Here is a 71,717-nt window from a genome sequence, read left to right as displayed (position 1 = left end):
TTGGGGTCGTGAGAATTTTCCGATATCAAAATGGGGTCGTGGGCCAAAATGGTTTGGGAACCCCTGCACTAATAGCTACTATCCCGCTACTATATATAATACAGTCGCTACTACACTAGCCTCGAATTGTCAACACTAGCTTCTAACATTTGAAACTTCTAAACTCCTTCCACTAACATAAAAATACTTCTGGACAGCTGAAGCAAGTCACACAATTTTTCTTAATGAAAAAGTACACTTTCTAGTTTTTATCGTCTTCATTGTGTATGTTTTCTTCTTACTATGTTTTTCTATTCATACAGCCTGAGTAAGCCCATGGTCAGGAGCAGAGTATGGAACATGGCCTCTCCAGAAAAGTGGGTATCTGTATTTTACTCTACCATCATTAAACATAGCAGTATGGTGTCATGCTGTACTGATGAAAACCATCAAATCAATCCTACCAAAAAATCTTCCCAAAAAGGACTGACAATCAATCAGATTAGTGGTCCTTTTATGTCATAGAAATGTGCATCAATGTCATGTTTGATTCACTGCATAAATTGTTGATGGAATACTGTATGTGTTTAGCTTATAGCAAGGTGGTTGGGGCAGTAGTTATATTAATGTATATGTTATGTAGTAGTCCAACTATTACAGGTCAGTCTATCTAAAACTACCAGCATCAGCCCATCTCTTCATTACAATTAAGTCATTCATTACATGTTGTTCTCCCAGGCTTTTGTACAAGCAGCCCAGTGTCTTGATGGGGTAAGCAGCATTTTTACCTTATGTTAAAGTCATATTAGCTGACGTAATGTAAGTGTCTGACACATCAGTGTGGGGAGCTTTGATATATTAGGTAGGCCACACCTGACATTAGTGTTTGACACATCAAGGTCCTTTAATTGCCAGTACCATAGTGAAATATTGAGATCTTAACATGGCTCTGGTCAGTACAACACAGTCAGGCAGGACCTTTTGTTATGTTTCTCTAGACGTACTGATGTGGTGACAGTGACCCCATGGTTGGCATCCATCATCTGGGAAGGCACCTTTGACCCTGTGCTCATTGACAACATCTACAAGCCCATGAACCTCACCATAGCAACCACAGTGTTTGCAGTTGGAAAGTAAGTAGCCTGCAACTTTTGCCAAATATTTAAAAGGGAAGTTAAAAATAGTAATAAATAAATACTTTTTCAACACTGCAACTATAAGTAAATAAGTACCTGATGGCAGGTAATTAAATATTGTGGTGTAATCATGATTCATGCCTTGGAACATTGTTAATTAATACATTAATAATTGTACTTCTTGATGTATTATCTGCTAGACTGTATACTGGTCAGAAAGTGGTAGAATGTCCTATGAGAATGATGATGCAGTTAAGGGGATACCTAGTCAGTTGACCAACTGAATGCATTCAACCGAAATGTGTCTTCCACATTTAACCCAACCCCTCTGATACAGAGAAGTGCTGCCGTTTTATCACTGAGCAAGGCACTAATCCTTATGTTATGTATGTCTTTAAATACTGACAGATATGTCAGCTTTCTCCGAGATTTTCTGGAGACAGCGGAGATGCACTTCATGGTCGGCTTCAACGTGCGCTACTATGTTTTCACTGATCGTCCCCACGATGTTCCTTCGGTGAACCTAACTCAGGGGAGACATTTAAGTGTGATCCAGGTCCCAGGTTCAAACCGCTGGCAGGAGATATCAGCCCGGAGGATGGAGATCATCCAGACCACCATTGAAAGTCAGATCAGAAGGGAGGCCGACTACATCTTCTGTCTTGACGTGGACAGCAAGTTCCACGCTCGCTGGGGGGCCGAGTCTCTTGGAAGACTGGTTGCTGTGATACACCCAGGCTACTATGATCAGACCCGTGCCAACTTCCCATACGAACGGCGTCCAGCCTCGATGGCCTACATCCCCATGGATGAGGGAGACTACTACTATGGCGGGGCTATGATCGGAGGGTTCGTGGAGGATGTGTACACACTTACAACGGTATGTCGGAACCGGTTTGCGGTGGATGCTGGGAATTCCATCGAGGCTGCCTGGCAGGAGGAGAGCCACCTCAACAGGTACCTGCTCTATAACAAGCCCAGCAAGGTGTTGTCTCCCGAGTACCTGTGGCAGGACTTCAAGGCCAAAACCAAAGAGGTCAAAGTCATTCGCTTTTCAGGGGTCATTAAAAACTATGCTGAAGTTCGTCCCAATGTATAAAAAGAGGAAGTGGATATTTGACCAGCAGAAAAAAACTAAATTCAGTCTTAGTGGTATAAATTCATTGTGGTTATGGTTATGTTTAGGTTTAGGAACAAGGGTTGGGTTAGGGTTACGTTCGGGTATAATTTTGTTGAGTTACGTTTGTGGGTTGCGGTTCGGGTATAATTTTGTTGAGTTACGTTTGTGGGTTGCGGTTCGGGTATAATTTTGTTGAGTTACGTTTGTGGGTTGCGGTTCGGGTATAATTTTGTTGAGTTACGTTTGTGGGTTGCGGTTCGGGTATAATTTTGTTGAGTTACGTTTGTGGGTTGCGGTTCGGGAAAGGCATAATAATACAAAAAAATTGCGGGGGATCCTGAAATTTGACCTACTACACACGTGGATGTTTTTTTAGAATTAGGCTGTAATGTAACAAAATGGGGAAACGGTGAAGGAGTCTGAACACTTTCCAAATGCACTGTATTGAAATGTTGGTTGAAGATGAAAGGAGGAACTTTTATTATATTTTTACCTTTATTTAACTAGGCAAGTCAGTTAAGAACAAATTCTTATTTTCAATGACAGCCTAGGAACAGTGGGTTAACTGCCTGTTCAGGGGAAGAACAACAGATTTGTACCTTGTCAGCTCGGGGATTTGAACTTGCAACCTTCCGGTTACTAGTCCAACACTTTAAACACTAGGCTACCCTGCCACCCCTATCACAGACAAGAATGAGAAGTTGTTTGAGTGATTCATATTACAAACATGTAGGACATTGCAACAAATGAGTCACACTTAATCAGAATAGTTTCTCGTCTTTGAGCTCTCCTGTAACAACGATTATGACCAACAAACAAATGGTTTAGTTGTGGAGAGATGCAGAAATAGGGAATACATATCATCTATACATTTGTAAGTCAGACAAGCCACTACAGTGGGCTGAATTCCATTTAATGATAAAAGGGCAAAAACTGCACAAAGGGCAAGGTGGAGCTGGCAGTCCTATCCAGAAACAACCCCTACTCACTACACACATATAGATCTGAAATGCTTGGATAGGTACAAGCAATGTTCCCTCTAAGCTGAGCACAGCTCCCCTCGGACTGCCAGCAGAAGAAATATCAGCCTGCGGAGAGAAGCACTAGATTGAACATCACTCAACTTTATAGAGTTTTCCATTTCAGTTACCACTATCAACGCTTCACTCTACTGTGGGAATGCTCGAATCAACTGAATATTAGGCACTTTAAATGTAATATATCCTGAAACAAAACCAACTATGCAAGACTTAGCATGCAAAACTTTGGAGTAGGATTCTATTGCATTGACAGGCAAGACTAAGGCCCATACTCTACACAGACTGGTGCGCCATAACCAATCAGAGCTGCAGTTGGCCTATATGCATATAGCCATTGCCATATATGGATCTGTGCCATTCAATTTAATAAACTGGACTGTGTTTATATCATGAGTGGTCTCGAGTAAATGCTCTTGTTTTGATATCAAAGCGACAGCTGCATGTAGTCACCTGTGTAAATTTTTTCATATTCTTTGCTAGTTATTGAGTTATTAGCCCAGTTATAGCTAATGTCTAGTCAACAATGGGGAAGTGGTTGCTTCCTACAAGAGCACAAATATGTGTATTTCTTGCCATCTTTGAAAAGCCAGAAAATAGCTTTTTTATGTCTTCAAGGGGCAGTGTTGTATTTTGAGACAGTCTTGAATAAGATAAGTAGCAAATAGGCAGAGGGTAGCATAATTTGTCTGTTTCTCTCTAATAATTGTATGGAAATAATAAAGCATTTTAGTTTGTAAAGTGGTTTCTTGCATCAAACAACAGCATTTTCAGTCACCTTGTCTGAAGGACAACTTGATAAACATTAAAGTCAAGCCCTGCATGTTTCTTTCAAAAGTCTCATGGAATGTATGCCTGCATTGAACACCACACTTTTGCTGCTACTGACAGAACATTCATTTCCATGTTAAAATGTTGTGGGTTGCACTCTGGTAGGCCTACAATATGATCAAAAAGACACAGCAGCCTACTGTTAAAACTGTAACTGAAAGCAGGGTACAGCCTCAGTGTTCACAGTAAACTCGCGCCAGAAGTTGCACCGAATTTCCACAATATGCCGAGAAACATTAGCGGGAACATTGGGTACAAGCAATATGGCAAAATGACTCCTAGCCTATCAGAAGGCAAAGTGGAGCAAAGTCTAGATAGCTTGCTAATACCTATCCACTTTATTTCAGATCTATATGAAGTGCCTTGGAATTAGGAGATGGTTATGTCTGGATTGGACCATTGCCTTTATAAACAGTATTATCCACAACAGGGAGTCTTCAAGACTAGGTGAAGGAAGGTCTCAAGTTTTCGGGAATGGCAATAATTTGGGTTCACTCACAAGATCTTCCAATGAAAACAAAGAAAAACAAGAGACAAATCCTTTTTAGAAGGCAATATGGAGGATGGGCTTCATTGTGTAAAAACATCTTGACAATGTCAGGGCAAAAGGGTAAATCATTCATTACAATGAGCCCATAGAAAATTGGATGGGGGAAGGGGATTCAGAATAGCATGCACCATCACATTGTACTGGGTGACATGTACTGCCCTAAAAGCAGACAGAACTGGAAACAGGTGTATATCTTCCATTGTCACACCCTGTTCTGTTTCACCTGTCTCTATGCTTGTCTCCACCCCCACCAGGTGTTTCCACCAGGTGTTTCCCATCTTTCCCATTATCCCCTTGGTAATTCCACCTGCGATTTCTGTTTGTCTGTTGCCAGTTCGTCTTGTCTTACCAGCGTGTTTTCCTGGTTTCCAGTCTTTCTAGTTTCTGTTTTCTAGTCCTCCCAGTTCTGACCATTCTGCCTGCCCTGACTCTGATCTGGTTACGAACATCTGGCTGTCCTCGACCTGCACTTTGCCTGCTCTCCGTGTTATAATAAATGATTTGTGTCTGCATCTGGGTAACATCCTGAGTCGTGATAGCCATATTTGACCAAAATCAGACAGCACTGTACTTTTAAACAGGTGAATGAGGAGAGATTTGATGTAGCCAACCGAAGAGTTCATCATTACATAATGCCTATACATGCAATAATCTAGTAATAATAATGTTGAGTGAGCCATTCTAGCAACCAAGAATTGCACTGCACCTTTTACACATGCTGTAAACTGTGTACAACACATACAATTGAATTAGATTTAATCTCCCAATTGGAAGTAAGAGAGGGTTGTGTCTAGACCATTGCCTTCATATACAGTATTATCCACAACAGCCCACAAGAGCAGGTGAAGGAAGGCCTCAAGTTTTGGGAATGGCATCGATGTGGGTATCGATTTTGGTTCATTCACAAGGTCTCCCAATGAAAACAACAAAAAAATAACACAGGACAAATTCCTTTAAAATGCAATATGGAGGATGCACTTCAATGTGTACAAACATCCTGACATTGTCAGGGCAAAAAGAAAAATCCTTCATTACAATGAGCCCATAGAAAAGTGGCTGGGGGAAGGGGCTTCAGAATAGCCTGCACAATCACATGTATTGGGTTACATGTACTGCCTGAAAGCAAAAATAACTGAAACCATGTGTGTACCTGCCATGTCTGACCAAAAGCAAATAGTATTGTACTTTTAACCAGGTGATTGAAGAGAGATGACCTAGGCAACCCGAAGAGTTCATCGTTACATAATGCACATGCAATAAGCTAGTGATAATAATAATAATGTTGAGTGAGCCAGCCTAGCGAGCAAGAATTTCACTGCACCTTTTACGCATGCTGTAAACTGTGTACAACAAATGCAATTTGATTTAATTTAATCAACCTCATTTTAAAGCACATAGTTGAGAATGGCATTCAAGAAATTAATACAGAAATGTAGGATTTCTAAGCATCCATATCTTCTCTTGTCTAGCACTACTAAAGAATGTCCCCATACATGAATTCTAAGCCTCCATCCTCTAATACTGTTGTCCCCAAAACAGCACCAACGGGACAAGAGTTTCCCCTGCTGGCCTGTTGACATCACTTCAAGCAGATCAGAACATAGCCTAGCACGCAGACATTTCACTGCACCTTTTATACATGCTGTAAACCGTGTACAGCAACAAAAAAAATGGATTTGATTTAATCTCCCAGTGTATTCAACCTAATTTTAAAACGCATACAGTAAACGGTCAAAACTTTGGACACACCTACTCTTTCAAGGGTTTTTCATTATTTTCATTATTTTCTACATTGTAGAATAATAGTGAATACATCTAAACTACAAAATAACACATGTGGAATCATGTAGTAACCCAAAACGTGTTAAACAAATCAACACATATTTGAGATTCTTCGAAAGTAGCCACCCCTATGCCTTGATGACAGCTTTGCACATTGTCTCAACCAGCTTTATAAGGTAGTCACGTAGAAATGTATTTCAATTAACAGATGTGTCTTCATAAAAATTCATTTGTGGAATTTCTTTCCTTCTTAATGTGTTTGAGACAATTAGTTGTGTTGTGACAAGGTAGGGGTGGTATGTAGAAGATAAGCCTACTTACCAAGTCCATATTATGGGAATGCTTGAATCAATAGAATATTATCCACTCCACGAACTATGCAAAACTCAGTATGGAAAACATTGGAGTAGGATTATATTGCATTGACAGGCAGGACTCAGGTCCATACTCTACACAGACTGGTGTGCCATAACCAGCTCAAATAAGCAACGAGAAACAACAGTCCATCATTACTTTAAGACATGAAGGTCAGTCAATCTGGAACATTTCAAGAACTTTGAACGTTTCTTTAAGTGCAGTCGCAAAAATCATCAAGCGCTATGATGAAACTAGCTCTCATGAGGACCGCAACAGGGAAGGAAGACCCAGAGATTCCTCTGCTGCAGAGGATAAGTTCATTAGAGTTACCAGCCTCAGAAATTGCAGCCCAAGTAAATGCTTCACAGAGTTCAAGTAACAGACACATCTCAAAATCAACTGTTCAGAGGAGACTGCGTGAATCAGGCCTTCATGGTCGAATTGCTGCTAAGAAACCACTACTAAAAGACACCAATAATAAGAAGAGACTTGCTTGGGCCAAGAAACACGAGCAATGGACATTAGACCGGTGGAAATCTGTGCTCTGGTCTGATCGCAAAATGTGAGATTTTTGGTTCCAACTGCCGTTTCTTTGTGAGAGCAGAGTAGGTAAACGGATTATCTCTGCATGTGTGGTTCCTACAGTGACGCATAGAGGAGGAGGTGTGATGGTGTGGGGGTGCTTTGCTGGTGACACTGTCTGGATTTATTTAGAATTAAAGGCACACTTAACCAATATGGCTACCAAAGGATTCTGCAGCGATACGCCATCCCATCTGGTTTGTGCTTAGTGGGACTATCATTTGTTTTTCAACAGGAGAATGACCCAACACATCTCCAGGCTGTGTAAGGGCTATTTGACGAAGAAGGAGAGTGATGGAGTGCTGCATCAGATGACCTGGCCTCCACAATCACCCAACCTCAACCCAATTGAGATGGTTTGGGATGAGTTGGACCGCAGAGTGAAGGAAAAGCTGCCAACAAGTGCCCAGCATATGTGGGAACTCCTTCAAGACTGTTGGAAAATCAGTCCCATGTGGGCTCCCAAGTGGCGCAGTGGTCTAAGGCATTGCATCTTAGTGCTAGAGGTGTCACTACAGACACCCTGGTTTGATTCCAGGCTGTATCACAGCCGGCTGTGGTTGGGAGTCCCATTGGGTGGCGCACAATTGGCCCAGCTGTACAGAAGTTGTCGTCCGGGTTTTTCCGGTGTAGGCCGTCATTGTAAATAAGAATTTGTTCTAAACTGACTTGCCTAGTTAAATAAAGGGTGACAAAGGGTGGCTACTTTGATTACTACATGATTCCATATTTGTTATTTCATAGTTTTGATATCTTCACTATTATTCTACAATGTAGAAAATAGTACAAATGAAGAAAACCCCTTGAATGAGCAGGTTTGTCCAATCTTTTGACTGGTACTGCAGTTGAGAATGGCATTCAAGTGATTAATACAGCAATTTCGAATATCTAAGCATTCATATCTTCTCTTGTCTAGCACTACAGTATGTCCCCTCACATGAATTCTAAGCATTCATCCTCTCTAACACTCTTGTGCCCACAACAGCATTTACGGGGGAAGAATAACCCCTGCTGGCAAAGTTCTTAGAGTATTGCGAGTATTGTAGATTGTAATACAGCTTTAGCTAGTTTCTCTTTTTTGGCCTATAGCCAATTATATATCCAGTTGGCATGAATCGTATTTATAGTAGGGGAGACCAGGAATGGTTGTAACACGGGACAGTTGTAACACTTGCAATTCCTCCAATCAGGAGTAAGGTAGAATCCTGTGATTCACTCTGCTGATGCTCAGTTTAGTCTTGAACCCGCATGTGAAAAAGTTAGTCCCTGTGATAAACTCTGCACATTCTATTGACAGAAATCTGATTTTGAGTTAGGTAATTATTTTGACCCAATTTTTTGGGGGGATGGCATCAACTGCTTTGTAGTTCCATTCACCAAACTTATATCAGGGTTATATCCATTCTGTGGAGAGACGTTTGATGTAAGTTAGCAATGCTAAAGTTTAAACTAAAATGTTTTGCTAAAGAGTTGAGCTAAAATGATAGCTAGCTAATGGCTGAAAGGGTCAGGGTTAGTTGTAACAACTTGTGAGAAAATGAAACTACCCAGAGTAAAACAAGATGTTTTTGCTACATTTTCTCTTTTACTTTCAGCATGCCTGGATCATGGAAAAGAAAATCTGACAGCGGAATACCTCTCCACACTTTGAAAAGACTGTCAAATTATGTAGCAGAGCAGGGGTCAATCAGATCGGATGCAACGTTGTATGGCATGTCATGCGATGCTGTACAGATTCTGCAAAGAGATAAAGAAGCTACTGGAGAAGGGGTTGAGAGAGCTTCCTCATGTAGGCTACCGTAGTGGAAACAGGGTCTTCATGGATGAGCAGGAGCAGAAGTTGTCAGAGTGTCTCTTGAGGGCAGCTGTGCCCACTGTGCCCACTGTGCCCACCTCTCCAACTGCCTTCCAGGCCACCTCCCCGGCTACCTTCCAGGCCACCTCCCCGGCTACCTTCCAGGCCAACTCTGCAGCTGCCTTCCAGGCCAACTCTGCAGCTGCCTTCCAGGCCACCTCTCAAGGCCACCTCTCTAGTCACTTCACAGGGCACCTCCCCACATGTATCAGGTTGTGGCTGTGAAACACCTGATTACTCTTCTGATTTCAAACCAGTTAATGTACTCCCCTTCCCAAAAGCAGGGCCCAGGAAAATTACAACAAGGGGTAGGAAGAGGAGAAAAACTGTGATTTCGATGGATACACCCATCAAGCAGGCACTGGAAGAAGAGCATAAACAGTCAATCACTCAGAAAGCAAAACGAATATGATTCTGCCTTAAAAACAGCTGGAAAGATGCAAGCCAAAACAAACCACACTGAAACAACAACAAAAAACTGTCTTGCAACCTCTCACGGATAGGCATCCCCTTAGCGGGACAACTTCAGGTGAAACTGGAAGGCTCGCAATTCAAATAAATAATCATAAAAATGGATATGGATATGGATATTATGGATATTAAACATTTAGGGACATACAAGTGTTTTATATTGATTGAAGGCTTAAATTATTGTTAATTTAACTGCACTGTCCGATTTACAGAAGGCTTTACAGCGAAAGCATGCCATGTGATTGTTTGAGGATGACGCCCTTCATCAAAATATTTTTCCACCGGCACAGGTTTCATACATTCACAAATTGCGATTAAATATTCACTTACATTTTGAAAATATTCATCTGATTTGTCATCCAAAGCGTCCCAGCTTTAACATGTAGTGTCGTTTTGTTAGATAAAATCCTTCTTTATATCCCAAAAAGTCGATTTGAGTAATCCACTCGTTCAACATGCAGAGATAGGAATCCGAAAATATACCCCTAAACTTTGTTTCAACAAGTCAAAATACATTTCTATTTCATCCTCAGATACCCTCAAATGTAATCAAACTATAGTATTTCATATGGAAAGAAGTATGTTCAATAGGAAACTCGTAATGTCTTCATGGCACGCACACACACAAATTTCCAAGCAGGTGTCCTTGTACTAAAACTCCTATTTCTTACTTGTTTTGGAAGTTACAAGGCTGAAACCTTGAACAAAGACTACTGACACCCAGTGGAAGCCATAGGAAATGTATCCTGGGAGGTAATTCAATATACTGTCCATTGTAATAGCATGGGCTCTCAAAACAAAAAAAATCTGGTTGGTTTTTCTTTGGATTTTCTCCTACCATATCTATTGTGTTATAGTCTCCTACATTATTTTAACATTTCTATTAACTTCAAAGTGATTTCTTTGCAATGGTACCAATTATATGTATATCCTGGCTTCTGGGCCTGAGTAACAGGCAGTTTAACTTGGGCGCATCATTCAGACAGGAAGTGAAGAAAAAGAAGCCTTATGAAGTTTTAAGAAAAAAGCCAAAACAAAGCACATAGAACCAGTAGATTCAGATCCCTCCAACGAGGAAAACTTCTGCATTGTGTCCATGGATCACTTTAACAATTCCAAGTCCAAGGAGGTCTGGGTGAAGTGCTGAGAATGAAAATGATGGGCCCACCAAGCCTGTACCCCAGGACAGCCATACCACTGTCACAATTGTGACTCTGACTAAGTGAACATTTCCAACATTCAGTCCCACACACACACAGACACACCACAAATGTTCCGGTGTTTAGTTTAGCCGAGTTATTGTTTGGTTGAGAAAGACCATTTAGTGGAGGGTAAAATAATAAACATTTTATTATTTATATTTATTATTATTTCTGCCAAACAAAATGTTAAACATGGCAATGTTGCTCTCATGCTCTCAATAAAGGTGTTCAATAATTAGTTGCATGTCAGGATTTATGCACTTTTTCAATCTGTTACAATTCACCCCAAGCGCTGTTACAACTAACCCAGACCATGGGGTAAATTGTAACACTTCACTCCTTGTTTTTAAGACAACACCATGCATTTGCAGTTTCATTTACATATATAATAACCACATCCATTTGTAAAGGACAAATGAAGGTTGTTTGTATCAAGTTTTGAATATACTACCATAAATGATCTCTGATTAACTGACCTGAAGGTGAGTACAACATTGGCAGTTAATCGCTGAATTGCATTGTACAGTTATTTAAAGAAATAAACAAATAATTACATAAACAAATCAATAATGTGAAATCATGTGATATAATCATAAAAATTTATAAAAATTATGTTCAAACCACATGTGAACACTCGAAAGGTGAGAGCCCGTTGGCAGAGCAGGGGAGGGTGTTGCAGGCGCATTCAACACACACAAGTTGCTGGCTCCAAGTGGTGGGGTTGGTGGAGACATGGCAGCGAAGAGTCGTCTCCAGGTCTTGATTGGCTCGCTCTGACTGGCCGTTGGACTGAGGGTGGAACTCGGAGGACAAGCTGGCCGACGACCCAATGAGTGTGCAGAACGCCTTACAGCACCGGGATGAGAACTGAAGACCCCAGTTGGAGACCATGTCCACCGGGAGTCCATGGATCCGGAAGACGTGCTGCACCATGGGCTGGGCTGTCTCTTTGGCAGACGGTAGCTTGGGGAGAGGAATGAAATGGGCAGCTTTGGAAAACCGGTCCACTACAGTCAGGATGGTGGTGTTGCCATCAGACGGGGGGAGACCCGTGACGAATCCATTGATATGTGAGATCAGGGACGGTGAGGGACAGGCAGTGGTTGAAAGAGACAGCCGGAACTTGCCGAGGAGTCTTGTTCTGCACACAGATTGTGCAGGCAGCGAAGAACGCAAAGGTGGCGTGACAGCGCGTCTGGCTTGATATTCTTGGATCCCGGTCGGTAGGAAGTGGAGAAGTTAAACCGGGTGAAAAGCAGGGCCCACCTAGCTTGCCTGGAATTGTGAAGCGTGGCATTGTGGAGATATTCCAGGTTCTTGTGATCCATCCACACAATAAAAGGATGTTCCCCCCCCTCCAACCAGTGTCTCCACTCCTCCAAAGCCATCTTCACCGCGAGAAGCTCACGATTCCCCACATCTTAATTCCTCTCCGTAGCGTTGAGGCGATGGGAGAAGAAGGCGCAGGGATGTAGCTTGAGGTCGAGGGCAGAACACTGGAACAGGACAGCCCCCACTCCGACATCCGAAGCATCGGCCTCCACTACGAACTGACGGGACGGATCAGGATGAACCAATATGGGAGCAGTGGTGAAGCGGTGCTTGAGGTCCTGGAACACCCGGTCAGCAGCTGGGGACCACGTGAATGGAACCTTGGGAGAGGTGAGTGCAGACAGGGGGCGCTAGGGTGCTGTAACCCTTGATAAAGCTGCAATAAAAGTTGGCAAATCCCAAGAAACGTTGCAGCTGCACTGGATGTAGGCTGGGGCCAATCCACCACCGCTCTCACCTTCCCGGGATCGATCTGTACATTCCCTGTAGCAATGATGTAACCAAGGAAGGGGATGGTGGAGCGATGGAATTCGTATTTCTCCACTTTCATAAAAATCTGGTTCTCCGAGAGGCGCTGGAGGACCTGTCGGACGTGGAGCATGTGTTCTTGGGCTGAGTGGGAGAAAACGAGGATGTCGTTGAGCTGAACAAAGATGAACCGGTTCAAGATGTCAAGGAGAACGTCATTAACCAGGGCCTGAAACACAGCTGGGGCGTTGGTAAGAACAAATAGCATGACCAGGTATTCATAGTGACCGCTGGCCGCGTTGGAGGCAGTCTTCCACTCGTCCCCTTCCTGTATCCGTACCAGGTGGTAGGCATTCCGCATGTCCAACTTGGAGAAAATGATGGCCCACTGGAGCGGCTCAAAGGCCGAGGAGATGGGGTTCTTCGCTGTGATGACATTGAGGCCCCCGGAAGTCGATGCAGAGGCACTGGATTTTGTCCTTCAAAGAAGATCCCTGCGCCGGCGGGGGAGGCAGAAGGGCGGATACACCCTGTAACTTAATTATGGTAGTGGGAGTGGTATTGTAGTTGACCCGGGCCTATAGAGCGCCCGTCCAGTAATCTAATGTCCATGGGAATGGACAGGGCATGAGTGGGGATGCCCGGCTCGGACGCCAAGGATGCGTCCAAAAATACTCTCATCAGGGCCAGTTCGTACTGTCAAGGTTCAGGAGAAGACCCAGATGCAGACAGTTTCGAAGTAACAAAAGTTTATTACAAAAACAGGGGGGCAGGCAAATGACAGGTCAAGGACAGGCAGAGGTCAGTAATCCAGAGCAGAGCCCAAAAGGTACAGAACGGCAGGCAGGCTGAGGGTCAGGGCAAAACAGGGAAAACTAGAAAACAGGAACTAGAGAAAGACAGAAACACGGGAAAAACACTGGTAGGCTTGAAGAAACAAACGAACTGGCAACAGACAAACAGAGGACACAGGTATGGAGACAAGCACAAAGACAGGTGAAACAGATCAGGGTGTGAGCCGTATCACATCATACCATTATACAAATGAATATACAGCACATCTACAACTCTATTTTATCCAGGAATTCCAAGTCCTATGAAAGGACAGTGTGCTGCCACATTGGCCTACATAATACACACTTTTGTCTAATGTCATACAGGAATTTACCTCGTTTATCCATTGAGAACTATTGGGAGGATCCCCATGATGCCACTTAAAAAAGATCTATATTTATGACTAAGCTAAATCAATTGTTTGTTTTTATTTTCTTGCCCCCCGAACGGGGCCCCTGCCTCGTTCGGGGGACTAAACTACTATCCATTAAAAGTATTTATTGTTTTTTGTCTCTTATTCCATATTGTCGTTCCATGTCTTTTCCCCCCGTATTTCTTCTCCAATCATAGTAAAAAACATAATACATTGGACAGAATTTATAAATAAACATCCCACAATGGCAAGTGGGAGCTAAAAGTTCCTGGTCCCCCAGATTATACTCTACACCTCATCCCGATCTTCCACTGCCCCAGTGTGATGACCACACAAGAACAAGAAAAACATGAAATGGTAACCCTCACAAAGTACAAAAACACAATACAAATAAATGACACAAAGAAACAAAGCTACAAGCACACAGTACATAAACTTCAAGTAGAAACTGTCATGTGACTGATCAGCAAAAAGTTTAATCTGCATCCCCCTGATGATTGGATTAGGCTGCTCCATATTATCAATCCACTCTCGTTGATTTCTGACAAGAACGAAATCTGGACAATTTAATACACAATACATTTTTATTCACAATTTCAATATTCTTTTTTCATTGATTTTCAAAGTGCACAGGCAATACGTTTCAGTTCAATACAGGTAAAAAAGGGAAATACAAAATATAAATAATAATTTATGAAAATAAAAAACAATAATTTACATATTTAAATATAATAAATAAACTAACAGGGTTAGTGATTGGTACATGATTGTATTCATGCTTTATAAACTGGTAAGTGGGTAACGTCTGAGATGAGTACGGATGCTCAGTACATCTGTCCCACAAGGATATCCAATCTTTGCAGATGACGTTTTGTCTCTTTCCTGATGAGCTCCCATGCCTCTGCACTGTAGTTCTGAAAAACATAGAACATTTGAAATCTTAGTGGGGTGAACTTTCTTGTCAACATAATGACCATATCGTCTTGAACAACAAATAAAGGACTGGTGCCGTATATACACTGCTCAAAAAAATAAAGGGAACCCTTAAACAACACAATGTAACTCCAAGTCAATCACACTTCTGTGAAATCAAACTGTCCACTTAGGAAGCAACATGATTGACAACATGCTGTTGTGCAAATGGAATAGACAACAGGTGGAAATTATAGGCAATTAGCAAGACACCCCCAATAAAGGAGTGGTTCTGCAGGTGGTGACCAGACCACTTCTCAGTTCCTATGCTTCCTGGCTGATGTTTTGGTCACTTTTGAATGCTGGCGGTGCTTTCACTCTAGTGGTAGCATGAGACGGAGTCTACAACCCACACAAGTGGCTCAGGTAGTGCAGCTCATCCAGGATGGCACATCAATGTGAGCTGTGGCAAGAAGGTTTGCTGTGTCTGTCAGCGTAGTGTCCAGAGCATGGAGGCGCTACCAGGAGACAGGCCAGTACATCAGGAGGGCAACAACCCAGCAGCAGGACCGCTACCTCCGCCTTTGTGCAAGGAGCAGGAGGAGCACTGCTGCCAGAGCCCTGCAAAATGACCTCCAGCAGGCCACAAATGTGCATGTGTCTGCATGTGTCTGCTCAAACGGTCAGAAACAGATTCCATGAGGGTGGTATGAGGGCCCGATGTCCACAGGTGTGGGTTGTGCTTACAGCCAAACACCGTGCAGGACGTTTGGCATTTGCCAGAGAACACCAAGATTGGCAAATTTGCCACTGGCGCCCTGTGCTCTTCACAGATGAAAGCAGGTTCACACTGAGCACATGTGACAGACGTGACAGAGTCTGGAGACGCCGTGGAGAACGTTCTGCTGCCTGCAACATCCTCCAGCATGACCGGTTTGGCGGTGGGTCAGTCATGGTGTGGGGTGGCATTTCTTTGGGGGGCCGCACAGCCCTCCATGTGCTCGCCAGAGGTAGCCTGACTGCCATTAGGTACCGAGATGAGATCCTCAGACCCCTTGTGAGACCATATGCTGGTGCGGTTGGCCCTGGGTTCCTCCTAATGCAAGACAATGCTAGACCTCATGTGGCTGGAGTGTGTCAGCAGTTCCTGCAAGAGGAAGGCATTGATGCTATGGACTGGCCCGCCCGTTCCCCAGACCTGAATCCAATTGAGCACATCTGGGACATCATGTCTCGCTCCATCCACCAACGCCACGTTGCACCACAGACTGTCCAGGAGTTGGCGGATGCTTTAGTCCAGGTCTGGGAGGAGATCCCTCAGGAGACCATCCGCCACCTCACCAGGAGCATGCCCAGGCGTTTTAGGGAGGTCATACAGGCACGTGGAGGCCACACACACTACTGAGCCTCATTTAGACTTCTTTTAAGGACATCACATCAAAGTTGGATCAGCATGTAGTTATGGTTTTCCACTTTCATTTTGAGTGTGACTCCAAATCCAGACCTCCATGGGTTGATAAATTTGATTTCCATTGATAATTTTTGTGTGATTTTGTTGTCAGCACCTTCAACTATGTAAAGAAAAAATAAGAATAAGAATATTTCATTCATTCAGATCTAGGATGTGTTATTTTAGTGTTCCCTTTATTTTTTTTAGCAGTGTATAAAGCTTCTCGGAGTAGGCTGATTTAGGATCATCTTTGCCTTTGCCTATCAGGTCTTCCTGAGAGAAGACCTGATACTAGATCAGCAGTTCTTCTCTGAGACACTTGATACATTTGGCCCCAGAACCCTTTTTTTTATGAACACATCTCCTGTTAAGCCAAGCCTAGTTTATATTAATTTGATTACACCTATTAAACATATTTCCATACGAAACCAAACTCACCATTTTTCTCAGAACTTTTCTATTCAAATTCCTGAAGTACCGTTTCAGTCTCTTCTCAGGTTTCACGGCAGGTGATACCTGTTGGACAAAATTAAACAAAACATTAGCGTCATACAGATGTAGGATCAGATGTAGGGTTTTTCCTGAGAATTTCCTGCACGTCAGGAAATGGAAAAAAAATTGTGCGTTCAAGGTTTAAAAAGGATTCTAAAGTTAGCAATTTTGACTTCAAAATATCAAACTTGATTTGCCGTAATGAAGATACGCACCAAAGCCTACAAAAAAAATGTCTGTTAATTATAAACCACAATATTTTACATTTCTCATTGATGCAGTATTATTTTTGTGATGTCGCAAACTGGCTCAAAATCTGTAATAACCTATATACAGTGCATTCGGGAAGTATTCGGACCTCTTCCGCTTTTCCACATTTTGTTAAGTTACAGCCTTATTCTAAAATGGATTCAAGAAAAAAAATCCTCATCAAAATACACACAATACCCAATAATGACAACGCAAAAACATATGTAAATACCTTCAAATACCTTCAACATATGCAAATACCTTGAAGGTATTTGCAAAAACAATGCAAATACCTTCAACTATTCAGACCCTTTAACTTGAGACTCAAAATTGAGCTCTGGTGCATCCTGTTTCCATTGATCGTCCTTGATTGGAGTCCACTTGAGGTAAAATGTTTGGACATTATTTGGAAGGCGCACACCTGTCTATATAAGGTCCTAGAGTTGACAGTGCATGTCAGAGCAAAAACCAGGTCTTGAGGTTGTAGAAATTGTCTGTAAGGCTCCGAGACAAGATTGTGTCGAGGAACAGATCTGGGAAAGGGTACCAAAACATTTCTGCGGCATTGAAGGTCCCCAAGAAACAGTGACCTCCATCATTCTTAAATGAAAGAAGTTTGTAACCACCAAGACTCATCCTAGAGTTGGCCACCAGGCCAAACTGAGCAATCGGGAGAGAAGCGCCTTTGTCAGTGGGGTGACCAAGAGCCCTATGGTCCCTCTGACAGAGCTCCAGGTTTCCTCTGTGGAGATGAGAGGCTTCCAGAAGGACAACCATCTCTGCAGTACTCCACCAATCAGGCCTTTATGGTAGAGTGGCCAGACGGAAGCCACTCCTCAGTAAAAGGCACATGACAGCCCGCTTGGAGTTTTCCAAAAGGCACCTAAATGACTCTCAGACCATGAGAAGCAAGATTCTCTGGTCTGATGAAACCAAGAATGAATTCTTTGGCCTGAATGCCAAGCAATACGTTTGGAGGAAACCTTGCAGGATCGAGGGAAAGATGAGCGGAGCAAAGTACAGAGAGATCCTTGATGAAAACCTGCTCCAGAGCGCTCAGGACATCAGATTGGGGTGAAGGTTCACCTTTCAACAGGACAACGACCCTAAGCATACAGCCAAGACAACGCAGGAGTGGCTTTGGGACAAGTATCTGAATGTCCTTGAATGGCCCAGACAGAGCCCGGACTTGACCTGATCAAACATCTCTGGAGAGACCTGAAAATAGCTGTGCCGTACACTCCCTATCCAACCTGACAGATCTTGAGAGGATCTGCAGAGAGAATGGCAGAAACTTTCCAAATACAGGTGTGCCAAGCTTGTAGGTATCACGTTTTAAGGTCTAACCAAGGTGCAGACAGTGTTGAAGAAACAAACGTTTATTCTTTAAACAGGGGCAGGCAAATGACAGGTCAAGACAGGGGTCAATAATCCAGAGAGGGTATAAGACACCGGAACAGCAGGCGGACTCAAGGTCAGGTCAGGCAGAGGTCGGTAATCCAGAGTCGAGGCAAGGTACAGGATGGCAGGGAGGCTCAGGGCATGCAGGAAAGGTCAAAACCGGGAAACCAGCGAACAGGGACTATCGAAAACAGGAGCAAGGGAAACCGCTGGTAGGTTTGAACGGACAAAACGAACTGGTACAGACTGACAGAAAACACAGGTATAAGTACCCAGGGGATAATGGGGAGATGGGCAACACCTGGAGGGGGGTGGAGACGAGCCAAGGACAAGTGAAACAGATCAAGACGTGACAGTAGCTTCATAACTAAGAAGATTCAAGGCTGTAATCAATGCCAAAGGTCCTTCAACAAAGTACTGAGTAAAGGGTCTGAATACTTACATAAAAGTGATATTTCATTTTTTTTTTATTGTGAACACCTTTGCATGCATTTCTAAAACAGGGTTTCTGCTTTGTCATTATGGAGAATTGTGTAGATTGATGAGGGGAAACATGTATTTAATCAATTTTAGAATAAAGCAGACGTAACAAAATGTGGGAAAAGTCAAGGGGTTGAATCCTTTCCGAATGCATTTTATGTGTAGATTTGTTTCACTTGTAGAGTTAGTAGGCTACACCTAAACCAGGGCTTTCTGATCCTGTTCCTGGAGAACTACCTTCCACACCTGATTCATTAGGTGGTTGATAAATTGAGTCAGGTTAGTTTACAACTGGGGTTGGAGCAAAAACCTACAGGAGGGTACCTCTCCATGAACGGGGTTGGAGAGCCCTGGCCTAAACACTGATACTTTAAAATAGACTTGTTACTTACACAGGAACTAAGGTTCTCAAATTGGCGATCAAGAATGTTGAGGAAATCGTCCAGGTTTTTCTTGTCCCAGGTGACTGACTTCCTATTCCTATTCCCATCAAACAGTTTTATGATTTGATAGATGGTCTCGTTCAGGAATCTGACTTTGTCCACAAACTACACAGGATGATACAAAAAAATACAAAAAAAGTTAGAAAAAGTATAGTCTTCCGTTATGGCATCAATATTACATGGGGTCAAGACCACTATACCAAAGCATATCAGAACATGATAAGTCACAATTCGAGTCTTTACCTCGGCATCATATATGTGTCTGTAAAGTGATGTTGGGAAAAGGACAGGGGCATTCTGCTTTGTGATATCTCCTCCCTGGAAAACAATCAATATAGTATGTCAAGTCACGTGTCAAATACTTAAAGAGCAATCAAGACTGACATAAAGTATAGCTTATACTGCAAGTACAGTAGGCCTAATGTAGACAGCCTCTCTGGACCGCTCTGTCATTATATCCTTAGCCTATATTTGAATATACATTGTAAAATGGCGCTAACAGTTTTCTAACACAGAGGCTAAACATGAAACATATGACTATTTTACTTGGTTGGTTGTTTTGCTGTCCTTAATACATACATTCAGTCTCCTCTTACAGTGTGCTGATAACTCACCATCTGCTCCAGCTGGGAAAGGTATTCTGCGCTCAAGTGACCGAAGTGGTGTTGGATCCAGTCACAGCAATGACACACGCTCTGCATACTGCAAATAATAAGAAAAAGACACGTCCAACTCTGCATTGTACACATTGTAAAGAGCAGTTTCTTTTGCTTTTAGCTTTCCAGATGGGTTTGAACATCTTGGCGGTGTTAAGTAGTTTTACTGTGGAGTTAGGAAAGGGAAAACTGTATGGAGAATTTCCCCCGATCAACCTACCGGAGGCGGGGACTTTCATTTTCCAGACTACAACATGCAGCAATAAGAATTGCATGCCTCCTCCGTCTTCTGGACCAACAAATCCCAGTAAATCTATACACATTCTCCTTGAAATCAGCTTTGAATTATAGTTGAACCAAAATATAAGATTATTAAATGTACATATCGGGTGGGCTATTAGCGAGAATAAGCTATTCGCGAGCATTGCTTTCAACTGCTAATAACTTCGCGTGAACGATTTTTAAAAAGGCTGATAACAAAATCGTCGAAGTCGAAATAAAACCGACAGTTCTTTAAGAACTCTGGACATATAATACATACATTTAGTGGGTTTCTTTCAAAGGTAGTCCGAAATACTGTTCCGCAGTCCTCTGCTGTTGCGATACAACTGAAAAGTAATTTGGAGACGTCAAAGCCCTACCCCCACCACAATGACGCAACCAACTTTCACCCTACTGTTGTCTGCTGGTGATGCAATGTTGACAAGCAACGACAACATGATTTGTTGGAACGTTCGATTTGTCGTTTTCTTTACAACTGTAAATATCATATACTGTAGGGAAGTGGTCACCAAAACTGTCTTGCACGGTCCTGGAGACCAGAAGGAGGAGGTGCAGGCTTTTGTTCCAACCCAGTAGAACACACCTGTTCCATCAGGGTCTTGATAAGATGTCATAGATGGTTTCATCCTGAAATGTCATATTGTAGGCTAAAATATGAGATGTAGCCTAACTATTCTGCTGGGAATTTATTCATAAAGCGCCTCAGAGTAGGAGTGCTGGACCCCCTCTGTCCATTCATTGTAATCTAAAAGGCAAAACTGATCCTAGATCAGCACCCCTGAGATGCTTTATAAATGCGGGTCTTGGTGTTATTCAATATAGCCTTATTGATAAGCCTTATGTATAAAATACATTTTATCTATTGGGGACCAGCAATGAGGATGAATCATAGGAGTGACACTTGAAACGTGATACCAAAGAGTCAGAGAGCAATATTTCCCATCACGTACAGGTCCAGTCAAAAGTTTGGACACACCTACTCATTCAAGGGTTTTTCTTTATTTTTACCCCATTCTACATTGTAGAATAATAGTGCACACATCAAAACTTTGAAATAACACATATGGAATCATGTAGTAAGCAAAAAGAAAGTGTCAAACAAATCAAAATATATTTTGTATTTTTGATTCTTCAAAGTAGCCACCTTTATGACAGCTTTGTACACTCTTAGCATTCTCTCATCCAGCTTCACGATGTAGTCTCTTGGAATGCATTTCAATTAACAGTTGTGCCTTGTTAAAAGTACATTTTTGGAATATATTTCCTTCTTAATGCATTTGAGCCAATCAGTTGTGTTGTGACAAGTTAGGGGTGGTACACAGAAGACAGCCCTATTTGTTTAAAGACCAAGTCCATATTTTGGAAAGAACAGCTAAAATAAGCAAAGAGAAACAACAGTCCATCATTACTTTAAGACATGAAGGTGAGTCAATCTGAAAAATGTCAAGAACTTTGAAAGTTTCTTCAAGTGCAGTCGGGAAAAACCATCAAACGCTAGGATGAAACTACCTCTCATGAGGACAGCCAAAGGAAAGGAAGACCTAGAGATACCTCTGCTGTAGAGAATAAGTTCATTAGAGTACCTGCCTCAGAAATTGCAGCCCAAATAAATGCTTCACGGAGTTCAAGGAACAGACACACCTCAACATCATCTGTTCAGAGGAGACTGTGTGAATCAGGCCTTCATGGTCGAATTACTGCAAATAAACCACTACTAAAGGACACCATTAAGAAAATAGAATTGCTTAGGCCAAGAAACACAAGCAATGGTCATTAGACCGGTGGAAATCTGCCCTTTGGTCTGATGGGTCAAAATTTGAGATTTTTGGTTCCAAACGCTGTGTCTTTCTGAGACACGTCTTTGTGAGGTGAAGGGATGATCTCCGCATGTATCGTTCCCACCATGAGGCATGTAGGAGGAGGTGTGATGGTGTGTGGGTGCTTTGCTGGTGTCACTGTCTGTGATTTATTCAGTAGTCAAGACACGCTTAACCAGCATGACTATCACAGCATTCTGCAGCGATACACCATCAGATCTGGTTTGTGCTTAGTGGGACTATCATTTGTTTTTCAACATGACAATTACCCAACACACCGTCAGGCTGTGTATGGGCTATTTGACCAAGGAGGAGAATGATGGAGTGCTGAATCAGATGACCTGGCCTCCACAATCACCCAACCTCAACCCAGTATGTTTGGGATGAGTTGGACCTCAGAGAGAAGGAAAAGCAGCCAACAAGAGCTCAGCATATGTGGGAACTCCTTCAAGACAGTTAGAAAAGCATTCCAGGTGAAGCTGGTTGAGAGAATGCCAAGAGTGTACAAAGCTGTCATCAAGGCAAATGGTGGCTATTTTGAAAAATCTCAAAAATAACATACAGTTGAAGTCGGTATTTTGCACACACACTTAGGTTGGAGTCATTAAAAATTGTTTTTCAACCACTCCACAAATGTATTGTTAACGAACTATAGTTTTGGCAAGTCGGTTACGACATCTTCTTTGTGCATGAGACAAGTAATTTTTCCAACAACTGTTAACAGACAGATTATTTCACTTATAGTTCATTGTATCACAATTCCAGTGGGTCAGAAGTTTACATACACTAAGTTGACTGTGCATTTAAACAGCTTGGAAAATTCCAGAAACTTATGTCATGGCTTTAGAAGCTTCTGATAGGCTAATTGACATAATTTGAGTCAATTGGAGGTGTACCTGTGGATGTATTTCAAGGCCTAGTTTAAAACTCAGTGCCTCTTTGCTTGATATCATGGGAAAATCAAAAGAAATCAGCCAAGACCTCAGAAAATAAATTGTAGACCTCCACAAGTCTGGTTCATCCTTGGGAGCAATTTCCAAACGCCTGAAGGTACCACGTTCATCTGTACAAACAATAGTATAAGTATAAAAACAATGGGAACACGCAGCCATCATATCGCTCAGGCAGGAGACGTGTTCTGTCTACTAGAGATGAACGTACTTTGGTGCGAAAAGTGCAAATCAATCCCAAAACAACAGCAAAGGACCTTGTGAAGATGCTGGAGGAAACAGGTACAAAAGTACCTATATCCACAGCAAAACGAGTCCTATATTGTCATAACCTGAAAGGCCGCTAAGCAAGGAAGAAGCCACTGCTCCAAAACCACCATAAAAATGCCAGACTACGGTTTGCAACTGCACATGGGGACAAAGATCGTACTTTTTGGAGAAATGTCCTCTGGTCTGATGAAACAAAAATAGAACTGTTTGGCCATAATGACCATCGATATGTTTGGATGAAAAAGGGGGAGGCTTGCAAGCCGAATAACACCATACCAACCGTGAAGCACGGGAGTGGCAGCATCATGTTGTGGGGGGTACTTTGCTGCACAAGGGACTGGTGCTCTTCACAAAATTGATGGCATCATGAGGCAGGAAAATGATGTGGATATATTGAAGCAACATCTCAAGACATCAGTCAGGAAGTTAAAGCTTGGTCGAAAATGGGTCTTCCAAATGGACATTGACACCAAGCGTACTTGCAAAGTTGTGGCAAAATGGCTTACGGACAACAAAGTTAAGGTATTGGAGTCCTATAGAAAATGTGTGGGTAGAACTGAAAAAGCGTGTGCGGCCAAGGAGGCCTACAAACCTGACTCATTTACACCTGCTCTTTCAGGAGGAATGGGACAAAATTCACCTAACTTATTGTGGGAAGCGTTTGGAAAGCTACCCGAAATATTTGACCCAAGTTAACCATTTTAAAAGCAATGCTACTAAATACTAATTTAGTGTATGTAAGTAAACTTCTGACCCACTGGGAATGTGACAAAATAAATAAAAGCTGAAATAAATCATTATCTCTACTATTATTCTGACATTTCACATTCTTAAAATAAAGTGGTGATCCTAACTGACCTAAAACAGGGAATTTTTACTCTGAGTAAATGTCAGGAATTGTGAAAAACTGAGTTTAAATGTATTTGGCTAAGGTGTATGTAACCTTCCGACTTCAACTGTATATGGCACCCCTGAAGGATCTATATAGAACCTTTTTCTAAGTGTGTGTATAATATTTGAATAAACGGACACACACACAGCTTATATTTGTTGGAATTGTGCTAGTAATTTTGTTCAAATGTAATATCAACCGTTGAATGAAGACACATTTCTACATGAAACGTTATCCTAAATGTTATCTTATTCCTTCTCATAATTCCGTATCAACCTCATCTTCAATTAAAAACAATTAACGCCTTTAGAATACACTTTAAGACAATGAATCATTTGACTGTCATCATATCACTGTAAAACATTGTTGATTTGTATAGTTGTTAATAATTTAAAGTACACATATACTGGATATCATGTAATATAATTATAATTTTGAATTTTTAATGTTATTTCAATTGAGTAAAGCAATCGCTCTTAAAACCATACTGTTACTCTTCAGTCCCTAGAGTGGAAAGATAATACATGCAGACGTCCCATCAATGTATATATCTGGATGAATAACCTAAATATATATTTAAAAGTCCATTAAACACACGACTATGGAAAACTTTGACAGATGATCTACCTGACGGGCCTTTGGAATACTCTGACAGATGATCGACCTGATGATCGACCGCACACATGCCTACAGGCCCAGATTCAAAAGCACCCGCATTATAGGCTCCAATTTAAATGTTAAGGTCTGTACTGCCTGTGCACTGCATAGGCTACCAGTGTCTTATTCTGAAAACCGGGAGCATATAGGAGGGGCTCTACCAAAATATGTCAGACCCCCCAAACCCGTATCTTAAACGAAATAACGCGATGTTGAGTGTGTAATTGATATAACCCATACAAGGTTCATCTGTATTTTTAAATAGGCAGTTATGGTCACAAACTACAATTACCCTTCAAGTAAGTGGTTACAACGTAGGCGGAGACCATAGTTTCGGTGTGCAAATGAAAAGGACAATATAAAATGCTATTGTTTTCGAAGTGAAAAGCCAAACTCAGTTTTGTTCTATATGGTGATATTTATTTAGGCCATAGTCGGACTGAAATGGATTCACATTAATCTTTTTTTCATCACCCCCCCCTGGTTGATAGGCCAATATTTCATGAGAAAGGAGCAAATAAATCAAGATGTTGTTTCCGTGCATTTTCTCCAGACGTAAAACACCACTCTCAGGTATGAAAGTGTACGGGGACTTCCGCCTTTCACTTTTGGAACAACTTGCAGAGTTATTGTATAAAGGATTGACACAGGTTGGAGCATGGCAGACCTCGGGAATTTGAGAAATTGATCGATCAGAAAGAACAATTTCTCTCTTTATCCTTTTCGGGAAACTTTTTTTTCTTTTTCGGAATTATACAAAATAGGCTATCTTTCGGGCGGGCACCACCACGTTGATTGTGGACAGACCGAGAACTACAATAGCCCCAAGCTAAAATGAGTTCAATCAGCCTTTGGATGTGCTTGGTCCTGACGATTTGCACCTGGCATAAAACCATCGGATGCACTTGGATGAAGACACCTCCTCGGTCTCCGAGCATGTTCCAAGTGTTCAGCAACAACACCATAACTATGCTTCAGAAAATGGTAGGATACGGTGATGTTTTTCACTTGTTCCTGGTCATTGAGCTGTTGCCATCTTTTCAACATTTCATGTGCTGTTGTGTGTTTAATTTAACTCCCTGACTCCTTTATGTACAGTTATAATAATGCAATATTTGTTTGAAATATTTTGGCATCTCAGGGTCATAAAGTCTCTGGAGAACCTCACATCACTTTCCCTGACAAGCAGTACAGACAAGTCGATAATTTAAAGGTAGGAAATATGCATAGCCTCAACTCTTTAAGAAAAATGAATTTTTCATCCATCACCCTTTGTTCTAAGAGTGGACAGTTAATTCGAAAAGGATTCAGGGCCATTTACATTTTGTTAGGTTACAGCCTTATTCTAAAGTGGTTAATTTCCCCCCTCATCAATCTACACACAATACCTCATTGTGATTTGTCCCCAAACACGGCCGATTGTGATACAGCCTGGAATCGAACCAGTTTATGTAGTGACACCTCAAGCACTAAGATGCAGGGCCTTAGACCGCTGTGCCACTCGGGAGCCCAAATGATAAAGCACTTTTTTGTTTAGTTTTTTCATAAATTTGCAAACATGTCTAAAAACATGTTTTGGCTTTGTCATTATGGAGTATTGTGTTCAGATTGATGGGAGAAAAATATATTTGAGCAATTTTAGAGTAAGGCATGCACTAATACAAATCACTCTTCTTCTAGGCTGACGAACAGATTGCCTTCATTTCGCAAACTCTGATTGTACAGCAGTGGTAAATACGAGTCCACCTCCTCTAACCAGAAAGCATTTGACAAGTTTATGAATGATCTCTATCGCCAGACCTCGGAGCTGGACCAATGCGTAAGTAATTTGTGCCTCTTAACATTAACGCAAAAAGGAAAACATTATCATATCCTATGATATTAAATGAATTATTTGTATGTTGTTCCAACAGGTAAAGGCTATGAAAACTAGACTATCAAAATCTGTCAAAAGAGTGAACAAAAAGATGAGCCTTTACTTCAAATTCCTTGTGAATTATTTGAAACTCGCGGTAGGTTGATCAATTTGTCTTACAAAGAGAGTACATTCACCAAATCTGGATGCATTTATGTGATGATACAACATTTGTCTATTCTAAAATCTTAACAATTATATTTTTATTTATGCAGGAATACAGCGCAAGCGGCTGGGAAGACATAAGGTCAGTGGTGCTGGCACACCTACAAAGACTAGACATGACATTAAGTAGCCAATGAGCGTTAGGTTCGTGTGGTGTAGAGATTATTTATGTCTATTTATTCAACTATTTATTTACATGTTTATTTTAGTTTTTTAATCTATTCATTTATTGTGTAGCAATGTATTCACAACTCTGGAGTAAAATATTTTTTTATACTGAATAATTATGTGATTGATTTAGGCTAAACACAATGTAACAATGTTTTCCTGCATTTATTTTTTGTATTTATGAAGGCATTTGCATGCTATATTTATTATTGCAACCTGATACGAAGTGTTTGTTATTGTAATGATAAAATGTATTTAATACTGAAATATATTTTTTTTATCAAATCAAATGTAATTGGTCGCATGCACATATTTAGCAGATGTAATAACGGGTGTAGCGAAATGCTTGTGTTCCTAGCTCTAGCAGTGCACTAATATCTAACAATACACACAAATCTAAAAGAAAAAGAATGGACATAGGAAATATAGAAATATTAGGACGAGCAATGTCGGAGTCCGGAGTATATATATACAGTACCAGTAAAACGTTTGGACACACCTACTCATTCAAGGGTTTTTCGTTATTTGTACGATTTTCTACAATGTAAAATAATTGTGAACAAATCAAAACTATGAAATAACACATATGGAATTATGTAGTAACCAAAAAAAGTGTTAAACAAATTCCTCAAAGTAGCCACCCTTAGCCCTTTGTGGTAGCTGGCTAGTGACAGTTACTAAGCTCAGGGCAGGGTGAAGACCAGCTAGTGATGGCTATTTAACAGTCTGATGGCCTTAATCTAACATATTTACATGTAGGCATAATAAAAATGGCCTTGGTTAGGCCTGACGATGTCACATGTGGTAGACAGTGTTGTTGTGACTTAACTTGGTAGGACAAGTCTGCCCAATGTACCTAGTAAGCAAAATTACTTTGAAAAGAAGTCTGAAAGAAGTTAGGTTTATTCTGTGTTCTGAATGAAAGTAAAAAAAAAAAAATACTATTTTCCGGGCGTTTAAAAAATATATTTTCAGAATGTTGAAAGTAGAGAAGGTGTATTTTCTGGACATAGAAAATTAATATTTTCAGAATATTGAAAATACATGTTTTCCGGGAGGTTGAAATCTGGTTAATTTTCTAACCTGAATGAACGTTGACAATATAATACTTAGACATTGCATTGACAAAATATGTATTTTTAAAATATGTATTTTTTTGGTAATTAATTAAATGGCAAAATTTCAGCTGCACATACATTCTCAACAAAGAATAATACATTTTAAATCCATTTAATATAGGAAAGAGCCAACTGAAGATTGCAACATGTAATATTTATTATTGCTCCCATCTGTCACAATGTTAACTTTTTCAAATGCTTTAAAACAGCCATCGATGTTCAAAGTATCCAACCTACAAATGAAATAAAAACAGACCACGTCAACTACAATAACATCCTCAGTAAAGGTTACATAAATATTTTTTTCTTGCTATGACTAACATATGTTGTTGTTTATCTACAGTGCATTCGGAAAGTATTCAGACTCCTTGACTTTTTCCAAATTGATTAATAACTTCTTATGGCTGGGGGCAATATTGAGTAGCTTGGGTGAATAAGGTGCCCAGAGTAAACTGTCTGCTACTCAGGCCCAGTTGCTAATATATGCATAGTATTAGTATATTTGGATAGAAAACACTCTGAAGTTTCTAAAACTGTTTGAATGACTTATGTGAGTATAACAGAACTCATATGGCAGGCAAAAACCTGAGAAAAAATCCAACCAGGAAGTGGGAAATCTGAGGTTTGTAGTTTTTCAACTCATTGCCTATCGAATATATAGTGTCTATGGGGTCATATTGCACTTCCCAAGGCTTCCACTAGATGTCAACAGTCTTTAGAACCTTGTTTGATGCTTCTACTGTGGAGGGGGGAATGGGATATGAACGAGTCAGAGGTCTGCCAGAGTGGCATGAGCTGGTCAAGCTTGCACTTGCGAGAGGTAGCTTGCGTTCCATTGCAATTCTACAGACAAAGGAATTTTCCGGTTGAAACATTGAAGATTTATGTTAAAACCATCCTAAAGATTGATTCTATACATCGTTTGACATGTTTCTACGGACTGTAACGGAACTGTTTTACTTTTCACCTGGCCTGCGCATCATGCATTTGGATTACTGGGCTAAACGCGAACAAAAAGGAGGTATTTGGACATAAATGGACTTTATCGAACAAATCAAACATTTGTCGAACTGGGATTCCTGGGAGTGCATTCTGATGAAGATCAAAGGTAAGTGAATATTTATAATGCTATTTCCTTTAGCTGGAAAAATGGCTGTTTTTCTGTGACTAGGTGCAGACCTAACATAATCGTTTGGTGTGCTTTCGTCATAAAGCCTTTTTGAAATCGGACATTGTGGTGCGATTAACAATAAATGTATCTTTAAAATGGTGTAAAATACTTCTATGTTTGAGGAATTTTAATTATGAGATTTGTCACAGACCGGCTCATAGCCTGTGGCAAAAATGAGGGGATGCGAACAACAGGTATCGGCCAATTACAAAATGTTCTTTATTGTAAACAAAACTATTAACTTTAAACTTAGAAAAATGAATGAGGTGTGGAAGTATCATAATGTAAGGTGTATGTAAAGTGCATGGGATGCGTGAATCTGTGTGTGTGAATGACTGAGTGAAAACTATACAAAACTACAAAAGAACAAACAAAACAGGTTCATACCTGGAGGAGCAAAGAGAGAGAGAGAGAGAGAGGTGATTAGTGACAGTTTAAATACCTTGAGCCCAGGTGACTCCAATTACTAACGACCCTCCTCTGCCTGCAGGAGGAACCGCCCCTGCACTACAGAGGAGGAGCCGTGACAGATTTCTGTTGTTTTGAATTTGGCGCCCTGCACTTCCACTGGCTGTTGTCATATCGATCCTGTTAGCGGGATTCAAGCCAAAAGAAGTTGTTTCCCCCCCCCCCCCTCGTCAATCTACACACTACCCCATAATGACAAAGCAAAAACAGGTTTTTCAATTTTTTTTCTGCAAATTAACAATTAAAGCTAAAATATAACATTTACATAAGCATTCAGTGGCGGCAGGTAGCCTAGTGGTTAGAGCATTGGGCCAGTAACTGAGAGGTTGCTAGATCGTATCCCCGAGCTGAGAGTCTTCTTGCGTATGACGCTACAAGCTTGGCACACCTGCATTTGGGGAGTTTCTCCCATTCTTCTCTGCGGATTCTTTCAAGCTCTGTCAGGATGGATGGGGAGTGTCGCTGCACAGCTATTTTTAGGTCTCTCCAGAAATGTTTGATTAGGTTCGAGTCCGGGCTCTGGCTGGGCCACTCAAGGAAAGATGACATATTTTATACATAATGCCTATTAATTAAGGCTCCATCGAGTAACACCAAGGTCCGTATTGACAAATAATCTCTGAGAGTAGGGGTGCTGCTCTAGGACACATTTTGCCTTTTAGATTATAATGAATGGACAGAGGGGGTCCTGATCCTTGATCAGCAGTCCTACTCGGAGATGCTTTATGAATAAATGCAAGACCAGCAGAATAATTAGGCTACATCTCATATTTTAGCCTACAATATGACATTTCAATATGAAACCACATCTTATCAAGACCCTGATGGAACAGGTGTGATCGTACTGGGTTGGAACAAAAGCCTGCACCTCCTGCTGGTCTCCAGGACCTTGAAGACAGTTTTGGTGACCACTTCCTTACAGTATATGATCTTTACAGTTGTACAGGCTTTGTACATTATTAATTAATCCCAATATTCTACACAAAAAGGGAGAAATAAACCAATGCCAAGAGTTGACCTTGCATAGTCATTCAAAAACGTGCACAACGCCTTGAAACACACACACAAACACACACACAACAGTAGGTTATAGCCCTGTCAACACTCTTCAGGAAAAATATCCTGATATCGTAGCCTAAACCAAGGAACTATAGTCACGTATTATTCTTAATTTTCCACTTGAAAAGAAAACGACCAATAGAAAGTTCCAACAAATCATGTTCTCGTTGCTTGTGAACATTGCATCACCAGCAGACAACTGTAGGGTGAACGTTGGTTACGTCATTGTGAAAATGAAAGTAGAAAGATCAGAGTAGTGACGCTGACGTCTCCCATTCACTTTTCATTTGAAGCGCAACAGCAGAGGACTTTCCGGAGCTGCGGAACAATATTTCGGACTAACTTTGAAGGAAACCCACAAAAGTAATGTCTTATATGGATACATTCCTTAAGAAGTATGGATTTTATTTAGACTGACAATATTGTTATCCGAATTTTTTTATCGGTTCACGCAAAGTTATTAGCACTTGAAAGCACAGCTCGCGTATAGCCTGTTATCGCTAATATCCTAGCCGATATTTACATTCGAAGTTTGATGTTTACATACACGTTAGCCAAATACATTTAAAATCAGTTTTTCACAATTCCTGACATTTAACCCAAGTAAAAATTCCCTGTTTTAGGTCTGTTAGTATCACCACCTTATTTTAAGAATGTGAAATGTCAGAATAATAGTAGCGATAATGATTTATTTCAGCTTTATTTCTTTCATCACATTCCCAGTGGGTTTACATACACTCAATTCGTATTTGGTAGCCTTGCCTTTAAATTGTTTAACTTGGGTCAAATGTTTCTGGTAGCCTTCCACAACGAATTTTGTGAATTCTGGCCCATTCCTCCTGGCAGAGCTGGTGTAACTGAGTCAGGTTTGTAAGGTCTCCTTGCTCGCACACGCTCTTTCAGGTCTGCCCACAAATTTTCTATGGAATTGAGGTCAGGGCTTTGTGATGGCCACTCCAATACCTTGACTTTGTTGTCTTTAAGCCATTTTGCCACAAATTTGGAAGTATGCTTGGGGTCATTGTCCAATTGGAAGACCCATTTGCGACCAATTTAACTGATGTCTTGAGATGTTGCTTCAATATATCCACATCATTTTCCTGCCTCATGATGCCATCTATTTTGTGAAATACACCAGTGCCTCCTGCAGCAAAGCACTCCCACAACATAATGCTGCCACCCCTGTTCTTCACGGTCCGAATGGTGTTCTTCTGCTTTTTTTATGGCGGTTTTGGAGCAGTGGCTTCTTCCTTGCTGAGAGGCCTTTCGTTTATGTTGATATAGGACTCGTTTTAATGTGGATATATATATATACTTTTGTACCTGTTTCCTCCAGCTTATTCACAAGGTCCTTTGCTGTTGTTCTGGGTTTGATTTGCACTTTTCACACCAAAGTACGTTCATCTCTAGGAGACAGAACGCGTCTCCTTCCTGAGAGGTATGACGGATGCATGTTCCCATGGTGCTTACACTTGCGTACTATTGTTTGAACAGATTGCTCCCAAGGATGAACCAGACTTGTGGAGGTCAACACATTTTTTTCTGAGGTCTTGGCTGATTTATTTTGAATTTCCCAGGTAGGCCTTCAAATACATCCACAGGTACACCTCCACTTGACTCAAATGATATCAATTAGCCTATCAGAAGCTTCTAAAGCCATGACATCATTTTCTGGAATTTTTCAAGCTGTTTAAAGGCTCAGTCAACTTAGTGTATGTAAACTTATAAGAGAAATAATCTGTCTGTTAACAATTGTTGGAAAAAATTACTTGTGTCATGCACAAAGTAGATGTCCTAACTGACTTTCCAAAACTATAGATTGCTAACAAGAAATTTGTGGACTGGTTGAAACACTAGTTTTAAGGACTCCAATCTGAGTGTCTGTAAACTTCCGACTTCAACTGTATATTCAAATTATTTTTTTCAATTAAGTGTGTTTTATCACTGGACAGGGTGGCCTGTTTTGAACAGTGTACTTTGAGCACCTATACAACTTTCATTCATTCCATGGAGATACTATTACATTATTAGAATTCCTAATTCTATGGTTCCAACTCATCTATGAAATTGTGTTCCTCAATCAATAACGTAATAGGAACAATATCCACAGAATAGACTGAAAAGGTGCACAGTGAATTCACTAACCCAAGCCCAGCTCATTTAATCCCTACCATTGTGTTGCTGAGTTATCATAATGCATCAGCAAATGTATATTATCCCAGGGGTATTGGAAGACAACATGTAAGTATGTCGCTCTTACTGCCCTGAATGATCCTACAGCTATTGTATGCAGCAATCATATTCCTATGTACCAGAGTTCTACTGTTAGCACTGAGGTGGTGTACCCTAGCAGGAAGTCCACCGTGTGCAGCTCACCCTCCACTAACATAAATTACCCAAATCAAATCAAGCATGTCTACCTCTGCCAAGCCTCCCAGTAAAGTGTTACAGATAGCCCACGTTAACTTTGTACCTTATGAAACATGGTTAACAAAATCAATAATAACCTGGTTCAGCGTGTCAATCAACCTACCTGGGTAGTTACAAACAGCACAGGATTGAAATCATCAGCATGTATTGAGCATATCTTTACGAATACTGCAGAAATGTGTTTAAAAAGCAGTATGCAAATCCATCAGACGACGTGATCACAATATAGTAGCCATATTTAGGAAAACCAGAAGGCTGGGCCTAATGTAGTGCATAACAGGTCATACAATAATATTTGTAGCGATTCCTTTGTTGTTGATTTAAATAATATTTGTTGGTTCGTGATGTGTAAAGAGGAGCAACCAGACCTGCCTTAATTTTGCTGGACCCCAGGAAGATCCATAATACATACTAATACAAGCAGTGAGGTGAAATGGCCAAACTTTATACTTCATTCAACACTATCAGTCTCTCTATTAATAACATCTACTTTGATTTCAAGGATGTGCAATGTAAACGCTGAGCAGCCATGTGTTTAAAATTGCAGTCCCTGATTAAAAGAGAGTCTACAGACTAAATGTGTGAGCAAAATGTGGCCTCTGTGAAACACCTATTGAAACAATGGGTCTTCAAAAAAACGATTTTGGTTATCCCTACACAGAGTCTGAAAGTATGGTGTGCAATGTCCATAGTTATATTGAACATGGCCCTCATTTAATAAGGCAGAGCCCTGCACCACTATATTACAGAGTTATTTGTTTTTCATATTCAATATTTCCGGCTGAATAATTGCTTACTGTTATCATGAAATGCATTGCTCCAATGTAATTCTTTGCAGAGACATGTATGAAAACTGTTCACTTTCATGACGTTTTTCTGATTAATTTCACAATAGCATAATTAAGAATCACCCATTGAAAATGGGGGCTTATAAATGGAACCATTCAACCTTCTTCACAGTGTTTGCCCTGTACACCTTGTCAGAACCGTAGGATTACACCCGGCCATCCGGGGTGTTAAGCATCTAAGCATGATGCCCACAATCTAAGCTTGATGCCTTCAATCTCACACAAATTATTAATGAACCCACCAGGTACAACCCCAAATCCGTAAACACGGGTACCCTCATAGATATCATCCTAACCAACTTGCCCTCCAAATACACCTCTGCTGTTTTCAACCAAGATCTCAGCGATCACTGCCTCATTGCCTGCATCCGTAATGGGTCTGCTAACGACCACCCCTCATCACTGTCAAACGCTCACTAAAACACTGCAGCTAGCTTTCTAATCGACCTGGCCCTGGTATCTTGGAAGGATATTGACCTCATCCCGTCAGTAGAGGATGCCTGGTTATTCTTTAAATGTGCCTTCCTCACCATCTTAAATAAGCATGCCCCATTCAAAAAATGAAGAACCAGGAACAGATATAGCCTTTGGTTCTCTCCAGACCTAACTGCCCTTGACCAGCACAAAAACATCCTGTGGAGTTCTGCATTAGCATCGAACAGCCACCGTGATATGCAACTTTTCAGGGAAGTTAATATATACACAGGCAGTTAGGAAAGCTAGGGGTAGCATTTTCAAGCAGAAATGTTCATCCTGTAGCACAAACTCAAAAAGTTCTGGTACACTGTAAAGTCCATGGAGAATAGAGCACCTCCTCCACTATAATTGAGAATTTCAATAGGCCCTTTTCTATGGCTGGCCATGCTTTCCACCTGGCTACCCCTATCCCGGTCAACAGCCCTGCGCTCCCCACAGCAACTCGCCCAAACCTCCCCCACTAGTCCTTCACCCAAATCCAGATAGCTGATGTTCTGAAAGAGCTGCAAAATCTGGACCCCTACATATCAACCGGGCTAGACAGTTTGGAACCTCTCTTTCTAAAATTATCTGCCGAAATTGTTGCAACTCCTATTACTAGCCTGTTCAACCTCTATTTCGCATCGTCTGACATTCCCATAGATTGGAAAGCTGCCGCGGTCATCCCCCTCTTCAAAGGGGGAGACAATCTAGACCCAAACTACTACAGACCTATCTATATCTATTCTACCCTGCCTTTCTAAGGTCTTCGAAAGCCAAGTTAACAAACAGATCACCAATCATTTATAATCCCACCGCACCTTCTCCGCTATGCAATCTGGTTTCAGAGCTGGTCATGGATACACCTCGGCCACGCTCAAGGTCCTAAATTATATCATAACCGCAGTCGATAAGAGACATTACTCTGCAGCCGTATTCATCGACCTGGCTAAGGCTTTCGACTCTGTCAATCACAACATTCTTATTGGCAGACTCGACAGCCTTGGTTTCCCAAATGATTGCCACCCTGGTTCACCAACTACTTCTCTGATACTTCTCTGAGAGTTCAGTATGTCAAATCGGAGGGCCTGTTGTCCAGACATCTGGCAGTCTCTATGGGAGTGCCACAGGGTTCAATTCTTGGGCCGACTCTCTTCTCTGTATACATCAATGATGTCGCTCTTGCTGCGAGTGATTCTTTGATCCACATCTACGCGGACGACATAGTTCAGTATACCTCTGGCCCTTCTTTGGACACTGTGCTAACTAACCTCCAGACGAGATACAATGCCATTACAACTCTCCTTCCGTGGCCTCCAACTGCTCTTAAATGTAAGTAAAACTAAAAGCATGCTCTTCAACCGATCGCTGCCCGCACCTGCCCGCCTGTCCAGCATCACTACTCTGGACGGTTCTGACTTAGAATATGGTGACAACTACAAATACCTAGGTGTCTGGTTAGACTGTAAACTCTCCTTCCAGACTAACATTGAACATCTCCAATCCAAAATTAAATCTAGAATTGGCTTCCTATTCCGAAACAAAGCATCCTTCATTCATGTTGCAAACATACCCTCGTAAAACTGACCATCCTACCGATCCTCGACTTCGGTGATGACATTTACAAAATAGCCTCCAACACTCTACTCAACAAATTGGATACAGTCTATCACAGTGCCATCCATTTTGTCACCAAATCCCCATATACTACCCACCACTCTGACCTGTATGCTCTCATTGGCTGGCCCTCGTTTAATACTCATCGCCAAACCCACTGACTCCAGGTCATCTACAAGTCTCTGCTAGGTAAAGCCCCCACCTTGTCTCAGCTCACTGGTCACCACAGCAGCACCCACCCATATCACGCGCTCCAGCAGGTATATCTCACTGGTCACCCTCAAAGCCAATTCTTCCTTCGGCCGCCTCTCCTTCCAGTTCTCTGCAGCCAATGACTGGAACGAACTGCTAAAATCACTAAAGCTGGAGACTCTTACCACCCTCACTAGCTTTAAGCACCAGCTGTCAGAGCAGCTCACAGATCACTGCACCTGTACATAGCTCATCTGGAAATAGCCCATCTATCTCATCCCCATACTGTATTTATTTATCTTGCTCCTTTGCACCCCAGTATCTCTACTTGCACATTCATCTTCTGCACATTCTACCATTCCAGTGTTAATAATTGCTATATTGTAATTACTTCGCCACCATGGCCTATTTATTGCCTTACCTTTCTTATCCTACCTCATTTGCACATGCTGTATATGATTTTTCTACTTTATTATTGACTGTATGTTTGTTTATTCCATGTGTAACTCTGTGTTGTTGTGTGTGTCAAACTGCTTTGCTTTATCTTGGCCAGGTCGCAGTTGCAAATGAGAACTGGTTCTCAACTAGCCTACCTGGTTAATTAAAGGTGAATTATTTTTGTTAAATAAACATGACCTACTAACAGCTCACTAAACAATATACACGTAGTATTACTTTATTAGCTACAGTATACATATCTCCCTGGCATGTTACATTTTTTTATGCAGAAGCATACAGTACAAGCATACAGTACATTTTTGAACTCACCTTGTTGTGCTGTGCTCACGTGAACAGGAAGGTGGCGCAAAAAAAGGCGCAGTGGTCCTTAGAGGGCAAATTCAAAGTCATTCAAGTCTGGAATTGTTTGGATTTATGGTGCTTTCAAGACAACTGGGAACTCAGAAAAAAACAATGTCTTAACATGACGTCAGTAATCTTCACATCGGAGCTCTCGTTAGAGGCCCGAGTTCCCAACTTGCAATTCTGAGTTAGATGACCGTTCAAAACGTATTTTCCCAGGCACAGATAGTTTTTTTCAGAGTTTCGAGTTGTCTTGAACGCTCTGAAGTCTGACATTTCACAGTTCAGAGTTTCCAGTTGTTTTGAACACTGCAGAAGTCGTGCTGTATTGAAAGCATGGCCAGTGTTGAATGTTTATCCCTTTAAACGTGGAAAAGGGAACGTTAAACCCAGATTTACCACACACCCACACCCACTAGCAGGCTAGTAACTGCTTTGAAATGCTTGCAGATAGCCACAGATTCCTTCCAAACCACTCATTGCTGAATTTGCGATTTCCAACTTCTTGTGTAGTGTTTGTTTGTGGCTGGCTGCCACAACACCACTGAAATGACCGAGCTAGGCTAAAAGACCTGCATTTTGGAACTGCCTGTTGATTGTTGAAAAAAAAAATACATACATATTGTGTGCGCTCCAGGAACAAAGTGCATGCGCATGGGAGATCACTCGAGTGGAGGTTCTCGACAACCTGGTGCAGTTCAAGAAATTCCTCGACAGCAGAGTCAAGCCATGAGGAAGAAGAGGTCAGTTGGAAAACCACATAATCATCATTGGAGACATGTGACATGTTTCTGAGCCCGGCTAATAGATTGACAGCTGATATATTTATTTATTTATAAACATTGGTTGACTGACACTTATATGTGCAGACTATGTATTTAAACCTTTATAACAAAATCAAATAATTATAATTTTTATTAATTCATTTATATATTCAGTCATTCATCCTTTCATTCTTTCATGCATTTATTTGTTTATAGACTGACTTTTTAAAGGAGCAGTCTGCTGTTCAAACAATACCAAAACGGTCAATGAACCAATATTTTTCTCAATAGCTGAGAATTGGGGTTGGAGAAAAGTAATCATTGTCAAATAACGAAGGATGAAAGGAATGTCCATCTACGAGATTAAAGCTACGGGCTAGTTTGAACTACATTTGGAAGCTGTACCGTGTTTTTTTTGTGTTTTTTTTAAAACATTTTCATGGTTTCAAACAATGTCATAAACATTTCTCATTTTGGCTTCTGATGAGTTAAGACAGTAATTGAACTAAACTCATGAGGATTTCAAAAATGATTAACCTACGATAATGTTATCACAACACATTGGTAAATTAGTTTATTCTTGCAGGTCTGCCAGTCTCTCCGAGCGACGAAAAATGCAAATATTCATGCTAGCCTTTAAATGGTTGAGTATCTACCTGACTCTGTTCTGTTCTGCTTATACACCGCAGCATCTGAACTGTGCATGTGAACGCAATTCATGCACTAGCACACACATTTTTTCACCTGTCCACTATTTGATGTGTACAATTTGATGCTCAATATATCTCATTATTATACCTCAATTTATTTTATTTTATTATAGGACGTTTTATATAACCAATGCCTTCACTCTCTGTACCACAATGTTTCATTTATGGATACTATTCCAATACAGTTCACTTTTTGATATTGATATGACTTTATTTCAGGGTGGACAATTTCCAGTTCTGTTTCCGTAAAGAAAAGTCGAGCGCATGTTTCCAGAGCATGTTTACAAGAACACACAGGGAAGATACTGAAGTGTATCATGTAGCAAGATTTGGATAGAACAAACTAGAGAGTTTGATTATTTTCAAATTTCAAAATGATCAATTGGAAGTTTAACCATGGAATTTATGAGACATCCTAATGCTTAAAACGTTGTTTTCTATTATACAGGGCGAGGACGTGTCTATGGTTGCATTAGAGGCTTTGGAGTATATGGCCCAATTATTTAACAGCCTGACTCTTGTCACATGGAATAAAGAAACACGGATCCTGTTCAAAAACAGATGACCTAGTTAAGTTAAAAGAAATTGGAGGGATGCGTAAGTATGATCCCTCATGTTGTAGCCTAAGTTATATTTGGGGGGCAGACAATAATTGGCACAGGTCTTTATTTTGTGATTTAATCTAAGCGATATATATTTATTTTTTCTGTACTTTTCTTAAGACGGAACTAATTCACTCACAACCATTTTATATTGTCTTCAGGTCAGGTGTGGTGTTGGGGCATCCTCTGGAGATGGAGGGTCAGTGACTTCAGGCAAAGGGTCTCTGAAAACGTATTTCAACAAGCTGAAAACTACCTTGAAACAGAAGGTTTCCAATATCAAATGCACTCGAAAATAGGCTAAATTAATCAGAGGAAAAGTTCTAGATCACCACAAATCGGAGGAATTTCGCTGAAACTTGGAACTTCCAAGCGCCGTGTCGTCGGATGCGTTGGCATGTGAGATCGTGGGAGAGGAGCTTAGCTACAAACTGGTGCAGTTAAAAAAAATCATTGACAGTCATGGTCAAGTTATGACGAAGTCGACTGCAGAGTCAAGCGGTGAGGAAGAAGCGGTCTGTTGGACAACCTCATAATCATCATTGGAGACATGTGACATATCCTTGAGGCTGGCTAATAGATAGATGGATGATATTTTTACTGACTGACTGATTTGTTTATATGTGAAGGCTTTGTATTTATTTATTATAACACTATTAAATGACATAATACATGCATCTTTTATCATGTAGTTTTTTTTCATTAATTTATATATTCAGTCATCCGTTTATTCATCCATTCAGTCTCATGCATTCATTTGTTTATAGGCAATCTACAGTTAAATTAAACACCATAGTGGTCACTCAACCACTATTCTGGTAAATGAGGGATGTGGGTCGAGAAAAGTAACCGCTGTCAGAGAGCTATTGATTCAAGTAATGACCATCCAAGAGATCAACATTATAGTTTCAAATACATTTTTAAGCTATACAGTGTTTGTTTAGATGTATATTGTTTCAAACAATGTAATAAAAAAGTACATTTTGGGTTCTGTTGAGTTAAGACACGTGAACTGAGCTCATTGTGCCTTTAAAAGTTATATATTATCCAAGAGTCAATAGGTAGCCTGTGTATCATTCATTCAAAAGTCCTAAATTAAATGTAGCATTCGCAGAAATTGCCCCTTTAACTAAGCATATCCAAGACGATGAAAAATAGTGTTATTAGGAATTAGGTATTTTTCTACTAAACCCACTACAATGTTATCAAAACACATTAGCACATTGGTTTATTTAGTCTCTCGTAAGTAATAAATAGTCAAATGGTAATGTTAGCCTGATTATTCAGATACAGACGTCATCAAATGCTGGATGATTTCTATTTAATCATCAGTTATTATCAACAGTTTCATTCGAATGTATCAACATGAATGGGATTAAAGACAGAAGATGCAAAGAGAACGAGATCAATATTATATCATCATCTCTCACTCCCTCTGTCACATACACACGCACGAACGCGTGTCACATAGAGTGAGAAACACACAAACATGCTAACAGCAGGTTTGTGATTAACAAACAAACATTGTAGTAGGTCTTCCCTTAGTTCATAAAAGTGCTATTAGTTAAATATTGGTGTTTATAAAGACATAAAGAGGTCTACTGCACGCATTGTAAAGTTAAGGGGTCGATACTCTCTCTCTCTCTCTCTCTCTCTCTCTCTCTCTCTCTCTCTCTCTCCTTCTCCTTCTCGTTTGAGCCGATGAGTTCATTTTTTTAACCTACTTAAGACAATGTTCCTCCTATGAAGGAAACTGATGAGAGGGAAGTGAAAAGAGAAATCCGGTATTGCGGTTCACTTGACAAAACTTTCCCAAATTCATTCATTTCAACTCTTAATTTAGCGAGACACCCTTTCACTTTTTGTACATCCATTCAATCCTCACTATTTAAGATAATCCGCAGATATGGGATCAGAACACAAACCAAATTCTGACTGGAGGAAATTTGCAATATACTGGCAACAGGTAAGTCAACAACATGCTATCATTTGATCATTGCTTCGGGCTTCAATTAATTAATTATTTTCAGGATTATATTCAACTAACAATGACCATCTGTTGCAGATCATCTAACTACCATAAGAATGGCAATTCAGACTATCACTTGGATGAGCGCCTTCCTCTGCCTCGCGCAGGTTTTCTCGATGCCCATGCCTTGCCAGCTACAAGGACAGCTGGTGCGAACAACCCACAACCTACTGAGAGACATGGTAGATTTTATAAATTACTTTTGACTTGAGATGTATTATCCAACTATGTTTAACTGAATAGCTCAACATGAAAAATGTGTTTTCTCCTTCTTTCAGGGCGGTCATTTTCCTCTGGAGTGCCTGCAGGAGAATGTCTTCATGGCATTCCCAGCCACCTCATTTGCAACCTCCGGGGCGCCACAGGTAAGGGCAAGCGAGCATATTCAAGAGTTCTTTACAGCATGAAAGAGTATTTGCAACCGTTAGGATTAGAAAGTAGAACACTTTACACGGCCATTTATGGTAATTGAAATTATTGTTGTTGTCCGTTTCAGTTGAGCAGCAGTGCTGCTAAGGCTATTTATGAGACATTGAAGAACATCGACACATTGTTCGGAACTGACGAACTGCCGACAATGTGGGACCAACAGAAGTTGGAGTATTTTCAGAACATTATCTACCGTCAGATTGAAGAGAGCGAGTGTGTGAGTACCTACCTAGGCCAATACAGATAGCTTAACTGTTTAAGTGTGGTATGGTGACATTTGAATTATTTTATTCTTGTGTCAGATGATGGGGAGTGTGGTTATCTAGTCAGGGCAAAGATGCTGAATACCTACTTTAGGAACATCGCGGCAGTCATAAAATAAAAACTAGGGTACAAGCAAATGCACTATAATGGATGCATTTTAATTATTATTCATCGCCTGTCTCTTTCCTCCTTTCTGGCAGATGAGCAGTGTGGATACAAGTGATTATCCCATCAGGGCAGAGGGCCTGAAGACATACTTTGGGAACATTGCAGCAGTTTTAAAAGAAAAGGTAGGATATAGGTTGAAAACAAATAGACACTTTGTTTTGATAATATCTCTACATAGGATAATATTGCCCTAACAATTTATTTTTATTTTCACAGAATTTCAGTTACTGCGCCTGGGAAGTGGTTCGAAAAGAACTCCTGTACACCCTAGAATTCATTCTGAAACACAACTCTGACAGCCTTCTGTGGTCCAACAGAACATGAATTTGAACTTGCAGATCTTTTTTTACTAATGTGTTTTACAATTGTGCTTGATTTTTAAAGCCTTCTATTCTACAATCATGCAATGTGCAATGTCAAACAGCAATATTATACATGTATTTATTTATGTATTTATTTATCAAGGTTATTTATTGATGTAGGCCTATTTATGAATCTATTTATCTATTTGAAAATCGTGCGTTTTGTTGCTCTTCATCAAATGTTAAGTTAATAAAATAAAAAATACTTTTAAATATTGGTAATCTCAGTGCTCATTCTGTATCCAAGTCCAAGGTGTGATTTTATGTAGTTATTTTCTATTTCACCTTTATTTAACCAGGTAGGCCAGTTGAGAACAAATTATCATTTACAACTGCGACACTGCCAAGATAAAGCAAAGCAGTGCGACAAAAGCAACAACACAGAGTTACACATAAACAAACGTACAGTCAATAACACAATAGAAAAATCTATGTGCAGTGTGTGCAAATGTAGAAGAGTTTGGGAGATAAGACAATAAACAGGCCATAGAGGCAAAATTATTACAATTTAGCATTAACAATGGAGTGATAGACGTGCAGATGATGATGTGCAAGTGGACATACTGGGGTGCAAAAGAGCAAGAGGGTAAGTAATAATATGGGGATGAGGTAGTTTGGTTTGCTATTTACAGATTGGCTGTGTACAGCTGCAGTGATCGGTAAGCTGCTCTGACAGCTGATGCTTAAAGTTAGAGAGGGAGACATGTGTCTCCAGCTTCAGTGATTTGTGCAATTAATTCCAGTCATTGGCAGCAGAGAACTGGAAGGAATGGCGGCTAAAGCAAGTGTTGGCTTTGCGGATGACCAGTGAAATATACCTGCATATACCTGCTGGAGGGCGTGCTAAGGGTGGGTGTTGCTATGGTGACCTGTGATTTGGAATAAGGCGGGACTTTACCTAGCAAAAACGTATAGATAACCTGGAGCCAGTGGGTTTGGCAACGAATATGTAGTGAGGGCCAGCCAGAGAGAGCATACAGGTCGCAGCGGTGGGTAGTATATGGGGATTTGGTGACAAAACGGATGGCGCTATGATAGACTACATCCAGTTTGCTAAGTAGAGTGTAGGAGGATATTTAGTAAATGACATCGCCGAAGTCAAGGATTGGTAGGATAGTCAGTTTTACGAGGGTATGTTTGGTAGCATGGGTGATGGAGGCTTTGTTGTGAAGTAGGACGCCGATTCTAGATTTAATTTTGGGTTGGAGATGCTTAATGTGAGTCTGGAAGGAGAGTTTACAGGCTAACCAGACACCTAGGTATTTGTAGTTGTTTCACATATTCTAAGTCAAAACCGTCCAGAGTCGTGTTGCTATTAATGCAAGAGGGTGCGGCAGCAATCGATGGAAGAGCATGCACTTAGTTTTACTAGCAATTAAAAGCAGTTGGAGGCCACGGAATGAGTGTTGTATGGCGTTGAAGCTCGTTTGGAGGTTTGTTAGCACAGTGTCCAAACAAGGACTAGATGTCTACAGAATGGTGTCGTCTGCGTAGAGGTGGATCAGAGAATCATCAGCAGCAAGAGCTACATAATTGATATATTCATAGAAAAGAGTCAGCCCAAGAATTTAACCTTGTGGCACCCCCATAGCGGACATTAAGATTTGTATTAAACATGCTCAGGACATATGCACGGATGGCAGTACAATTAGTCCTATAGCCAGCCTACTAATCCATAAAGGAAAGCCATTAAAACAAGTCAAATGTATCTTCTCAAAATGTAGATATATTCAAATGCTTTTTTTCAATTAAGTGTGTTTTATCACTGGACAGGGCTGGCCTGGTTTGGACAGGGCTGGCCTGTTTTGAACAGTGTACTTTGAGCACCTATACAACTTCCGTTCCAACCATGGAGATACTATTACATTATTAGAATTGCTAATTCTACGCTTCCAACCCATCTATGAAATTGTGTTCCACAATCAATAACGTATTAGGAGTAATATTCGCCGAATAGAATGCAAAAGTGCACAGTGTATTCTGTTATCATGAAATGCATTGCTCCAATGTAATTCTTTGCATAGACATGTACGAAAACTGTTCACTGTCTTTACGTTTTTCATGATTCATTTCACAATAGCATAATTAAGAGTCACCGTTTGAAAATTGGGGCTTATCAAGGGAATCATTCAACCTTCTTCACAGTGTTTTCCCTGTACACCAAGTCAGAACCGAAGGATTAAAAAACGGGGCATATAAGCAGACAATGAACGATCTAAAAATATTTGATTACTCAAGAAAGCAAAAAAGAGACCATTTTTGTATGCAGCTTTATTAACTCAATGATTGTTGTTGTTTTTCTACATTGTTTACAAACTGATATGTGAAACTTATTGATGCCAAAATAGCAAGTAAAACAGGCAACAACAAAAAAAAGTTAAACAAATGTAATTTTTCTGCTGTTGTGGCTAAACTTTTTTTGTTGTAGTTAAACATATGGGGCTCAAAACAGGTGGGGTACGGTTGGAAAACCGGTCGCCACTGGGTGGGTCCAATATCAAATGCTCTCGAATAGAGGCTAAATGAATCTGAGCAAATTCTAAATCACCACAAATAGGATGCATTTTGCTGCCACAAATCACATATAAAACTGGGAACTTCCAAGCGCCTTTGTGGTGTCATAGGACGCCTTGGCAGCGCACCTGCTGTGGTTGAGTTGAGTGAAGACATAAAATATATATATATATTGTGTGCTCTCCAGGAACATAGCGCATGCGCATGGGAGATCACGGAGTGGAGGTTCGCGACAACCTGGTGCAGTTCAAGAAATTCCTCAACAGCAGAGTCAAGCCATGAGGAAGAAGAGGTCTGTTGGAAAACCACATAATCATCATTGGAGACATGTGACATGTTTCTGATCCCGGCTAATAGATTGACAGCTGATATATTTACTGACTGAATGATTTATTTATAAACATGTGAAGGCTATGAAGTTGTTCCTTTATAATAAAATCAAATAATTATTCTCTCATCATTTTTATTAATTCGTTTATATATTCAGTCATTCATCCTTTCATTGTTTCATGCATTCATTTGTTTATAGACTGACTTTTTAAAGGAGCAGTCTGCTCTTTAAACAATACCAAAACGGTCAATGAACCACTATTTTTCTCAATAGCTGAGAGTTGGAGAAAAGTAATCATTGTCAAAGAACTAAGGATGAAAGGAATGTCCATCTACGAGATTAAAGTTATGGGCTAGTTTGAACTACATTTGGAAGCTGTACCGTGTTTTACCTAAGTGTTTTACCTACGATAATGTTATCACAACACATTGGTAAAGTGGTTTATTCTTGCAGGTCTGCTAGTCTCCCCGAACGACGAAAAATTCAAATATTCATGCTAGCCTTTAAATGGTTGAGTATCTACCTGACTCTGTTCTGTTCTGCTTATACACGGCAGCATCTGAACTGTGCATGTGGACGCAATTCATGCACTAGTGCGCTATTTTTTCACCTGTCCACTATTTGATGTGCACAATTTGATACTCAATATATCTCATTATTAGACCTCAATTTATTTTATTTTATTATAGGACGTTTTATATAACCAATGCCTTCACTCTCTGTACCACAATGTTTCATTTATGGATACTATTCCAATACAGTTCACTTTTTGATATTGATATGACTTTATTTCAGGGTGGACAATTTCCAGTTCTGTTTCCGTAAAGAAAATTCGAGCGTATGTTTCCAGAGCATGTTTACAAGAACACACAGGTAAGATACTGAAGTGTATCATGTAGCAAGATTTGGATATAATCAACTAGAGAGTTTGATGTTTTTCCATTTCAAAATGATAAATTGGAAGTTTAACCATGGAATTTATGAGACATCCTAATGCTTAAAACGTTGTTTTCTTTCATACAGGGCGAGGACGTCTCTGTGGTTGCATTAGAGGCTTTGGAGTATATGGCCCAATTATTTAACAGCCTGACTCTTGTCACATGGAACAAAGAAACACTGAACCTGTTCAAAAACAGATGACCTAGTTAAGTTAAGAAATTGGAGGGATGCGTCAGTATGATCCCGCATCTTGTAGCCTAAGTTATATTTGGGGGGCAGACAATAATTAGCACAGGTCTTTATTTTGTGATTTAATCTAAGCGATATATTTGTTTTATGTACTTTTCTTAAGACGGAACTAATTCACTCACAACCATTTTATATTGTCTTCAGGTCGGGTGTGGTGTTGGGGCATCCTCTGGAGATGGAGTGTCAGTGACTTCAGGCAAAGGGTCTCTGAAAACGTATTTCAACAAGCTGAACACAATCTTGATACAGAAGGTTTCTAATATCAAATGCACTCGAAAATAGGCTAAATTAATCAGAGGAAAAGTTCTAGATCACCACAAATCGGAGGAATTTCGCTGAAACTTGGAACTTCCAAGCGCCGTTTTTTTTGTGTGTCGTCGGATGCGTTGGCGCAGCACCTGCTGTGGTTGAGTTGACTGAAAAAAATGCATGTCTTGTATGCGCTCCAGGAAAACAGCGCATGAGCATGTGAGATCGTGGGAGAGGAGCTTCGCTACAAACTGGTGCAGTTTTAAAAATTCCTTGACACCATGGTCAAGTTGTGCCGAAGTCGACTGCAGAGTCAAGCGGTGAGGAAGAAGCGGTCTGTTGGACAACCTCATAATCATCATTGGAGACATGTGACATGTCCTTGAGGCTGGCTAATAGATAGATGGATGATATTTTTACTGACTGACTGATATGTTTATATGTGAAGGCTTTGTATTTATGTATTATAACACTATTAAATGACATAATACATGCATCTATTATCATATAGTTTTTTTCCATTCATTTATATATTCAGTCATCCATTTATTCATCCATTCAGTCTCATGCATTCATTTGTTTATAGGCAATCTACAGTTAAATTAAACACCATAGTGGTCACTCAACCACTATTCTGGGAAATGAGGGATGTGGGTCGAGAAAAGTAACCGCTGTCAGAGAGCTATTGATTCAAGTAATGACCATCCAAAAGATCAACATTATAGTTTCAAATACATTTTTAAGCTATACAGTGTTTGTTTAGATGTATATTGTCTCAAACAATGTAATAAAAAAGTACATTTTGGGTTCTGTTGAGGATAAGACACGTGAACTGAGCTCATTGTGCCTTTAAAAGTTATATATTATCCAAGAGTCAATGGGTAGCCTGTGTATCATTCAGTTAAAAGTCCTAAATTAAATGTAGCATTCGCAGAAATTGCCCCTTTAACTAAGCATATCCAAGACGATGAAAAATAGTGTTATTAGGAATTAGGTATTTTTCTACTAAACCCACGACAATGTTATCAAAACACATTAATTAGCACATTGGTTTATTTAGTCTCTCGTAAGTAATAAATAGTCAAATGGTAATGTTAGCCTGATTATTCAGATACAGACGTCATCAAATGCTGGATGATTTCTATTTAATCGTCAGTTATTATCAACAGTTTCATTCGAATGTATCGACATGAATGGGATTAATGACAGAAGATGCAAACAGAACGAGAGCCATTTTAAATCATAATCTCTCACTCCCTCTGTCACATTCACACGCACGAACGCGTGTCACATAGAGTGAGAAACACACAAACATGCTAATAGCAGGTTTGTGATTAAAAAACAAACATTGTAGTAGGTCTTCCCTTAGTTCATAAAAGTGCTATTAGATAAATATTGGTGTTTATAAAGACATAAAGAGGTCTACTGCACGCATTGTAAAATTAAGGGGTCGATTATCTCTCTCTCTCTCTCTCTCTATTCTCTCTCTCTCTCGCTCTCTCTCTCTCTATGAGTTCTTTTTTTAACCTACTTAGGAAAATGTTCCTCCTATGAAGGAAAACTCGAAACATGATGAGAGGGAAGTGGAGCACACGAAAAGAGAAATCCGGTCTTGCGGTTCACTTGGCAAAACTTTCCCAAATTCATTCATTTCAACTCTTAATTTAGCGAGACAGCCTTTCACTTTTTGTACATCCATTCAATCCTCACTATTTAAGATAATCCGCAGATATGGGATCAGAACACAAACCAAATTCTGACTGGAGGAAATTTGCAATATACTGGCAACAGGTAAGTCAACAACATGCTATCATTTGATCATTTCTTCGGGCTTCAATTAATTAATTATTTTCAGGATTATATTCAACTAACAATGACCATCTGTTGCAGATCATCTAACTACCATAAGAATGGCAATTCAGACTATCACTTGGATGAGCGCCTTCCTCTGCCTCGCGCAGGTTTTCTCGATGCCCATGCCTTGCCAGCTACAAGGACAGCTGGTGCGAACAACCCACAACCTACTGAGAGACATGGTAGATTTTATAAATTACTTTTGACTTGAGATGTATTATCCAACTATGTTTAACTGAATAGCTCAACATGAAAAATGTGTTTTCTCCTTCTTTCAGGGCGGTCATTTTCCTCTGGAGTGCCTGCAGGAGAATGTCTTCATGGCATTCCCAGCCACCTCATTTGCAACCTCCGGGGCGCCACAGGTAAGGGCAAGCGAGCATATTCAAGAGTTCTTTACAGCATGAAAGAGTATTTGCAACCGTTAGGATTAGAAAGTAGAACACTTTACACGGCCATTTATGGTAATTGAAATTATTGTTGTTGTCCGTTTCAGTTGAGCAGCAGTGCTGCTAAGGCTATTTATGAGACATTGAAGAACATCGACACATTGTTCGGAACTGACGAACTGCCGACAATGTGGGACCAACAGAAGTTGGAGTATTTTCAGAACATTATCTACCGTCAGATTGAAGAGAGCGAGTGTGTGAGTACCTACCTAGGCCAATACAGATAGCTTAACTGTTTAAGTGTGGTATGGTGACATTTGAATTATTTTATTCTTGTGTCAGATGATGGGGAGTGTGGTTATCTAGTCAGGGCAAAGATGCTGAATACCTACTTTAGGAACATCGCGGCAGTCATAAAATAAAAACTAGGGTACAAGCAAATGCACTATAATGGATGCATTTTAATTATTATTCATCGCCTGTCTCTTTCCTCCTTTCTGGCAGATGAGCAGTGTGGATACAAGTGATTATCCCATCAGGGCAGAGGGCCTGAAGACATACTTTGGGAACATTGCAGCAGTTTTAAAAGAAAAGGTAGGATATAGGTTGAAAACAAATAGACACTTTGTTTTGATAATATCTCTACATAGGATAATATTGCCCTAACAATTTATTTTTATTTTCACAGAATTTCAGTTACTGCGCCTGGGAAGTGGTTCGAAAAGAACTCCTGTACACCCTAGAATTCATTCTGAAACACAACTCTGACAGCCTTCTGTGGTCCAACAGAACATGAATTTGAACTTGCAGATCTTTTTTTACTAATGTGTTTTACAATTGTGCTTGATTTTTAAAGCCTTCTATTCTACAATCATGCAATGTGCAATGTCAAACAGCAATATTATACATGTATTTATTTATGTATTTATTTATCAAGGTTATTTATTGATGTAGGCCTATTTATGAATCTATTTATCTATTTGAAAATCGTGCGTTTTGTTGCTCTTCATCAAATGTTAAGTTAATAAAATAAAAAATACTTTTAAATATTGGTAATCTCAGTGCTCATTCTGTATCCAAGTCCAAGGTGTGATTTTATGTAGTTATTTTCTATTTCACCTTTATTTAACCAGGTAGGCCAGTTGAGAACAAATTATCATTTACAACTGCGACACTGCCAAGATAAAGCAAAGCAGTGCGACAAAAGCAACAACACAGAGTTACACATAAACAAACGTACAGTCAATAACACAATAGAAAAATCTATGTGCAGTGTGTGCAAATGTAGAAGAGTTTGGGAGATAAGACAATAAACAGGCCATAGAGGCAAAATTATTACAATTTAGCATTAACAATGGAGTGATAGACGTGCAGATGATGATGTGCAAGTGGACATACTGGGGTGCAAAAGAGCAAGAGGGTAAGTAATAATATGGGGATGAGGTAGTTTGGTTTGCTATTTACAGATTGGCTGTGTACAGCTGCAGTGATCGGTAAGCTGCTCTGACAGCTGATGCTTAAAGTTAGAGAGGGAGACATGTGTCTCCAGCTTCAGTGATTTGTGCAATTAATTCCAGTCATTGGCAGCAGATAACTGGAAGGAATGGCGGCTAAAGCAAGTGTTGGCTTTGCGGATGACCAGTGAAATATACCTGCATATACCTGCTGGAGGGCGTGCTAAGGGTGGGTGTTGCTATGGTGACCTGTGATTTGGAATAAGGCGGGACTTTACCTAGCAAAAACGTATAGATAACCTGGAGCCAGTGGGTTTGGCAACGAATATGTAGTGAGGGCCAGCCAGAGAGAGCATACAGGTCGCAGCGGTGGGTAGTATATGGGGCTTTGGTGACAAAACGGATGGCGCGATGATAGACTACATCCAGTTTGCTAAGTAGAGTGTAGGAGGATATTTAGTAAATGACATCGCCGAAGTCAAGGATTGGTAGGATTGTCAGTTTTACGAGGGTATGTTTGGTAGCATGGGTGATGGAGGCTTTGTTGTGAAGTAGGACGCCGATTCTAGATTTAATTTTGGGTTGGAGATGCTTAATGTGAGTCTGGAAGGAGAGTTTACAGGCTAACCAGACACCTAGGTATTTGTAGTTGTTTCACATATTCTAAGTCAAAACCGTCCAGAGTCGTGTTGCTATTAATGCAAGAGGGTGCGGCAGCAATCGATGGAAGAGCATGCACTTAGTTTTACTAGCAATTAAAAGCAGTTGGAGGCCACGGAATGAGTGTTGTATGGCGTTGAAGCTCGTTTGGAGGTTTGTTAGCACAGTGTCCAAACAAGGACTAGATGTCTACAGAATGGTGTCGTCTGCGTAGAGGTGGATCAGAGAATCATCAGCAGCAAGAGCTACATCATTGATATATTCATAGAAAAGAGTCAGCCCAAGAATTTAACCTTGTGGCACCCCCATAGCGGACATTAAGATTTGTATTAAACATGCTCAGGACATATGCACGGATGGCAGTACAATTAGTCCTATAGCCAGCCTACTAATCCATAAAGGAAAGCCATTAAAACAAGTCAAATGTATCTTCGCAAAATGTAGATATATTCAAATGCTTTTTTTCAATTAAGTGTGTTTTATCACTGGACAGGGCTGGCCTGGTTTGGACAGGGCTGGCCTGGTTTGGACAGGGCTGGCCTGTTTTGAACAGTGTACTTTGAGCACCTATACAACTTCCGTTCCAACCATGGAGATACTATTACATTATTAGAATTGCTAATTCTACGGTTCCAACCCATCTAGGAAATGGAGTTCCACAATCAATAACGTATTAGGAGTAATATTCGCCGAATAGAATGCAAAGGTGCACAGTGTATTCTGTTATCATGAAATGCATTGCTCCAATGTAATTCTTTGCATAGATATGTATGAAAACTGTTCACTATCTTTACGTTTTTCATGATTCATTTCACAATAGCATAATTAAGAGTCACCGTTTGAAAATTGGGGCTTATCAAGGGAATCATTCAACCTTCTTCACAGTGTTTTCCCTGTACACCAAGTCAGAACCGAAGGATAAAAAAACGGGGCATATATGCAGACAATGAACGATCTAAAAATATTCGATGGTAACTTGTCTTACTCAAGAAAGCAAAAAAGAGACCATTTTTGTATGCAGCTTTATTAACTCAATGATTGTTGTTGTTTTTCTACATTGTTTACAAACTGATATGTGAAACTTATTGATGCCAAAATAACAAGTAAAACAGGCAACAACAACAAAAAAGTTGAACAAATGTACATTTTTCTGCTGTTGTGGCTAATCTTTTTGTTGTTGTAGTTAAACATATGGGGCTCAAAACAGGTAGGGTACGGTTTGAAAACCGGTCGCCACTGGGTGGGTCAAATATCAAATGCTCTCGAATAGAGGCTAAATGAATCTGAGCAAATTGTAAATCACCACAAATAGGATGCATTTTGCTGCCACAAATCACATATAAAACTGGGAACTTCCAAGCGCCTTTGTGGTGTCATAGGACGCCTTGGCAGCGCACCTGCTGTGGTTGAGTTGAGTGAAGACATAAAATATATATATATATATTGTATATATATTGTGTGCTCTCCAGGAACATAGCGCATGCGCATGGGAGATCACGCGAGTGGAGGTTCGCGACAACCTGGTGCAGTTCAAGAAATTCCTCGACAGCAGAGTCAAGCCATGAGGAAGAAGAGGTCTGTTGGAGAACCACATAATCATCATTGGAGACATGTGACATGTTTCTGATCCCGGCTAATAGATTGACAGCTGATATATTTACTGACTGAATTATTTATTTATAAACATGGTTGACTGACATTTATATGTGAAGGCTATGAAGTTATTCCTTTATAATAAAATCAAATAATTATTCTCTCATCATTTTTATTAAATCGTTTATATATTCAGTCATTCATCCTTTCATTCTTTCATGCATTAATTTGTTTATAGACTGACTTTTTAAAGGAGCAATCTGCTGTTCAAACAATACCAAAACGGTCAATGAACCACTATTTTTCTCAATAGCTGAGATTTGGGGTTGGAGAAAAGTAATCATTGTCAAAGAACGAAGGATGAAAGGAATGTCCATCTACGTCTACGAGATTAAAGCTACGGGCTAGTTTGAACTACATTTGGAAGCTGTACCGTGTTTTTTGTGTGGTTTTTTAAAACATTTACATGGTTTCAAACAATGTCATAAACGTTTCTTATTTTGGCTTCTGATGAGGTAAGACAGTAGTTGAACTAAACTCATGAGGATTTCAAAAATGATTAACCTACGATAATGTTATCACAACACATTGGTAAATTGGTTTATACTTGCAGGCCTGCTAGTCTCTCCGAGCGACGAAAAATTCAAATATTCATGCTAGCCTTGAAATGGTTGATTATCCACCTGACTCTGTTCTGTTCTGCTTATACACGGCAGCATCTGAACTGTGCATGTGGACGCAATTCATGCAACAGCACACACATTTTTTCACCTGTCCACTATTTGATGTGTACAATTTGATGCTTGATATATCTCATTATTAGACGTCAATTTATTTTATTTTATTATAGGACGTTTTATGTAACCAATGCCTTCACTCTCTGTACCACAATGTTTCATTTGTGGATACTATTCCAATACAGTGCACTTTTTGATATTGATATGAGAACACACAGGGAAGATACTGAAGTGTATCATGTAGCAAGATTTGGATAGAATAAACTAGAGAGTTTGATTATTTTCAATTTCAAAATGATCAATTTGAAGTTTAACCATGGAATTTATGAGACATTGTAATGCCTAAAACTTTGTTTTCTTTCATACAGGGCGAGGACGTCTCTGTGGTTGCATTAGAGGCTTTGGAGTATATGGCCCAATTATTTAACAGCCTGACTCCTGTCAAATGGAACAAAGAAACACCGAACCTTTTCAAAAACAGATGACCTAGTTAAGTTAAGAAATTGGAGGGATGCGTAAGTATGATCCCTCATGTTGTAACCTAAGTTATATTTGGGGGGCAGACAATAATTGGCATAGGTCTTTATTTTGTGATTTAATCTAAGCGATATATATTTATTTTTTCTGTACTTTTCTTAAGAGGGAACTACTTCACTCACAACCATTTTATATTGTCTTCAGGTCGGGTGTGGTGTTGGGGCTTCCTCTGGAGATGGAGGCTCAGTGACTTCAGGCAAAGGGTCTCTGAAAACGTATTTCAACAAGCTGAACACAATCTTGATACAGAAGGTTTCCAATATCAAATGCCCTCGAAAATAGGTGAAATTAACCAGAGGAAAAGTTCTAGATCACCACAAATCGGAGGAATTTCGCTGAAACTTGGAACTTCCAAGCGCCGTTTTTTTGTGTGTCGTCGGATGCGTTGGCGCAGCACCTGCTGTGGTTGAGTTGACTAAAAAAAATGCATGTCTTGTATGCGCTCCAGGAACACAGCACATGAGCATGTGAGATCGTGGGAGAGGAGCTTAGCTACAAACTGGTGCAGTTTTAAAAATTTCTTGACACCATGGTCAAGTTGTGCCGAAGTCGACTGCAGAGTCAAGCGGTGAGGAAGAAGCGGTCTGTTGGACAACCTCATAATCATCATTGGAGACATGTGACATGTCCTTGAGGCTGGCTAATAGATAGATGGATGATATTTTTACTGACTGACTGATTTGTTTATATGTGAAGGCTTTGTATTTATTTATTATAACACTATTAAATGACATAATACATGCATCTATTATCATATAGTTTTTTTTCATTAATTTATATATTCAGTCATCCATTTATTCATCCATTCAGTCTCATGCATTCATTTGTTTATAGGCAATCTACAGTTAAATTAAACACCATAGTGGTCACTCAACCACTATTCTGGTAAATGAGGGATGTGGGTCGAGAAAAGTAACCGCTGTCAGAGAGCTATTGATTCAAGTAATGACCATCCAAGAGATCAACATTATAGTTTCAAATACATTTTCAAACTTTACAGGGTTTGTTTAGATGTATATTGTTTCAAACAATGTAATAAAAAAGTACATTTTGGGTTCTGTTGAGTTAAGACACGTGAACTGAGCTCATTGGGCCTTTAAAAGTTATATATTCTCAAAGAGTCAATAGGTAGCCTGTGTATCATTCATTTAAAAGTCCTAAATTAAATGTAGCATTCGCATAAATTGCCCCTTTAACTAAGCATATCCAAGACGATGAAAAATAGTGTTATTGGGAATTAGGTATTTTTCTACTAAACCCACGACAATGTTATCAAAACACATTAGCACATTGGTTTATTTAGTCTCTCGTAAGTAATAAATAGTCAAATGGTAATGTTAGCCTGATTATTCAGATACAGACGTCATCAAATGCTGGATGATTTCTATTTAATCGTCAGTTATTATCAACAGTTTCATTCGAATGTATCGACATGAATGGGATTAACGACAGAAGATGCAAACAGAACGAGAGCCATTTTAAATCATCATCTCTCACTCCCTCTGTCACATACACACGCACGAACGCGTGTCACATAGAGTGAGAAACACACAAACATGCTAACAGCAGGTTTGTGATTAACAAACAAACATTGTAGTAGGTCTTCCCTTAGTTCATAAAAGTGCTATTAGTTAAATATTGGTGTTTATAAAGACATATAGAGGTCTACTGCACGCATTGTAAAGTTAAGGGGTCGATACTCCCTTTCTCTCTCTCTCTCTCTCTCTCTCTCTCTCTCTCTCTCTCTCTCTCTCTCTCTCTCTCTCTCGCTCTCCTTCTCCTTCTCGTTTGAGCCGATGAGTTCATTTTTTTTAACCTACTTAAGACAATGTTCCTCCTATGAAGGAAACTGATGAGAGGGAAGTGAAAAGAGAAATCCGGTCTTGCGGTTCACTTGGCAAAACTTTCCCAAATTCATTCATGTCAACTCTTAATTTAGCGAGACACCCTTTCACTTTTTGTACATCCATTCAATCCTCACTATTTAAAAGAATCCGCAGATATGGGATCAGAACACAAACCAAATTCTGACTGGAGGAAATTTGCAATATACTGGCAACAGGTAAATCAACAACATGCTATCATTTGATCATTGCGTCATGCTTCAATTAATTAATTATTTTCAGGATTATATTCAACTAACAATGACCATCTGTTGCAGATCATCTAACTACCATAAGAATGGCAATTCAGACTATCACTTGGATGAGCGCCTTCCTCTGCCTCGTGCAAGTTTTCTCGATGCCCATGCCTTGCCAGCTACAAGGACAGCTGGTGCGAACAACCCACAACCTACTGAGAGACATGGTAGATTTTATAAATTACTTTTGTCTTGAGATGTATTATCCAACTATGTTTAACTGAATAGCTCAACATGAAAAATGTGTTTTCTCCTTCTTTCAGGGGGGTCATTTTCCTCTGGAGTGCCTGCAGGAGAATGTCTTCATGGCATTCCCAGCCACCTCATTTGCAACCTCCGGGGCGCCACAGGTAAGGGCAAGCGAGCATATTCAAGAGTTCTTTACAGCATGAAAGAGTATTTGCAACCGTTAGGATTAGAAAGTAGAACACTTTACACAGCCATTTATGTTAATTGAAATTATTGTTGTTGTCCGTTTCAGTTGAGCAGCAGTGCTGCTAAGGCTATTTATGAGACATTGAAGAACATCGACACATTGTTCGGAACTGACGAACTGCCGACAATGTGGGACCAACAGAAGTTGGAGTATTTTCAGAACATTATCTACCGTCAGATTGAAGAGAGCGAGTGTGTGAGTACCTACCTAGGCCAATACAGATAGCTTAACTGTTTAAGTGTGTTATGATGACATTTGAATTATTTTATTCTTGTGTCAGATGATGGGGAGTGTGGTTATCTAGTCAGGGCAAAGATGCTGAATACCTACTTTAGGAACATCGCGGCAGTCATAAAATAAAAAGTAGGGTACAAGCAAATACACTATAATGGATGCATTTTAATTATTATTCATCGCCTGTCTCTTTCCTCCTTTCTGGCAGATGAGCAGTGTGGATACAAGTGATTATCCCATCAGGGCAGAGGGCCTGAAGACATACTTTGGGAACATTGCAGCAGTTTTAAAAGAAAAGGTAGGATATAGTTTGAAAACAAATAGACACATTGTTTTGATAATATCTCTACATAGGATAATATTACCCTTCATTGCCCTAACAATTTTTTTGTTTGTTTGTTTGTTTTTCACAGAATTTCAGTTACTGCGCCTGGGAAGTGGTTCGAAAAGAACTCCTGTACACCCTAGAATTCATTCTGAAACACAACTCTGACAGCCTTCTGTGGTCCAACAGAACATGAATTTGAACTTGCAGATCTTTTTTTATTAATGTGTTTTACAATTGTGCTTGATTTTTAAAGCCTTCTATTCTACAATCATGCAATGTGCAATGTCAAACAGCAATATTATACATGTATTTATTTATGTATTTATTTATCAAGGTTATTTATTGATGTAGGCCTATTTATGAATCTATTTATCTATTTGAAAATCGTGCCTTTTGTTGCTCTTCATCAAATGTTAAGTTAATAAAATAAAAAATACTTTTAAATATTGGTAATCTGAGTGCTCATTCTGTATCCAAGTCCAAGGTGTGATTTTATGTAGTTATTTTCTATTTCACCTTTATTTAACCAGGTAGGCCAGTTGAGAACAAGTTATCATTTACAACTGCGACACTGCCAAGATAAAGCAAAGCAGTGCGACAAAAACAACAACACAGAGTTACACATAAACAAACGTACAGTCAATAACACAATAGAAAAAATCTATGTGCAGTGTGTGCAAATGTAGAAGAGTTTGGGAGATAAGGCAATAAACAGGCCATAGAGGCAAAATTATTACAATTTAGCATTAACAATGGAGTGATAGACGTGCAGATGATGATGTGCAAGTAGAGATACTGGGGTGCAAAAGAGCAAGAGGGTAAGTAATAATATGGGGATGAGGTAGTTTGGTTTGCTATTTACAGATTGGCTGTGTACAGCTACAGTGATCGGTAAGCTGCTCTGACAGCTGATGCTTAAAGTTAGAGAGGGAGACATGTGTCTCCAGCTTCAGTGATTTGTGCAATTAATTCCAGTCATTGGCAGCAGAGAACTGGAAGGAATGGCGGCTAAAGCAAGTGTTGGCTTTGCGGATGACCAGTGAAATGTACCTGCATATACCTGCTGGGGGGCATGCTAAGGGTGGGTGTTGCTATGGTGACCAGTGATCTAGGATAAGGCGGGACTTTACCTAGCAAAAACGTATAGAAAACCTGGAGCCAGTGGGTTTGGCAACGAATATGTAGTGAGGGCCAGCCAGCGAGAGCATACAGGTCGCAGCGGTGGGTAGTATATGGGGCTTTGGTGACAAAACGGATGGCGCTGTGATAGACTACATCCAGTTTGCTAAGTAGAGTGTAGGAGGATATTTAGTAAATGACAAGTATTGGTAGGATTGTCAGTTTTACGAGGGTATGTTTGGTGGCATGGGTGATGGAGGCTTTGTTGTGAAGTAGGAAGCCGATTCTAGATTTAATTTTGGGTTGGAGATGCTTAATGTGTGTCTGGAAGGAGAGTTTACAGGCTAACCAGACACCTAGGTATTTGTAGTTGTTTCACATATTCTAAGTCAAAACCGTCCAGAGTCGTGTTGCTATTAATGCAAGATGGAAGAGCATGCACTTAGTTTTACTAGCAATTAAAAGCAGTTGGAGGCCACAGAATGAGTGTTGTATGAAGTTGAAGCTCGTTTGGAGGTTTGTTAGCACAGTGTCCAAAGAAGGGCTAGATGTCTACAGAATGGTGTCGTCTGCGTAGAGGTGGATCAGAGAATCACCAGCAGCAAGAGCTACATCATTGATCTATTCATAGAAAAGAGTCAGCCCGAGAATTGAACCTTGTGGCACCCCCATAGCGGACATTAAGATTTGTATTAAACATGCTCAGGACATATGCACGGATGGCAGTACAATTAGTCCTATAGCCTACTAATCCATGAAGGAAAGCCATTAAAACAAGTCAAATGTATCTTCTCAAAATGTACACATATTCAAATGCTTTTTTTCAATTAAGTGTGTTTTATCACTGGCCAGGGCTGGCCTGTTTTGAACAGTGTACTTTGAGCACCTATACAACTTCCGTTCCAACCATGGAGATACTATTACATTATTAGAATTGCTAATTCTACGGTTCCAACCCATCTATGAAATTGTGTTCCACAATCAATAACGTATTAGAAGTAATATTCGCTACATAGAATGCAAAGGTGCACAGTGTATTATGTTAGCAGGAAATGCATTGCTCCAATGTAATTCTTTGCATAGATATGTATGAAAACTGTTCACTATCTTTATGTATTTCATGATTCATTTCACAATAGCATAATTAAGAATCACCCGTTAAAAATTGGGGCTTATCAAGGGAATCATTCAACCTTCTTCACAGTGTTTTCCCTGTACACCAAGTCAGAACCGAAGGATTAAAAAACGGGGCATATAAGCAGACAATAAACGATCTAAAAATATTCGATGGTAACTTGTCTTACTCAAGAAAGCAAAAAAGAGACAATTTTTGTATGCAGCTTTATTAACTCAATGATTGTTGTTGTTTTTCTACATTGTTTACAAACTGATATGTGAAACTTATTGATGCCAAAATAACAAGTAAAACAGGCAACAACAACAAAAAAGTTGAACAAATGTACATTTTTCTGCTGTTGTGGCTAATCTTTTTGTTGTTGTAGTTAAACATATGGGGCTCAAAACAGGTGGGGTACGGTTTGAAAACCGGTCGCCACTGGGTGGGTCAAATATCAAATGCTCTCGAATAGAGGCTAAATGAATCTGAGCAAATTCTAAATCACCACAAATAGGATGCATTTTGCTGCCTCAAATCACATATGAAACTGGGAACTTCCAAGTGCCTTTGTGGTGTCATAGGACGCCATGGCAGCGCACCTGCTGTGGTTGAGTTGAGTGAAGACATAATATATATATATATATATATATATATATATATATATATATATATATATATATATATATGTGTGCTCTCCAGGAACACAGCGCATGCGCATGGGAGATCACGCGAGTGGAGGTTCGCGACAACCTGGTGCAGTTCAAGAAATTCCTCGACAGCAGAGTCAAGCCATGAGGAAGAAGAGGTCTGTTGGAAAACCACATAATCATCATTGGAGACATGTGACATGTTTCTGATCCCGGCTAATAGATTGACAGCTGATATATTTACTGACTGAATGATTTATTTATAAACATGGTTGACTGACATTTATATGTGAAGGCTATGAAGTTGTTCCTTTATAATAAAATCAAAGAATTATTCTCTCATCATTTTTATTAATTCGTTTATATATTCAGTCATTCATTCCATTCATTTGTTTATAGACTGACTTTTTAAAGGAGCAGTCTGCTCTTCAAACAATACCAAAACGGTAAATGAACCAGTATTTTTCTCAATAGCTGAGAGTTGGAGAAAAGTAATCATTGTCAAAGAACTAAGGATGAAAGGAATGTCCATATACGAGATTAAAGTTATGGGCTAGTTTGAACTACATTTGGAAGCTGTACCGTGTTTTACCTACGTGTTTTACCTACGATAATGTTATCACAACACATTGGCAAAGTGGTTTATTCTTGCAGGTCTGCTAGACTCCCCGAACGACGAAAAATTCAAATATTCATGCTAGCCTTTAAATGGTTGAGTATCTACCTGACTCTGTTCTGTTCTGCTTATACACGGCATTATCTGAACTGTGCATGTGGACGCAATTCATGCACTAGTGCGCTATTTTTGCACCTGTCCACTATTTGATGTGCACAATTTGATACTCAATATATCTCATTATTAGACCTCAATTTATTTTATTTTATTATAGGACGTTTTATATAACCAATGCCTTCACTCTCTGTACCACAATGTTTCATTTATGGATACTATTCCAATACAGTTCAGTTTTTGATATTGATATGACTTTATTTCAGGGTGGACAATTTCCAGTTCTGTTTCCGTAAAGAAAAGTCGAGCGCATGTTTCCAGAGCATGTTTACAAGAACACACAGGTAAGATACTGAAGTGTATCATGTAGCAAGATTTGGATAGAATCAACTAGAGAGTTTGATGTTTTTCCATTTCAAAATGATAAATTGGAAGTTTAACCATGGAATGTATGATCATCAAGAAAACGTTGTTTTCTTTCATACAGGGCGAGGACGTCTCTGTGGTTGCATTAGAGGCTAAATGATAAAACATTCTTGATTGAAAAAAGGCATTTGAATATAACTACAATTTGAAAATATACATTTTGCTTGTTTTAATGCCTTTCCTTTGTGGATTAGTAGGCTATAAGACTAAACGTACTGCCATCAGTGCATATGTCCTGAACATGTTAAATACATATCTTAACACCGACAGACTTGGCTGCAGAATGAGCACTCAGATTAACAATATTTAAATGTATAGATTTTTTTATTAACTTAACATTTGATGAAGAGCAACAATAGGCACAATTTTCAAATAGATAAATAATTTCATAAATAGGCCTAAATAAATAAATAACCTTGATGAATAAATAAATACACGTATAATATTGCTGTTTGACATTGCACATTGCATGATTGTAGAAAGAAGGCTTTAAAAATCAAGCAAAATTGTAAAACACATTAGTAAAAAAGACCTGCAAGTTCACATTCATGTTCTGTTGGACCACAGAAGGCTGTCAGAGTTGTGTTTCAGAATGAATTCTAGGGTGTACAGGAGTTCTTTTCGAACCACTTCCCAGGCGCAGTAACTGAAATTCTGTGAAAATAAAAAATAAACTGTTAGGGCAATGTAGGGTAATATTGTCCTATGTAGAGATATTATGAAAACAACGTGTCTATTCGTTTTCAACCTATATCCTACCTTTTCTTTTAAAACTGCTGCAATGTTCCCAAAGTATGTCTTCAGGCCCTCTGCCCTGATGGGATAATCACTTGTATCCACACTGCTCATCTGCCAGAAAGGAAGAAAGAGGCATGCGATCAATAATAATTAAAATGCATCCATTATAGTGTATTTGCTTGTACCCTACTTTTTATTTTATGACAGCCGCGATGTTACTAAAGTAGGTATTCAGCGCATTATCCCTGACTAGATAATCACGTGTATCCACACTCCCCATCATCTGACACAAGAATAAAATAATTCAAATGTCATCATAACACACTTAAACAGTTAAGCTATCTGTATTGGCCTAGGTAGGTACTCACACACTCGCTCTCTTCAATCTGACGGTAGATAATGTTCTGAAAATACTCCAACTTCTGTTGGTCCCACATTGTCGGCAGTTCGTCAGTTCCAAACAATGTGTCGATGTTCTTTAATGTCTCATAAATAGCCTTAGCCCCACTGCTGCTCAACTGAAACGGACAACAGCAATAATTTCAATTAACATAAATGGCCGTGTAAAGTGTTCTACTTTCTAATCCTAACGGTTGCAAATACTATTTCATGCTGTGAAGAACACTTGAATATGCTCGCTTGCCCTTACCTGTGGCGCCCCGGAGGTTGCAAATGAGGTGGCTGGGAATGCCATGAAGACATTCTCCTGCAGGCACTCCAGAGGAAAATGACCCCCCTGAAAGAAGGAGAAAACACATTTTTCACGTTGAGCTATTCAGTTAAACATAGTTGGATAATACATCTCAAGTCAAATACATTTTTAAAATGTACCATGTCTCTCAGTAGGTTGTGGGTTGTTCGCACCAGCTGTCCTTGTAGCTGGCAAGGCATGGGCATCGAGAAAACTTGCACGAGGCAGAGGAAGGCGCTCATCCAAGTGATAGTCTGAATTGCCATTCTTATGGTAGTTAGATGATCTGCAACAGATGGTCATTGTTAGTTGAATATAATCCTGAAAATAATTAATTATTTGAAGCCTGAAGCAGTGATCAAATGATAGCATGTTGTTGACTTACCTGTTGCCAGTATATTGCAAATTTCCTCCAGTCAGAATGTGGTTTGTGTTCTGATGTCTGATCCCATATCTGCGGGTTAACTTAAATAGTGAGGATTTAAAGGATGTACACAAAGTGAAAGGGTGTCTCGCTAAATTAATAGTTGAAATGAATGAATTTGGGAAAGTTTTGCCTCGTGAACCGCAAGACCGGACTTCTCTTTTCGTGTGCTCCACTTCCCTCTCATCATGTTTAGAGTTTTCCTCCATAGGAGGAACATTGTCCTAAGTAGGTTAAAAAAATTAAGTCATAGGCTCAACCGTTGCTAAGAAAGACATAGAGAGAGAGAGAGAGAGAGAGAGAGAGAGAGAGAGAGAGAGAGTATCGTCCCCTTAACTTTACAATGAATGCAATAGACCTCTATGTCTTTGTAAACACCATTATTTAACTAATAGCATTTTTTTGGACTAAGGGAAGGCCTACTACAATGTTTGTACTTCACAAAACTGCTATTTGCTTGTTTGTTTCTCTCTCTGTGCGTGCGTGTGTATGTGACAGAGGGAGTGAGAGATGATTATTTAATATTGATCTCGTACTGTTAGCATCTTCAACCATTTTATAACGTCTGTATCTGAATAATCAGGCTAACATTAACATTTGATTATTTATTACTTACGAGAGACTAAATAAACCAATGTGCTAATGTGTTGTGATTACATTATCGTAGGCTTAGTAGAGCAATACCTAAATCCTAATTCCTAAAAATACTACATTTCATCGTCTTGAATATGCTTAGTTAAAGGGGCAATTTCTGCGATTTCTACATCCAATTTTGGACTTTTAAATGAATGATACGCAGGCTACCTATTGACTCTTGAAGAATATATAACTTGTAAAGGCCTCATGAGCTCAATTCACCTGTCTTACCTCAACAGAATCCCAAAATGTACTTTTTTATGACATTGTTTGAAACAATATACATCTAAACAAACACTGTATAGCTTAAAAATGTAGTTGAATCAATAGCTCTCTGACAGCGGTTACTTTTCTCGAACCCCATCCCTCATCTATTTACCAGAATTGTGGTTGAGTGACCACTATGGTGTTTAATTTAACTGTAGGTTGCCTATAAACAAATGAATGCATGAAAGACTGAATTGATGAACAAATGGATGACTGAATATATACATTAATTTAAAAAAAAATGATAATAGATGCATGTATTATGTCATTTAATAGTGTTATAATAAATAAATACAAAGCCTTCACATATAAACAAATCAGTCAGTCAGTAAAAATATCATCCATCTATCTATTAGCCAGCCTCAAGTCACATGTCTCCAATGATGGTTATGAGGTTGTCCATCAGACCGCTTCTTCCTCACCGCTTGACTCTGCAGTCGACTTCGTCACAGCTTGACCACCGTGTCTCACATGCGCATGCGCTGTGTTCCTGGAGCGCATATAAGACATGCATTTTTTCAGTCAACTCAACCACAACAGGTGCTGCGCCAAAACATCTGACGAAACACAGAAACCGCACTTGGAAGTTCCAAGTTTCAGCGAAATTCATCCAATTTGTGGTGATCTAGAACTTTTCCTCTGATTAATTTAGCCTATTTTCGAGTGCATTTGATGTCCACGTTCTGCTTCAAGGTAGTGTTCAGCTTGTTGAAATACATTTTCAGAGACCTTTTGCATGAAGTCACTGACCCTCCATCTCCAGAGGATGCCCCAATACCACACCCGACCTGAAGACAATATTAAATGGTGGTGAGGGAATTTGTTCCGTCTTAAAGGAAGTACTGAAAATATTTAAAAAAAAATATCGCTTCGATTAAATCACAAATTAAAGACCACTCAACCACTATTCTGGTAAATAGATGAGGGATGGGGTTCGAGAAAAGTAACCACTGTCAGAGATTATTGTCTGCCCCCCAAATTTAACTTAGGCTACAACATGAGGGATCATACTTACGCATCCCTCCAATTTCTTTTATCTTAACTAGGTCATCTGTTTTTGAACAGGATACGTGTTTCTTTATTCCATGTGACATGAGTCAGGCTGTTAAATAATTGGGCCATATACTCCAAAAGCTTCTTTATTTTATTTTTTTATAACCTTTATTTAACTAGGCAAGTCAGTTAAGAACAAATTCTTATTTTCAATGACGGCCTAGGAACAGTGGGTTAACTGCATGTTCAGGGGCAGAACGAGGGTACACCACCTTTGGTTACATAAAACGTCCTATAATAAAATAAAATAAATGTAGGTTTAATAATGAGAAATATTGAGCATCAAATTGTACACACCAAATAGCGGACAGGTGCAAAAATAGCGCACTAGCGCATGAACTGCGTCCACCTGCTCAGATCGGATGCTGCTGTGTATAAGCAGAACAGAACAGAGTCAGGCAGATACTCAACCATTTCAAGGCTAGCATGAATATTTCGTCGTTCGGAGAGACTAGCAGGCCTGCAAGAATAAACCAATGTGTTGTGATAACATTATCGTAGTTTAATCCATTTTAAAATCCTCATGAGTTTAGTTCAACTACTGTCTTAACTCATCAGAACCCAAAATAAGAAAAGTTTATGCCATTGTTTGAAACCATGTAAACAAACAAAAAAACACTGTATAGATCCAAATGTAGTTAAAACTTGCCCATATATTTAATCTCATAGATGGACATTCCTTTCGTCCTTAGCTCTGTGACAGTGGTTGCTTTTCCCCAACTCCAATCCTCAGCTATTTGGAAAAATAATGGTTCAGTGACCGCTTTAATGTTGTTTGAACAGCAGACTGCTCCTTTAAAAAAGTCAGTCTATAAACAAATGAATGCATGAAAGAATGAAAGGATGTATGACTGAATATATAAATGAATTCATAAAAATTATGAGAGAAAATTATTTGATTTTGTTATAAAGGTTTAAATACATAGTCATCACATATAAATGTCAGTCAACTAATGTTTATAAATAAATAATTCAGTCAGTAAATATATCAGCTGTCAATCTATTAGCCGGGCTCAGAAAAAATGTCAAATGTCTCCAATGATGATTATGTGGTTCTCCAACAGACCTTTTCTTCCTCATGGCTTGACTCTGCTGTCGAGGAATTTCTTGAACTGCACCAGGTTGTCGCGAACCTCCAATCGCGTGATCTCCCACGCGCATGCGCTGTGTTCATCGAGAGCACACAATATATATATTTTTTTCTTTTTCTCACTTAACTCAACCACAGCTGTTGCTGTGCCAACGCGTCCTAATGACACCACAACTGCGCTTGGAAGTTTCCAGTTTCATATGTGATTTGTGACAGCGAAATGCATCCTATTTGTGGTGATGTAGAATTTGCTCAGATTAATTTATCCTCTATCCGAGAGCTTTTGATATTGGAACCACCCAGTGGCGACCGGTTTTCCGGCGTACCCCACCTGTTTAACCACAACAACAAAAAAGTAAACATTTGATTCACTTTTTTTGTTGATGCCTGTTTTACTTGTTATTTTGGCATTAATACGTTTCACATATCAGTTTATTAACAATGTAAAAAAGAAATAATAATAATAATAATTGAGTTAAAGTAGTGTAACGGATGTGATACGGCTAGCTTAGTTAGCGGTGGTGCGCGCTAAATAGCGTTTCAATCGGTGACGTCTGAGACCTTGAAGTAGTGGAGCGATGGGTAAGGATGCTTCGTGGGTGACTGTTGTTGATGTGATTGAATATTATCTGCTGTTGGCTTGTGTGGATGTATGTATGTGTTTTGCAACATAGCTGACTTGAAACATTGTTAACAGTTTCAGGGCCATGGGCCTTTCTCATGATGGAAAAATACAGAATAACATGAAGACAGGGCACATTCAGAGGCACATTCAGAACGTAGTGTTGCGAGAACAAACAGTCTTTTGTTTGATAACAGGAGCCAGGTGCGAGATAACGGTATCGAGCATGAGCGCATAGATATCCTTCACAGCAACAGTTACATCTATCAACTGGAGCGCCCGGGGGCCGGGACCAGCTCTACGCCAACAATCAACGATAGGCTGGGTGAGTCTAAACCACGCCCAGTCTCTACTCTGACAGGCCGGCTCGGAAGCAGGAACTATTTCTGTTAGAGTATATTTATAATATCTTTGTCAAGAACAAGTCAGTTCTCTGTTTTGCCCTGCGAGGTGGGACAGAGAGCCCGTATATACAAAAATTGCATTTACCACTTATTGCTTAGCTAAAAAAAATACATAGTATACAATCGGTGACTCAATGTCATATTTATCCTGATACCAGATTAAAATTGACGCAACCCTAACATAACACATGTTGACATTTAAAGTTTTATTAATTCTGAATTTTGAAGTATTGACATTCAGCTATTTAGCTAGATTGCTAGCTGCATTTCATAACCTAGCTGGTGTGCTAACTTGCTAGCTAGCGCACGCTAATCTTGCAAACTTGCTAGCCAGGTAGTTTGCTGTAAGCCAATCCCACCTGATAACATATGTTTTCTCTCTCTTTCTCCTTCAACAGTTACTTGAATTGAAATTGAGGAAATTCCCTGCAATCCTCAAACTGAAGTAATATTCATAGTTAGCTTAGTTTATCAAACTGAGTAGCTTAGCATGGAAGTACAAATAAATACTTGCTGTTGTCCCCTTTTGAAATCCATGGTCATTGTAATCAAACAAATCAGAAAGATACACTTCAGTAGTTAATTGGAAACTAGATTAAAATCTACAAGCTATTTTTTTTCTTTGTTGTTAGAAGTAAGTTAAATGTAGAGAAATTGGGAACATGTCAGGTCTTTCCAAAGAATTAGTATGTTGTTCCTGTGGCCTCACTGTTCAAACGTTACGAGGTTATGTGGATCATCTGTCATTACACTGACATGAAACAAATGGCCAATATATATGCTGCATGGTTGGCTGCAAATCTCAGTTTACAAAATATAATGCTTTTAAAAGTAATATGCGTAATCATAGAGAGTCTGCTCTATATGCTCTATCACAATGTGACACGTTGCAAGGGCCGTTTACATGTGAAAATCGTCATTGTCAGAAACAATGCCTTGATCTGAAGGATCTTCTTTCGAAAAGGCCGAACTCCCATTCAGAGAATGTGGCCTTTACATTAAGATCCTCTTTTTACCTCCCACATTTCAAGGAAGCATTTGGTATGCTACAGCTGCGCATGTGTCCAATTATTCGGCTCATTCAGTGAGTTCTCATGATGATGCTGAAAGTCTGTTCGGTGTAGATCTTATTGATGAAGGGTCAGAGGATATACTCAACCCAGCTGTTATGAAAAGTCTATGTATAAAAACTATTTGTATGCTTTACATGAAGTTACAGGCCAAGTATCTATTTCCCTCCTCAACGATACAAATGATTGTTGATGAGATTTAAAGTCTTAATGGACTTAGTCATCAGTCAACTCAAGGTTGCCCTTCAGTCTAATACTAACTTGACAGTCAGAAATTGAAGGTGTTTTAAGACCTTAGAGGACACCAATTTGCATGCATCCTTTATCAACAGAATACATGAGAAGGCAGTATTTCCAGAGGAACTTTTCCTATGTGCATCCTCAAGCTATAAGTTTAATGTAGGTACAGATAAAAACCGAAAGGAACGATATGCTCAGTATATCCCTACATTGAAAGCTATGCTCAAGGATCCAGTTGTTTGGCAGGAATGTACAAAGCCAGTAAAGGACACTACACATGTACTTCTGCACATGTGATACATGATGTTTGTGATGGATCTGTGTTCTTGTTTAATGTAGTATTTATGGACTCCGGTGTAACTCTAAAGCTTGTATTGTATCAAGATGCTTTTGCTGTTGTTAACAATCTTGGATCATCAAAGAAGAAACATAAGATTCTGGGGGTCTACTTTATGCTTGCAAACTTTGATCCATTTTATTGCTCCAGTATTGATACTTCACAGCTCATGTTATTGTGTAATGACAGAGACTTTAAATACTTTGGCCATGACAAGCTTTTTTCAACAATGCTGTCAGATCTCAGAGATTTAGAAACAAATTGGGTTGGAGGTATCTGGACATGCACTAAAGGCAGCAGTCTTTTGCATTACTGGGGATCATTTGAGGTCTCACAACATAGGAGGATTCACAGGAAATGTTAGTACTTCCAACTACTGCTGTCAGTACTGCCTTGCAACTAGAGGTAAACTGTTTGATTTTGATGACCCTGCTGCTGCCAGAATAGTTCAAAATTACAACGATGCAGTGAAAGCAATACAAGTTGGTAATGAGACAGAATCCAGAGAGTTCAAATTTGACTCTGCATTTCATTCCCTCAAGCAGTTTCATGTCTTACAGTCAGGCCTCCCACCATGCATTGGCCATGTTTTGTTTGAGGGGATAGTGGCATATGACCTAGCCATTTAAATCATGTACTTTGTTAAAATAAATAAATTATTTACGTACTTAGAGCTTAACCGCAGGATCAGGCAGCTTAGCTACCAAGGATCTGATGCGAATTCCACACCCTCAGAAGTTGGTGAAAAGGGAAATAAACTAGGTGGCCAGGTTACAGAAAATTAGTCTTTTTTGAGGCTCCTCCCTGTGATAATAGGCAAAAAGATTACTGATACAGAAGATTGTGTATGGCAACAAACAATTCTACTTAAAGAACTTGTGGAATTAATCTGTGCCCCCTCCATTTCTGTGGCTCAAGTTACTTTGCTCAAGTATCTACGGACAAGAAAAGAGCTGTTTCCTTCTCTCAAACTGAAACCAAAGCACCACGATCTGATCCACTATCCTGCTTTGATGCTAAAGTTTGTCCCACTTATAAGGCTGTGGACAATTTGTTTTGAAAGTAAACACTCATATTTCAAAAGATTTGTTCGGAGAGTACAACATTTCAAAAATGTTTGTCAAACGCTTGCCAATAATCACTAATTTCTGCAAACCTATCTGAACTCAAGTTCCTTCTTTGCTCTTGCTTTGCAAGTAAAATGTTCCTTGCTGTACGCAATACAGTTGAGGCAAGCTTGCTTAGGGGACCGGATATTGTGATGTCCACTGAGATACATTTGAAGGGCACCTTTTACAGATAGGGCCTCTTTCTATGTCTTTGTAATGGTGTGTCATCAGAATTCGGGCAGATAGAGCTTCTGTTGATAAAGGAGAACAAGCGTGTCTACTTTCTTGCTACACGTCATAGCTCATCTTATTCACCAGAATTTGGACAGTGTGAAGTTCAAAGTGCTATTGAGGGCATGATGTGTCTTAATGCAGAACTATGTTTGCATCACTACCCATTACCTGCGTATGCTTTCTACAGAACTAGTCATTTCACGGAAACATAGCATAGCAGATGCTGAATAGGAAATCAAGTGGTGGAAGTGACAGTTCAAATAACACGAGTTTGGACAAAAAGACAATAGAGACCATGTGAATAGAGACAATGTGAACAATTTGTATTGAACGGTAGTCTTTGCTTTTTTTCTTTAGTAGACATGGATGATCAAGACAGTGCTCTTGCATAATTTATATGATCTGTGCTGTCAAACTCAAGTGGACATCAGTCAGTGTTTGATTCTCTTAAGACATTCGGGTGTGGAAGAGCTGGAAGACATGAAGTATGTTCAGGAGGCAAGTCTTCATGTCCTGAAGCCAGTAGAAACAAGGAAGCTGACCATGTTAAGCATGGTGAGAAAATTAGAACATGATACACAGCCTGATTCCCAACCTCATATTTCTATCCAAGGTGAAAAGGATAGTACTGAAAGGAATGATCCAACACCCAGAAGTGTGTCTGGTAGCCCCCAAACACCCCGCAGTGAGGATTGTTCCTTTGCTATCCATAAGTACATAAGAAACTGCTAAACGGGCTATACATTTACTGTTTAAAAAGTGCATATACATCCAAAACTTAAATGGGCTCTATGTATGACAATATGATTTACAATAAAATATTGTCAAGGTGGGTGTCAAGTCAGGTAATATTTGTCTAATTCAAATTGTTCAAATCATAACTTTTGGAAAGCTTTTCGAGTTATACTACCAATGATTTCAATCTACACAGACATTAGAACGGTCTCATCTATGCTCAGTTTCTCAGACTCTGATTAAGCCTAGTGTAGCCCTCCTATTCATCGTGTCAAATGTAGTTTTATGGCTTTATCAAATGTTTTATGTCATAATAATCATATTATTTAACAAGCACATCATTGATAGCAGGATGCATATGTTACAATGGGAGGTAAGTTTGGATTAGAAACTCAATGATCAATGATGATGATGTATGTGGTGTCAGGGCAAGAGTCAAGAGAACCCCAAATGTGTTTCTTGTGCACTTTCACAGGTGGTAGATACAACACTGAAAGCACAGGCTCAAGTTCAAGCGCATGCCCCAGTAGATGGACAGCACTGGACAATAACTGGCACTTCAGTTTTGTAATTCCGTGGAAGCTAATGCCATCTGAGGTTACAATAAAGCTGGAGAACAAGGAGCGCCCAACTGGAATGGAGAGATGTGATTGTTGATGAAATCCTAACTGTTTGTCCAATGCCAGGAAAGAAGCATTTGAGTGAAGTAGCCAGAAAGATGGTGCTGACTTATCCTAAGCCATTCCAAGATGTTATCGGAGGTGAAATTGTTGGTAGTGGACACGTCT

General features: G+C 39.8%; 6 protein-coding genes and 1 pseudogene across 7 annotated transcripts in view; 5 read left to right on the top strand and 2 right to left on the bottom strand.

Annotated features, from left to right (window-relative positions):
- LOC139364578 (globoside alpha-1,3-N-acetylgalactosaminyltransferase 1-like) overlaps positions 1–3,660 on the top strand; it is a 15,022-nt gene extending 11,362 nt beyond the window's left edge. For both annotated transcript variants that reach the window (XM_071101435.1, XM_071101434.1), the window contains 4 exons: positions 303–356; positions 718–750; positions 978–1,112; positions 1,524–3,660. In XM_071101435.1, the coding sequence (XP_070957536.1) occupies positions 303–356; positions 718–750; positions 978–1,112; positions 1,524–2,214 (913 nt within the window). In that variant the 3' untranslated portion in view covers positions 2,215–3,660. The remainder of the gene's footprint in view (positions 1–302; positions 357–717; positions 751–977; positions 1,113–1,523) is intronic.
- An 11,038-nt stretch (positions 3,661–14,698) lies between these two features.
- On the bottom strand, positions 14,699–20,085 carry LOC139423903 (interferon a3-like). Its single transcript, XM_071175541.1, has 5 exons — positions 19,951–20,085; positions 19,580–19,654; positions 19,286–19,441; positions 16,710–16,787; positions 14,699–14,823 (listed from the first exon to the last, which is right to left on the bottom strand). Exons 1-5 carry the CDS (start codon positions 20,083–20,085, stop codon positions 14,734–14,736), a joined length of 534 nt encoding a protein of 177 aa, XP_071031642.1. The 3' UTR covers positions 14,699–14,733.
- Positions 20,086–25,694: 5,609 nt separating this feature from the next.
- LOC139423902 (interferon a3-like) lies at positions 25,695–27,077 on the top strand (annotated as a pseudogene).
- Positions 27,078–41,429: 14,352 nt separating this feature from the next.
- On the top strand, positions 41,430–42,558 carry LOC139423901 (interferon alpha-7-like). Its single transcript, XM_071175540.1, has 5 exons — positions 41,430–41,555; positions 41,652–41,738; positions 41,870–42,019; positions 42,267–42,356; positions 42,451–42,558. Exons 1-5 carry the CDS (start codon positions 41,430–41,432, stop codon positions 42,556–42,558), a joined length of 561 nt encoding a protein of 186 aa, XP_071031641.1.
- A 6,230-nt stretch (positions 42,559–48,788) lies between these two features.
- On the top strand, positions 48,789–49,917 carry LOC139423900 (interferon alpha-7-like). Its single transcript, XM_071175539.1, has 5 exons — positions 48,789–48,914; positions 49,011–49,097; positions 49,229–49,378; positions 49,626–49,715; positions 49,810–49,917. Exons 1-5 carry the CDS (start codon positions 48,789–48,791, stop codon positions 49,915–49,917), a joined length of 561 nt encoding a protein of 186 aa, XP_071031640.1.
- Positions 49,918–56,283: 6,366 nt separating this feature from the next.
- On the top strand, positions 56,284–57,433 carry LOC139423899 (interferon alpha-7-like). The gene is made up of 5 exons (XM_071175538.1): positions 56,284–56,409; positions 56,506–56,592; positions 56,724–56,873; positions 57,121–57,210; positions 57,326–57,433. Exons 1-5 carry the CDS (start codon positions 56,284–56,286, stop codon positions 57,431–57,433), a joined length of 561 nt encoding a protein of 186 aa, XP_071031639.1.
- A 4,392-nt stretch (positions 57,434–61,825) lies between these two features.
- On the bottom strand, positions 61,826–62,974 carry LOC139423898 (interferon alpha-7-like). The gene is made up of 5 exons (XM_071175537.1): positions 62,849–62,974; positions 62,667–62,753; positions 62,386–62,535; positions 62,039–62,128; positions 61,826–61,933 (listed from the first exon to the last, which is right to left on the bottom strand). Exons 1-5 carry the CDS (start codon positions 62,972–62,974, stop codon positions 61,826–61,828), a joined length of 561 nt encoding a protein of 186 aa, XP_071031638.1.
- Between the last annotated feature and the right edge of the window lie 8,743 nt (positions 62,975–71,717).

The sequence above is a fragment of the Oncorhynchus clarkii genome, chromosome 13 (assembly GCF_045791955.1).
Source record: "Oncorhynchus clarkii lewisi isolate Uvic-CL-2024 chromosome 13, UVic_Ocla_1.0, whole genome shotgun sequence".
Taxonomy (NCBI): domain Eukaryota; kingdom Metazoa; phylum Chordata; class Actinopteri; order Salmoniformes; family Salmonidae; genus Oncorhynchus; species Oncorhynchus clarkii.
The sequence above is the reverse complement of the archived record's forward strand: the minus strand, read 5'-3'. Positions and strand labels throughout refer to the sequence as shown.

Bases quoted from the DNA above. Each gene is read 5' to 3' on its own strand.
- LOC139423898 (XM_071175537.1), bottom strand. From the start codon at position 62,974: ATGGCAATTCAGACTATCACTTGGATGAGCGCCTTCCTCTGCCTCGTG. The intron at 62,754-62,848 runs GTACATTTTAAA...TCCTTCTTTCAG, and splicing joins ACAACCTACTGAGAGACATG to GGGGGTCATTTTCCTCTGGA. The intron at 62,129-62,385 runs GTGAGTACCTAC...CCTTTCTGGCAG, and splicing joins AGATTGAAGAGAGCGAGTGT to ATGAGCAGTGTGGATACAAG.
- LOC139423903 (XM_071175541.1), bottom strand. From the start codon at position 20,085: ATGTGTACAATGCAGAGTTGGACGTGTCTTTTTCTTATTATTTGCAGT. The intron at 19,655-19,950 runs GTGAGTTATCAG...ATTGTTTTCCAG, and splicing joins TTTCCCAGCTGGAGCAGATG to GGAGGAGATATCACAAAGCA. The intron at 19,442-19,579 runs GTAAAGACTCGA...CATCCTGTGTAG, and splicing joins GACACATATATGATGCCGAG to TTTGTGGACAAAGTCAGATT.
- LOC139423901 (XM_071175540.1), top strand. From the start codon at position 41,430: ATGGCAATTCAGACTATCACTTGGATGAGCGCCTTCCTCTGCCTCGCG. The intron at 41,739-41,869 runs GTAAGGGCAAGC...TGTCCGTTTCAG, and splicing joins CAACCTCCGGGGCGCCACAG to TTGAGCAGCAGTGCTGCTAA. The intron at 42,020-42,266 runs GTGAGTACCTAC...CCTTTCTGGCAG, and splicing joins AGATTGAAGAGAGCGAGTGT to ATGAGCAGTGTGGATACAAG.
- LOC139423900 (XM_071175539.1), top strand. From the start codon at position 48,789: ATGGCAATTCAGACTATCACTTGGATGAGCGCCTTCCTCTGCCTCGCG. The intron at 49,098-49,228 runs GTAAGGGCAAGC...TGTCCGTTTCAG, and splicing joins CAACCTCCGGGGCGCCACAG to TTGAGCAGCAGTGCTGCTAA. The intron at 49,716-49,809 runs GTAGGATATAGG...TTATTTTCACAG, and splicing joins CAGCAGTTTTAAAAGAAAAG to AATTTCAGTTACTGCGCCTG.
- LOC139423899 (XM_071175538.1), top strand. From the start codon at position 56,284: ATGGCAATTCAGACTATCACTTGGATGAGCGCCTTCCTCTGCCTCGTG. The intron at 56,874-57,120 runs GTGAGTACCTAC...CCTTTCTGGCAG, and splicing joins AGATTGAAGAGAGCGAGTGT to ATGAGCAGTGTGGATACAAG. The intron at 57,211-57,325 runs GTAGGATATAGT...TGTTTTTCACAG, and splicing joins CAGCAGTTTTAAAAGAAAAG to AATTTCAGTTACTGCGCCTG.